General features: G+C 46.1%; 1 protein-coding gene across 3 annotated transcripts; it reads right to left on the reverse strand.

The window, feature by feature from the left end:
* Nucleotides 1–15,492: 15,492 nt before the first annotated feature.
* On the reverse strand, nucleotides 15,493–32,460 carry spata2l (spermatogenesis associated 2-like). Of its 3 annotated transcripts, XM_038806365.1 has the most exons (4): nucleotides 32,257–32,290; nucleotides 20,125–20,510; nucleotides 17,303–17,612; nucleotides 15,493–16,626 (listed from the first exon to the last, which is right to left on the reverse strand). In XM_038806365.1, exons 3-4 carry the CDS (start codon nucleotides 17,609–17,611, stop codon nucleotides 15,583–15,585), a joined length of 1,353 nt encoding a protein of 450 aa, XP_038662293.1. In that variant the 5' UTR covers nucleotide 17,612; nucleotides 20,125–20,510; nucleotides 32,257–32,290; the 3' UTR covers nucleotides 15,493–15,582. The 3 variants fall into 3 exon arrangements, with proteins under 3 accessions (XP_038662293.1, XP_038662291.1, XP_038662292.1); XM_038806363.1 differs by lacking the exon at nucleotides 20,125–20,510 and having other exon boundaries at nucleotides 32,257–32,460; XM_038806364.1 differs by lacking the exons at nucleotides 20,125–20,510; nucleotides 32,257–32,290 and adding an exon at nucleotides 23,004–23,083.
* Between the last annotated feature and the right edge of the window lie 39,629 nt (nucleotides 32,461–72,089).

The raw sequence follows: 72,089 nt of genomic DNA on the forward strand, positions 1-72,089 counted from the left end.
GAGCAAAAGGGAGGGAGTATTGGTCAGACAGCATGGGCGAAAATTGTTGGTCAGAGTTACAATACAGGCACGGTTTACAAAGGGTGTGTGCATGATGGGTAGTCGAGTCTGGAGGTTACAAGCTAGTTTTAGCGGAGGGGGAGGGGGGCTTTGGTTCTTCACAAAAAAAAACTTTAAACATGAAAAAGTTTTGGCTTGCTGGGTTTACTCCGCGTGTTGTGGGATATTTGAACGTCTTCCAGGTTAAGTACATTTTCAGATACAAAACCAACTCTAGCTCAGCTGATACTAACTCTCTGGATGACCTGCTCCTCCATGTCTCGGACCAACAGAAAGGCCTGAAAGCAATCATGCAGCTCCTGGAAGAGTTCAGAGCCTTTTCAGGCTACAAACTCAACTTGGGCAATAGCGAGGCTTTCCCAGTGAACCCGAACGGGAGAGGGACAGAGCTGGGAGGCCTACCATTCAAACTAGCCCAAAGCAAATTCTGTTACCTTGGGATCCAGATGGCCAATGACTGGACATGGATCCGCAAGTGGAATCTGACCAGTCTGACAGAGGAGGTTAATATAGACCTATAGAGGACAGAACGGGGCGCAGTGGGTTAGCCGTACAGCTTCACGGCGCCGCGGTCCCAGGTTTGATCACAGCTCACTGTCCGTGTGGAGTTTCCACATTCTTCCCGTGTTTGCGTGGGTTTCGCCCCCACAACCCAAAGATGCGTAAGCTAGGTGGATTGGCCACGCTAAATTGTCCCTTAATTGGAAAAAATGAATTGGGTACTCTAAAAAATTTTTTTTAAATGGACCTCCAGAGGCGGGATGCACTTCTGCTTTCCCTGGCAGGGAAGGTGCAGCTGATCAAAATGAACGTAGTGCCAAGGTACCTCTTCCTGTTTAGATCCATACCGATCTTCATCCCCAAGGCCTTTTTCCATTAGACAGAATGATCATTGTGTGTGTGTGGGGGGCATGAGAAAGAAGAACCAGAGGATCCCTAAATCGACACTGCCAAGGAGGAAAAATATGGGCGGTCTGGCCCTGCCGAATCTACAATACTACCACTGGGCAGCTACAGCCAAGAAAGTGAGGGGATAGATACGTGAACCCAGCATGGAATGGCTGAGGCTGGAGAAGTCCTCCTGCAAGGCAACAACCCTAAGGGCCCTCGTCACGGCAGTGCTCTCACCACCCCCGGCAAAGTATACATCCAGCCCAGTGGTGGTAGTCACAATGGAGACATGGAACTAAATGAGGCAACACTTCGGTCAAACCGGGATAGCCCCGATCTGCAGCAACCCCAAACTCCCACCAACCATGCTCACACCACTTTCATAAATGGAGACAGGGCAGGGGGAGGCTAGCAGTCAGGGACCTTTACAAGATGAACAGACTGGCGACCTTAGGCAAACTCATGGAAGACCTGGAACTCTGACAGGACAGGAACTCAGGCACTTCCCATTGAACATTTCCTCTGCAAGGAGATGGCAAGGTACCTGAGGGGCACACTACCAGAGGAACTAATAAACACAGACAGTAAGGAGGGGAGGGGAAGGGGCGGGCGGGGAGAAACTGGGAACATCTACAGATGGTTACTGGATAGGATAAGACTACTGCTGGATGAAGCCAGACGGAAATGGGAGGATGAAATGGGGTGGGCGAACTCCACCTCCTCCTGCGCTAGGCTAAGCCTCATGTAGTTCAACATGGTGTACAGAGCTCACCTAACCAGAACCCGACTGAACAGGCTCTTACCAGCGGTGGAGGATAATTGTAAATAGTGCCAGGGAGGCCTGGCCAACCACACCCACCTGTTCTGGGCCTGTTGTTGCTCGTTCTGGGTGAGTGTGCTTAACACTCAATTTGGCTCTGTTTCTTGTTCTAAGCTCTGGAGTCGCCAGGTGCCGTTAAGACACCGCCACAAGCTTCAAGGTGAAGTTCAAAGCAATAAAACCGTACACCAATTAGTAAGTCCAAACAACTGAGTTTATTATAATACAATTATAATAACTACCCATGCACACGCTAAAGGATTAAACTTACTCCTACCGCTAAAAAACTAATACTTATCTCGAAGGAACTGCTGGGTCAGGGAACAAGGCCTCTTGCTCTGATCTGGTCTGCAGACTTCAGATAGTTATCAATTGAAAAGGGGATCAGGAGTGCCTATTTCTGGGAGCGGTCGTCGTTAGGCACTTACTTGTTGGTGGCTGCTGCTCGACGGCTGGAGTAGGAGCCAGGACCATGTGTGGGACCTTTCTTTGGGCAGTCTCCCTTACCTGCTTGGACTCGATTGGGTCTCTTCCCAATCGATATGTTTCAACCCCCCAATCATAGGGCAGTTCCTCGGTCACTGGGGCGGTTCTTGGGATATTGTTTTGGGCTTCTCTGGCGCCACAGGGTCTGGCCTTTCATAGAATGTATCGATTTGTGCTTAACTTGTGTCCAATGTATCTGGGACTCGCCCGGTGTTGCCTAATTAGTATGTTAACTGGTTTCTTTTCACAGTGCTGTCTGGTTTCTGCAACAGTCAAAACTGGTTTCTGCAGTCGTCCCAATATACAATCGCTTTGCAAGCTGTTTGCTTTCCAACATGTCCATTTTCCCTGCATTCCTTGCAATCTTCCATTTTGTGTTGAGCAGTGGCCACCCCAGGTGGCTACACTCCCTCCTTGTGATCCTCATGAGAAATCATGAAGGATCACCCAAGTTCGGTGTCTTTGTGTTCCCTGACCTCAGCGAGTTCCATGGCTTCTATTCTTTCCTCAACTATGGCAAAAAAATTTAACTAACATTTTCTGATTGGCGCTCTGTCAAAGGGGACATGCATTACCAATTCGAATCGGGAACCTCTAACTATCGCAATAAACTATTCTCATCTCACGTTTAAACATCCTATAACATTCTAAACCCTTACTCATTCATACAACAGTATCTTTACATCTCATTTTCTGACTCGGCAGTCGAGTGCAGAACATTATAATACATCCGCAATAATCTTTATTTACAGATTGATTTAAATTAAATATTTTCTTATACATCAAGGGGTTGGGGGGATTGGTGGAATCTGAAAATAGGGGATTGTACTCTGTAAATGGTTGAGGCGCAAGAGCGGGAGGCTCTCCTTCTCCATTTCCTCATCCTGAGGGTCTGCACTATGATGCAGAGAACTGCAATCACCAAAAGTGATTCAATGACATACAAAAGTGAGTACCAGTTCATGAATTTTGTGCACCAGGTCTGGTCCTTGCGGTTCATCACTGGGCTTTGAGAAGTCGGTATAGGGAAAAATGGTTCGCGTCCGCGCACAAAAATACAAAACAGTAACTAAAAGCATGTAGTTCTTCATCGTGGTCTTCTTCCTTCTCTTCCTTCTGTCCTTTTGCATTGCTGATCTTGCTCTGATCCTTCCTCTGAACGTTCGAAAGCTATGGGATCAAGCACAGTATCTGTCAATAATTTGTTTAATACCTGTAATGTTAGTGTATCTGTCCTCTCATTCCAATTGTCCCTTAAATGAATGGCCAAGTCACACCCTGTGACTCCCATCATTTTTTTTTTCAAAAGCGAATTTAGGACCAGACATACACCTAACAACTTTGCCACTGCGAGCCGTCTCGCAGGTTTTGCGATTTACCATCCGAATGTTCCTGGATGTAAATAGCATATGGGATGGCTACCGAAGGGCTACCTTAAACAAAAATGAAACCAAAGTTTAGAAATTAGATATCCGAATGGGTTGCGTGTGGGCCGCTACGGGTAAGATTTGAATGGGATCCCCGGGTAGGGCATGCTGTGCTGTACCCGAGCTTAGCTGACCAAAGGGAGGTCCTCAGATAGGGCGGGTCCTCAATGCCGTTTCTCCACTGCCTGAACAACCTGAAATGAACGGGCAAGAATGTAGTCGTAGTGGAATTGCAGCCTCTATTCCCAGAATAGAGGGGCACCTAAAAAAAAAGAGGAGCCAAGATGCTCCAACATCTGTAAACAGAAGACAAGTCGTGAACATTGTCGGTTCACCAGAGGACATTTCAACTGAGTGAAGTTCTCAGAAATATCTGCGGACAAACTAACGTGCATGTGAGGTGGTCACAAGCTTTTCAGCTGAAAAGTAAGTGGCCAATCTCCAATCAAACATTTAACATACAAACAAACATACATACGTGCAGGTTCCATCAGAAAGGACATCGCTTCTCTCAAGCGGTTCCTCTTTTACATCATCTGGACACCTCACTTCTCATTCTCTGCGAACAGGGTCGCAAAGGGGTTGCCGTGTCGGGAGTCAGACATCAAGTCTTCCTCTTCTCCCGGATCCCATACCCTTGTATGGATCAGGCATGCAATCTTTGCATTGTGTGACCGGGGGTCACTCTCGTCATTGCGGACAAGTCGCCAAGAATTGTCCCTGTGCCAAATCGTGGGGTCTAAAATTGAAGGAGCATTGTCGGGGTCGTCAGTGTTGGGTGGTGGGTGTGGATATTTAATGTAGGTGATCTCCATGGGGTCACTGGAGTCGGGGTCGTAGTCGCTGAAGTGGGGGCTGTAGGGTGGAGTTCTGTGGCTGTCCTCAGTTTCACAGTCACTGTCACTGTCTCTGCTGTGGCAGCTTGTGGGCGTTCCAGGGCGTGGTCTGAAGCCACTGGGTGGAGTCGAGGTTGAGTCCAATGAGGAACTGGTCTGTGAGGGGAATGGTGGAAATGTGTCTCTTGTGGGCGGGGCGAGATGTTCTGTTGCATCGAGTAGGACATAGTGCGAGTGGTTTGACTGTGTTCCATAAGCCTTCAGTTGGTTAATATGAAACCAGGCAGTCTTACCGTTGGGGTACTTTATCCTATAAACTGAGGGGCTGATTTTGTCCGAAATTGAGTACGGGCCGGAAAATTTAGGAGCCAAAAATGTGCTGGGGTTATAAACAGATAGCATAACCTGTTGCCCAACCTGAAATTCTGTGGGGTGTACATTCTTGTTAAAACAGGCCGTGCTCTGTTTTCGTAATTTTCCCAATGTTACTACAGCTACTAACTGTGCAGACCTCACAGTTTCAACTAATTATTTGACTGCTTTCTCATGTGTGAGGGCCGTCACTTCTGGGCTGGTCATGTCCAGTCCTAAAAGGAATTCTGATCCTTTCATAGGGCGTCCGGTCATGAGTGTGTGTGGAGTGAAACCTGTAGATGATGAAACTGTATTTCGGATGAACATTAGTGCGAATGGGAGCACTGAATCCCAAGTCGAATTGTTCTCCTGTACCATCTTCCTAAGGGTCGATTTTAGGGTCCGATTCATGCATTCTACTATCCCGCTTGACTGGGGGTGATACGCAATGTGGAAATTCGGTTTTATGCCAAATATGGTCAGGACGTTCTTCATGACCCGTCCTGTAAAGTGAGATCCCTGATCTGACTCTATACTTCTGGGAAGACCCCATCTCGTGAAGATGTGGTGGGTCAGGATCTTTGCAGCTGTCTTTGCTGTGTTGGTGCATGAAGGGAATGCCTCTACCCATTTGGTAAAGGTATCTATGACCACCAGAACATATTTATAGCTATTCCTGCAAGGGGGCAATGGTCCGATAAAATCGATCTGGAGGTTTGTCCAGGGGCCATTAACGGGGCAAGTGTGGCTGAGTTGTGCCTTCTTTGAATACCTCTCCGGGTTATTCTGTGCACAAATTAAACAATTCTCAATATAGTGGGTTACATCTTGTCGTAAGTTGGGCCACCAACAGATTTGTCTAAGGTGTCTTGTGGTCGGGTCGATCCCTTGGTGTCCATGACTGTCATGGAATAAGGCAATCATTTGATTCCTGTCTTGCTCAGGAACCACATACAATTTATCTTTAATGATCACATCCTCATGTGTGGTCAAACCGTGTTTGAATCTATCGTACTGGGCCACAAAGTTTCCTTTAAAAACCTCCCAGAGATTTTCGTCCTGCTTCTGTGCCTGTACTAAATCTTTGATTTCTCTCTGAGACCCCTGAACTGCACTCACAGGGGCGCTAGCTGGGGGTGTCCAAAAGTGACCTCGCCTGGAACCTGCTTTTGCCAGTGAGTCGGCTTTTACATTTCCAGGGGGGGGGGAATGACCTATGGTGACTTCTAACTTTAACTATGCCGACTTCTAACTTTAACTATGCCATACGTCCTATCCTTTGCCTTCTCTGGGATATGGCGGAGTAATGGGGCTGATGGAAGGGGCTTCCCGTCTGCGGAGACAAAACCTCTTGTCCTCCACAGGGGTAGAAAATTGGTCAGGCTGTTACAGACATATTAGCTGTCCGAATATATGTCTGCTGGGCTGGGGAACGAATCTGGGTGGTCCACTATATATGCAATGGCCGCGAGCTCTGCTGCCTGCGCGCCTAAGTGACCTGGTAATTTTAAAGCAATTTCTTCTAGTGCGCGACCCTGCGCATCCTCAACATAGATCCCACATCCAGTGATGCATTCTCCATCTAAAACTGTGGATGAACCGTCCACATATATCTTCAATGGGGCACACGCGTCGGTGTGCTGGGGGCTCTGGCTTGAATTCCCTATCTTTCTGGGGGCGTCTTTGCAATGAAGGGTCCTGTGTTGTGTAGGGGTGCTACAATCTCACAATCATGGGGTTGTCCTGGATACTGGAGGTTGTCCGCTAAAAACGTGTGTGTTTTGGTCCGTTTAACTGTTATGTCCCGTCCTTGTAACAGTAGTGTCCACCTAGCTGCTCTTATCTTGCTCATGAACCGTCCTTCAGTCGACCGTCTAAACGTAACTGTGTGGGGGTGTGCTCGGTCAAAATGGTGATGGGATTAAGTCCGGTAATGTACGAGAAGTACTGAACTGCCCAAAAAACTGCTATGAGGTGCCTCTCGCAGGCTGAAAATCCTTATTCTACGGGGTCTAAAAGTCGTGAGGCATAAGCCACGGGTCGTAGCTGCTCGTGCCGTTCCTGAAGGAGCACGGCCGAGAGGGTCAGATCGGTGCTAGCTACCTCTATTGCATAGGGGGAGAGTTGGTCTGGAACTTATAGCGCGGGTGCTGCGCTAAGGACCTTTTTAACTCTTCCACAGCCTCTGTATGCTGCGGAAGCCATTCCCAAGGGGCTCCTTTCTTAAGGAGGTCTGAGAGTGGGGCTGCCTTTGTCGCAAAACCATCGATATGGTTCCGACAGTACCCAACCAGTCCTAAAAACGACCGGAGGGCTGAAACATTCTGGGGAAGGGGCAATTTAAGAATCGATTCAATTCTTTTGAACTTGATCTCGCGTTTGCCGTGCGTGATGACTGTACCCAAATACATCACTTGATTCTCCAATATCTGGGCCTTTCTGGGGTTAACTTTACATCCAATCTCTTGTAAAATTTCCAGGAGCTCGGCCAGAAGCGTGATGTGCTCTGCCTTGGTGTCTGTCTGCAGTAATAGGTCGTCCACATGCTGTACCAGACATTCGGGTCGGGAAAATTTGGCTAATCCATTTGCCAGCTGTCGGTGGAAAATGGAGGGGGAATTGTGGAATCCTTGTGGGAGGCATGTCCACGTATACCGCTGTCCTTTAAATGTGAAGGCAAATTTGTACTGGCACGCCTTTGCCAATGGGATTGACCAGAAGCCATTGCTAATGTCCAATACCGTGAAATATTTGGAGTGGAGTCCCTGCTTGAGCATGGTCTCGGGACTTGTTGCTACTGTGGGGGCTACTGCTGGGGTTACTTTGTTGAGTTCCCGATAATCAATGGTCAGACGCCATGATCCGTCGGGCTTCCTCACTGGCCAAATAGGGGCATTATTAGTCGAGGCTACTGTCCTAAGTACACCCTGCTCTAATAAGCTCTCTATAACTTTTCCAATTTCTCCCTCTGCTTCTAGGGGAAATCGGTACTGTCTCTGTGGTCTCGGGTCAGGTCCAGTAACTTGAACTTGTCCAGTCATTCTGCCGCAGTCGTGCCGGTGACTGGCAAATACTGTCCTGTGTTGGTTCAAAATTGCCCTAACCTGTTTGTCCGTGCTAAGCGTGGTCAGGTCAAAACAGTAGTCGCCTACTGCGCTAATCCTATTTGCATACTCTCCTACTGTGAGAGTTGCGGGTGCCCTGTCCGATTTTGCCATTCTCCAGACACACAGATTGACTGGATCAAACGACAGGCTGTGGGCATTCATAAAATCAATGCCCAGTATGTGTTCTGCTGTGCGGGGCAGACTAACTAAAACAATGGGGTGCCTGGTGGAGATGTTCCCTAGCTGAATTGATACAGGAGCTGTAATGTGTCCCTGCTGCGAGTGACCTGTAAATCCACTGAGTGTAATTGTGGATGTGGTCGGCCACGTGTCTGCCTGTGCTGTAATGGTGGAATTAATTGTTGTGCGGGACCCTCCTGTGTCCCAAAGTAATTCTATGGGCTTCCCTCTAATCTTTGCTGTGACCACCGGCCTTCCGGATCGGTCCCAGAGGGTGTCACAGACCCAAGTGGGGGAGCCCGAACACAGTCAGTCCATTCCGTCCACATTGGTCTGTCCTGACTGCGTCCCTATACTGTGGATAGGCTTAGCTTTGTTCCTGTTCAGAGTGCCTGTCTGCTGGCCTCTCTGAGATCTCTGTGGGTCGTTGCATTCCCTTGCAAAATGTCCTAACTGTCCGCAGTTGTAACATTCCTGCGACTTCTGTGGGGGGCTGTTCTTTCCTTCGTTCACCCATGCAGGGTTTTGGTGCGCTCTTACTGCCTGTATATCTGCTGCAGCCTGAGCTTCTTCTGGGGTCTTCACTTTAACCTTGCCTTGGACAGATTGCTCCCAAGCGCGGGACAATCTTTTCAAAACCCATTTTTCATTATGGGCCTCTTCTGAGGGGTCATAACTACTGCAGACATTCTGTCCTGCCTCTGTGGCGTAGGAGATTATGGTGCGGGTCCATTTAACCATAGTATGTCCTATACTCCCGGGACCTGTCTCCTCATTCAAACAAAACTCACTCCAAAGGGGCCATCCTTTCCCTTTGAGATATTTCCTGAGTTCCAGCTCCCATACGGGACACTGGCCTACTCTGCTACTGTTGGTCGCTGCGACCACGAACTGCTCTGGGTTCATGAGGCGTTCCATTGCCTGCATGGCCATTTCCTCTTTCTCTCTTTAATTTGGAACAGGGGATGATCAGGTAATGCTTTTAAATACGGGTACGGCTTTTGCTATGTTCCGATTATAAAACTCCCGACAGTTTGACGCAACACAAATCTCTCAGTTTAACCTTACGACCCTGTTAGTTACGCATGCAAAAACACACTTCCGAATTATCGTTATTGATTTGAACTCCTTGAACACTTGTGGTTTTTCCTTTTTCCAATTGGATTTCCAATTCAAATTTCTGGGTTCTCTCGGAGTGGGGGGGGGGCAACTTCTAATCGACTCCCGGCAGAGTCTGCCACTAAATGTTGCTCGTTCTGGGTGTGTGCGCTGAACACTCAATTTGGCTCTGTTTTTTGTTCTAAGCTCTGGAGTCGCCAGGTGCCGTTAAGACACCGCCACAAGCTTCAAGGCGAAGTTCAAAGCAATAAAACCGTACACCAATTAGTAAGTCCAAACAACTAGAGTTTATTATAATACAATTATAATAACTACCCATGCACACGCTAAAGGATTAAACTTACTCCTACCGCTAAACAACTAATACTTATCTCGAAGGATCTGCTGGGTCAGGGAACAAGGCCTCTTGCTCTGATCTGCAGACTTCAGATTGTTATCAATTGAAAAGGGGGTCAGGAGTGCCTATTTCTGGGAGCGGTCGTCGTTAGGCACTTACTTGTTGGTGGCTGCTGCTCGACGGCTGGTGTAGGAGACAGGAGCCAGGAGACAGGACCATGTGTGGGACCTTTCTTTTATAGGTCCCAGGGGGTCCGTGCCCCTTTGGGCGGACTCCCTTACCTGCTTGGAATCGATTGGGTCTCTTCCCAATCGATATGTTTGAACCCCCCAATCATAGGGCAGTTCCTCGGTCACTGGGGCGGTTCTTGGGACCTATTGTTTTGGGCTTCTCTGGCGCCACAGGGTCTGGCCTTCCATAGAATGTATCGATTTGTGCTTAACTTGTGTCCATTGTATCTGGGACTCGCCTGGTATTGCCTCATTAGTATGTTAACTGGTTTCTTTTCACAATGCTGTCTGGTTTCTGCAGTCGTCCCAATATACAATCGCTTTGCTTTCCAACATGTCAATTTTCCCTGCATTCCTTGCAATCTTCCATTTTGTGTTGGGCAGTGGCCACCCCAGGTGGCTACACTGTCCCAGACTGGTCAGGTTCTGGACGCCTTTCTTCGAGGAGATGTCCACGGTTGCGGGTGTGAGGATGGAGCTGTGCCCGAGAGTGGCAGTCTTTGGGGCGTTGGACTAGCCAGAACTACAGATGGGGAAGGCGGCTGATGCTCTTGCTTCCTTAATTACATGCCAGAGAATCCTGCTCAGCTGGCGATCAGCAGCATCACCCACAGCTGCAGACTGGCTGGCAGACCTGAAGGAATTTATTTAAAAAAAAAAAAAATTTAGAGTACCCAATTCATTTTTCCAATTAAGGGACAATTTAGCGTGGCCAATTCACCTAATTTGCACATCTTTGGGTTGTGGGGACGAAACCCACTCAAAAACGGGGAGAATGTGCAAACTCCACACGGAGTGACCCAGAGCCGGGATTGAACCTGGGACCTTGGCGCCTTGAGGCAGCAAGGCTAACCCACTGCGCCACTGTGCTGCCTCCTGTCGGAATTTCGCCACCTGGAGAAGAACAAATACACCATCCGAGCATCGGAGGAGGGCTTCCACAAAGCGCCGTTCATCAGCCTGTTCGAAGCCAATAGCGATCAGGAAGAAAGGGGGAAATCAATGAGGGCAGACAAGATCACACAGAACAGATAGGAACAAGGGGAGAGCAGCAAGGAAGGAACCCAGGGAATTATTAGGAAGGTACTTGGGAAAAGAGCGAGGGGGACAGAGAGCACCCTCCAGCAGAGCCATAAGGATAACAGCAACACCAACAAAATGAAAAAGAATATAAGAATATAAAAAATACAACACCCATGGCAAAAGAAGGGACCAAGACGGAGCCCAACTTTCAATGGAGGACCTGTGAGTGTCGATGAAAGGGGTAAATGTAAATTGTACATACATTTTACAGAGTGAGTCATTTCTTATATGTCTAATTGTTAAAGTTGGAAAATTCTAATAAAAATATTTATTAAAAAAATGATACTGACAAATTGAGTTGAAAGTTTAGGAGTAAAATACAACTCAGGAATTTGAAAGTCTGCAGCAGGCAAATTGGGAGATTTCAAACAGTTAAATATTCGAAACCAGTGAACCACTGAAAAACAGTGCAAACATTATTTTTTACATATAAAATTCTGGGCCAGAATTTAATATTACCCAAGTGAGCGTGCACTCGACTCAGAGGCACATGAATTTGCACGACATGCTGTATTTGTCATGGTACAATATTTCAGTTGGCAGGCAGGCACGTGAGTCAGAAGCACACTCGTTGACTATCAAACAGGCAATTTTGCCCAATTGCTACTGGGGCTGCAGAGACCATTGAACACAATGTCATGCGGCCCGTCTGCTTTTACGGTAGGTGGACAGACGGGTTGGTCAGGCAGCCTTTGTTTTAGCCAGAACCTTGATTCAGGGCAGATGAAAGAGCTCTGAAACTCCTTGAAACAACTTTGTAACTGCTCTCCCCTGGAGGAAGTACATTAGAAGCTCCAGCCCTCGCTCTCCTCCTGAGCTCCCCTGCAGCGTTAAGCCTTACTCAATATGGGTTTCACGCTGGCTGGCTGTCAATTGGCAAACCAGTGTAAAAATCACATTTCTGGGCCAATCATGGCCAGAAGCATATTTTGAATCCACCACATACCCTGAAGGCTATTCTCAATTGTGGTAAAGCACTTGTGACAAAAATAATCTTTTCCACCTTGACCTTTCTAACAGTTAACTTTAAATCTGTTTTAAAATAATTCATCTACAGAATTGAAAGTGTTGCCCAATGGTACCAATCATATCAACCTGCAACTCCAAAATCAGAATCTTGTACTCATGACAAAGAATATTTTGCCATTCTTATTGCTTTTTTGTACGTACGATATTAAAAGTGTTGCATTCATCCGCAGTCAACATTATCTGTACTTACATTTGGAATTAAGATTTCAAATCAGAACTGTACCCATTGATTTATTATTTTTCCAAGCAATATATTCAAGATTTTCTAGACTTTGCAATTTTAAACAAATGTTGATTTTAAGAACAAGTTGTGTAAAATTGAGGTGTGTGCATGATCTTAAGTGATTAAGAACTTTGCACAGCAACAATGTGCATGTTTAAAAAATTGAACATTTAATCTGCAGGCAACATAATCCTTAGTTATCAAAATTTCATAACCAAGTCACAAGCGGAAATTGATGCATGCCGATACATATGTAAGCAAATATGGTGTTAAAACATATAGAACGATACAGCGCAGTACAGGCCCTTCAGCCCTCGATGTTGCACCGACATTGAAAAAATCTAAAGGCCATCTAACCTACACTATGCCCTTATCATCCATATGCTTATCCAATAAATTTTTAAATGCCCTCAATGTTGGCGTGTTCACTACTGTTGCAGGTAGGGCATTCCACGGCCTCACCACTCTTTGCGTAAAAAACCCACCTCTGACCTCTGTCCTATATCTATTACCCCTCAATTTAAGGCTATGTCCCCTCGTGCTAGCCACCTCCATCCGCGGGAGAAGGCTCTCGCTGTCCACCCTATCTAACCCTCTTATCATTTTGTATGCCTCTATTAAGTCACCTCTTAACCTTCTTCTCTCTAACGAAAACAACCTCAAGTCCATCAGCCTTTCCTCATAAGATTTTCCCTCCATACCAGGCAACATCCTGGTAAATCTCCTCTGCACCCGTTCCAAAGCTTCCACGTCCTTCCTATAATGAGGCGACCAGAACTGTACGCAATACTCCAAATGCGGCCGTACTAGAGTTTTGTACAACTGCAACATGACCTCATTGCTCCGGAACTCAATCCCTCTACCAATAAAGGCCAACACACCATAGGCCTTCTTCACAACCCTATCAACCTGGGTGGCAACTTTCAGGGATCTATGTACATGGACACCGAGATCCCTCTGCTCATCCACACTACCAAGAATTTTACCATTAGCCAAATATTCCACATTTCTGTTATTCTTTCCAAAGTGAATCACCTCACACTTCTCCACATTAAACTCCATTTGCCACCTCTCAGCCCAGCTCTGCAGCTTATCTATGTCCCTCTGTAACCTGCAACATCCTTCCGCACTGTCTACAACTCCACCGACTTTAGTGTCGTCTGCAAATTTACTCACCCATCCTTCTGCGCCCTCCTCTAGGTCATTTATAAAAATGACAAACAGCAACGGCCCCAGAACAGATCCTTGTGGTACGCCACTCGTAACTGAACTCCATTCTGAACATTCCCATCAACTACCACTCTCTGTCTTCTTTCAACTAGCCAATTTCTGATCCACATCTCTAAATCACCCTCAATCCCCAGCCTCCGTATTTTCTGCAATAGCCGACCGTGGGGAACCTTATCAAACGCTTTACTGAAATCCATATACACCACATCAACTGCTCTACCCTCGTCTACCTGTTCAGTCACCTTCTCAAAGAACTCGATAAGGTTTGTGAGGCATGACCTACCCTTCACAAAACCATGCTGACTATCCCTAATCATATTATTCCTATCTAGATGATTATAAATCGTATCTTTTATAATCCTCTCCAAGACCTTACCCACCACAGACGTTAGGCTCACCGGCCTATAGTTACCGGGGTTATCTCTACTCCCCTTCTTGAACAAAGGGACCACATTTGCTATCCTCCAGTCCTCTGGCACTATTCCTGTAGCCAATGATGACCTAAAAATCAAAGCCAAAGGCTCAGCAATCTCTTCCCTGGCTTCCCAGAGAATCCTAGGATAAATCCCATCCGGCCCTGGGGACTTATCTATTTTGACCTTGTCCAGAATTGCCAACACTTCTTCCCTACGCACCTCAATGCCATCTATTCTAATAGCCTGGGTCTCAGCATTCTCCTCCACAATATTATCTTTTTCTTGAGTGAATACTGACGAAAAGTATTCATTTAGTATCTCGCTTATCTCCTCAGCCTCCACACACAATTTCCCACCACTGTCCTTGACTGGCCCTACTCTTACCCTAGTCATTCTTTTATTCCTGACATACCTATAGAAAGCTTTTGGGTTTTCCTTGATCCTACCTGCCAAAGACTTCTCATGTCCCCTCCTTGCTCGTCTCAGCTCTCTCTTTAGATCCTTCCTCGCTTCCTTGTAACTATCAAGCGCCCCAACTGAAACTTCATGCCTCATCTTCACATAGGCCTCCTTCTTCCTCTTAACAAGAGATTCCACTTCTTTGGTAAACCACGGTTCCCTCGCTCGACCCCTTCCTCCCTGACTGACTGGTACGTACTTATCAAGAACATGCAATAGCTGTTCCTTGAACAAGCTCCACATATCCAGTGTGCCCAACCCTTGCAGCCTACTTCTCCAACCAACACCTCCTAAGTCATGTCTAATGGCATCATAATTGCCCTTCCCCCAGCTATAACTCTTGCCCTGCGGGGTATACTTATCCCTTTCCATCACTAACGTAAAGGTCACCGAATTGTGGTCACTGTTTCCAAAGTGCTCACCTACCTCCAGATCTAACACCTGGCCTGGTTCATTACCCAAAACCAAATCCAATGTGGCCTCGCCTCTTGTTGGCCTGTCAACATATTGTGTCAGGAAACCCTCCTGCACACATTGTACAAAGAATGACCCATCTAATGTACTCGAACTATATCTTTTCCAGTCAATATTTGGAAAGTTAAAGTCTCCCATAACAACTACCCTGTTACTTTCGCTCTTTTCCAGAATCATCTTCGCCATCCTTTCCTCTACATCCCTAGAACTATTAGGTGGCCTATAGAAAACTCCCAACAGGGTGACCTCTCCTTTCCTGTTTCTAACCTCAGCCCATACTACCTCAGAAGAAGAGTCCCCATCTAGCATCCTTTCCGCCACCGTAATACTGTCCTTGACTAGCAGCGCCACACCTCCCCCTCTTTTGCCCCCTTCTCTGAGCTTACTAAAACACCTAAACCCCGGAACCTGCAACAACCATTCCTGGCCCTGCTCTATCCATGTCTCTGAAATGGCCACAACATCGAAGTCCCAGGTACCAACCCATGCTGCCAGTTCCCCAACCTTATTTCGTATACTCCTGGCATTGAAGTAGACACACTTCAAACCACCTACCTGAACACTGGCACCCTCCTGCGAAGTCAAATCTGTGCTCCTGACCTCTATACTCTCAATCTCCCGTACCCCAAAACTACAATCCAGGTTCCCATGCCCCTGCTGAATTAGTTTAAACCCCCCCAAAGAGCACTAACAAATATACATTAATAACTTTACAAAAACTATTTTACCAACCCATTTTACAAAATTACTTTATTTATAAAAATGTATGAATGTTAAATTATTGACTACAAATTAGTAATGATGCAGTTTAAAGTCAGGATTTAAATTTTCAAAAGATTACCCCCACACATCTTACACAACAAAACATCTTTATAGGCACAATGCGAGCACAAAGTTGTGCCACATTTACAACGAAAACTTATGGTGAAATTTCTACAAAGCCTGCAGTTTGGATTTGTTTTAACCATGTCTGCATATGATAGTTGCTTTAAGTCACTCTTGGAAGCTTCAGCATTTTGCAGACACGTCAAACTTTCAGGACCAAAAATTCTACGGGAATGACCGTAACACTGATTCATATCTTTACACATAATGGTGTGCATTGTACAACACGTTTCACAACAGACGTGAGCAGATTCACCATTAGCAAGGCAGCCATGCAATTTGTAGCTTTCAGCAGCAGCCTCTTTTGGCGATCCCATTTTCGTATTTCCATCTGTATGTGAAGGACTAATATCAGAGCTAAACTCGCATCTGTCTTTGGCCTGACCTTGGAAATCAAATTTATTGTCCTGGTGGGTCAATGACTGAACACAATTCATACCAGGCATTCCAGTAATGTATTTACTGCGGGCATCATCCTGGGGTTGGTGAACAGGCGCAGATTTCATTAATCTCCGTGGTGGGGAATGAATTGAATTTCCATCATATTCCCCGTGGAAAGGGGAGCCAGCTTCATTCCTTTCACCTGAAACCATTTTTACATCCATGTCAAAACTTTCTCCAATAGAAGCAGTTTTTCTGAATTGTCTTTCTCTCTGGCTTCTATCAGCGGCAGGAAGACACTTCCTGAGTTTATTGACACACATGTCAATGCTTTCCATCAACTTCCTTTCCCGAAGCAGCTCATCAACCAAAATTTTGTAGTGCTCCAACTTTCCTACTATTTCCAACAGGATTTCACATTCAATTCTTGTAACAAAAAACTCAAACGCCAGCCTGATCAATTCCAAAGAGAGAGTTGGGTATTCCATTTCTAATTGGAGGTCATCCTTTAGTTTATAACCCATTTTCTTAAAAATGCTTACCAGGTCTTCGTTACAGATTGCAGGCTTCAGGTAGTGCACAAAAGCTCCTGAAAAAGTCTAAAGAAAAGAATGACATTTATTGGAAATAGTATTCTTTAAAGTAGAACCCCAACTAAAACCTTACCTCAGGGTTTAGTGGATAACTAGTGTAAGAGTCCCCAAATATTGGGCTGGCACACATATCGTAATAAACAAAGCATGTTTAGTGGGCAGCACGGTAGCATGGTGGTTAGCATAAATGCTTCACAGCTCCAGGGTCCCAGGTTCGATTCCCGGCTGGGTCACTGTCTGTGCGGAGTCTGCACGTCCTCCCCGTGTGTGCTCCGGTTTCCTCCCACAGTCCAAAGATGTGCGGGTTAGGTGAATTGGCCATGCTAAATTGCCCGTAGTGTCCTAAAAAAAAGTCAGGTTAAGGGGGGGTTGTTGGGTTACGGGTATCGGGTGGATACGTGGGTTTGAGTAGGGTGATCATTGCTCGGCACAACATTGAGGGCCGAAGGGCCTGTTCTGTGCTGTACTGTTCTATGTACTCTATGTGGATGGAGAGGAGAACAATGCAATTAATAACTGAAAATATTTTGTTCAACACGTTTTGCGATATCATTTCAATCCCTCAAGCTGCTGCAACATATTCCATGGAAGACAACATATATGGCGAAGTAACAATGAATGTTTCTCCATGCAAGACAACATATAGGGCAAAGTAACAATGAATGTTTCGTAAGGCACTTACTTTTATTGTTTTGAACTCATTTCTCCACGGGTATTGGAAGAGGTTGACTGCAGCCAATTCCAACAATTCAAAAGCCCCGATAAGCAACTTTAACGTACTTGTGTAGTTCACCGAGTTGTACAGAGCTTTGCAAATAATTTCAACCAGCTCATCCCGTAGGAAGACAGCTACGTCTGCAGCACCTTTTATTAACTGCAGTCTGACCAATCCTTTTAATTCTTTATCATGGCAGATCCCATCATTTCCTGGATAGCCATCTTCACAAAACGTTTTATAGTGTTCGAAAATAAGTCTAAATCCAGTGCTCATTCTGAAAGAAAGAAATCCAATACCATTTAATCTACGAGGATAGATTTTTGATCAATATTAGATTCATGTCCATTAATCGGTTCTCTATAGTACCAAAGGTAAATATGCCCAGGCTAACCAACAGGAAGAAAAACGTTAGCAAAACCTTCAGAACAAACCTTTAATATGAACACCTTTGTTTCATTTTTGTAGAATCATACAATTTACAGTGCAGAATGAGGCCTTTTGGCCCATCGAGTCTGCACCGGTCCTTGGAAAGAGCATCCTACCCAAGCCCATACCTCCACCCTATCCCTGCATCCCAGTAACCCCACCTAACCTTTTTGGGCACTGAGGGAAATTTAGCATGACCAATCTACCTAGCCTGCACATCTTTGGACTGTGGGATGAAACCGGAGCACCCGGAGGAAACCCACATAAATACGGGGAGAACGGCAGTCTCTGCACAGTGACCCAAGCCGGAAATCAAGCCTGGGACCCTGGAGTTGTGAAACAACAGTGCTAACGACTGTGATACCGTGCCACCCCAATTTAGGATTGGCACAACACACATTTGCAGCCTTTTTTTTAGGACAAACACTTGGATGTCAAATTCAGTCTTTTTCCAATAGCTCCCTCTTTTAATCTAGCTACAAGACAATTCATGTTTTTTTGTTGCTGCATGCCAACAAAGTTGACAAATGAAGTTGACAAATGTCAGCTTCAAGCACCACCCGATTAATTGTTACATATTATCTATTAAAGTATGTCACTTTCTCATTAACTGACTGAAAGTAAATTATTTTCATGGTGGCACAGTGGTTGTTGCACTGTTGACTCAAAAGGAAAGCATTTTCACAGCGGCACAGTGGTCAGCACAGATGACTCAGCGCCAGAGACCCAGGTTAGTGGCCAAATGCCAAAAATCACATGATTGGCAGCAGCCATCTTAATAGCTTGTTTGTGTTCCATTTTTTCTAAAGTATTGACCAAAAGGTCATAAAATAGCATGACTACTGGGCATGAAATAGACTAAGATTAACAAGACGCTTCGACCTGAATTTTCCAGCCCATCCCTTCTGCCCCCATGCTGGGACTGAAGAGCCATTATTCATGGGGCAGCACTGACGCCTCAATGCCAGGGAACCGGGTTCAATTCCAGCCTCGGATGATGTGTGGAATTTGCACTTTCTCCCAGTGGGTTTCCTCCGGATGCTCTGGTTTCCTCCCACAGTCCAAAGATATAGAACATAGAACATAGAACAGTACAGCACAGAACAGGCCCTTCGGCCCTCAATGTTGTGCCGAGCCATGATCACCCTACTCAAACCCACGTATCCACCCTATACCTGTAATCCAACAACCCCCCCCCCCCCCCCTTAACCTTACTTTTTTTTTATTAGGACACTACGGGCAATTTAGCATGGCCAATCCACCTAACCCGCACATCTTTGGACTGTGGGAGGAAACCGGAGCACCCGGAGGAAACCCACGCACACAGGGGGAGGACGTGCAGACTCCACACAGACAGTGACCCAGCCGGGAATCGAACCTGGGACCCTGGAGCTGTGAAGCATTTATGCTAACCACCATGCTACCCATGTGCAAGTTAGGTGGATTGGCTGTGACCAATGTGCGGGGTTATGGGGATAGGGTGGGGGAGTGGGCCGAGACAGGGTGCTCTTTCGGAGGGTCGATGCAAACTCGATGGGCAAATGGCCTCCTTCTGCACAGTAAGGATCCTATGAAATCTTCAGGAACTTTAGTGTTTTCGCAATACAACTTTAAGACTGAACCAGCCCTCTAGTGTTATCTCCAGGTACGTGCACCAAACTAACACATATGGTTAATGACTTAAAGCAGTGTTTCCCGGAAGATCTCCAAGTGTGCTGGGAAATTCAATATAATCCAAAATCCATACAAATAAACTAACTTTAGTCTTCAGCTCAGTGTTTGGCATCTCCATGTCCCGACGAACCTCGGGGTCCCCTTCACTTACAGGCCAGAAAAGGGCCGCACATGCACAGTTCAGATTTGGTCAGGCAATCCAACCCAATAAATAAGTGCCAAGTGGCATTGTATTTAGTTCCAATTAGAGGCAGCAGCACACTTAGTGATAAAATGACCAGTTGCATTTTAGGCAACACTTTGAAGACCATTGTGTTAAGTACAATTCACAGAATCTTTGCTGGCTTAGCTGGTTGCTAACCAGCTGGTTTAGCTCACTGGGCTAAATCGCTGGCTTTTAAAGCAGACCAAGCAGGCCAGCAGCACGGTTCGATTCCCGTACCAGCCTCCCCGGACAGGTGCCGGAATGTGGCAACTTGGGGCTTTTCACAGTAACTTCATTGAAGCCTACTCGTGACAATATGCAATTTTCATTTCATTTCATTTTCATTGCAGGAGGCCATTTGGTCCATCAGATCTGCACTGGTTTGCTGCCAGAATATTCTAACTATTCCTACTACCCTGCCTGATCCCCATAACCTTGCACATTTTTTTTCTCAAGATAACAAAAATTTCCTTTTCAATACCTCAATCGACCGTGCCTTACGACCCTCTGAGGAAGTTCATTTCAGACTTCAACCACCCTCTGGGTGAAAAACAATTTCAATCACTTCTACTCCTTTGCCCATTATTTTGAATTTGTGTCCTCAAGTTGTTTTTTGAGAGAAAAGTTTCTCACAGGATAAATAGCCCTGCCGGTGGCCCTCAGGTTCTTGAATACTCAAGTCTCCTCTTAGCCTTTTTTCTACCAACTTTTCCAATCTTTCCTCATTGCTCCAGTTCTTTATCCGTGGAATCATTTTCGTGAATCTGCTCTGTATTCTCTCCAATTGCTTTGCATCCTTCCTCAAGTATGGCACCCAGACTAGGCGCAGTATTCCAGATGAGGCCTTCAGACACAAAATTCATCCCTCTGTTAGATAGATTGATAAAAATGGCTGATCAGTGTATAAAACCAGGAATGGGAGTAGATCATATTGGCCCTCAAGCCTGCTCTGTCATTTGATAAGATCATGGCTGACCTTCAGGTTTCCCACCCAATTGCCATAACGCTTGCTTCGAATCAAGTCAAAGGCCGGAATTTTCCATTCTTTCAAGCTGGTGGATCATCCTGCCAACATCCATAGAATTCACAGAGTGCAGAAGGAGGCCATTCGGCCTATCGAGTCTGCACCGAACCTCTTGAGGCTCACTCTCGCAACCTATCCACATAAATCTCTACTCCCATGACACTAGAAAATAGAAACAATAGGAAGCCGTTCGGCCCTTCAGGTCTGCTCCACCATTATGTTCAATACCCTGGTCCTGCCTTTCCCTCCATATCCCTTGATCCCTTTAGCCCCAAGAGTTATACCTAATCTCTTCTTGAAATTACAAAATGTTTTGGCCTCAACTACTTTTTGTGGTAGTGAATTGCACAGATTCACCATTCTTTGGATGAAGACATTTCTCCTAACCTTAGTCCTAAAGGTTTACCCATTATCCACAAACTATGACCACACGTTCTGGCCTCCCCCACCATTGGGAACATTCTTTCTGATTCTACCTTGTCTAATCGCATTAGAATTTTATAAGTTTCTCAGAGATCCAATGAATATAATCCTAAACGACTTAGTCTCTCCTCATATGACAGTCCCACCATCCAAGGAATCAGCCTCGTAAACCTTTGTTCCACTCCCTCCATCCTCCACCAACACTGCACGCAATGCTTCACCAATGCCCTATAAAATTGCAGTCAAACATCCCTATTCCTAGGGCAGCACGGTGGCACAGTGGGTTAGCCCTGCTGCCTCGCGGCGCCGAGGTACAAGGTTCGATCCTGGCTCTGGGTCACTGTCTGTGTGGAGTTTGCACATTATTGCTGTGTTTGCGTGGGTTCGCCCCACAACCCAAAGATGTGCAGGCTAGGTGGATTGGCCACGCTAAATTGCCCCTTAATTGGAAAAAAATGAATTGGGTACTCTAAATTTTTATTTTTTTTAAAAATTCCTATTCCTATACTCATATTCTTGGGTTATGAAGGTCAACATACTATTTGCCTTGTTGACTGCCTGCTGTACCTGCACACTTACTTTCAGTAACTGATGCACGTGGACAACAAGGCCTCGCTGAGTATCCACCTCTCTCAATTTACACCCATTTAAATAATAATCTGTCTTCCTATTTTTGCTCATTGAGCTAAATCACTGGCTTTTAAAGCAGACCAAGCAGGCCAGCAGCATGGTTCGATTCCCGTATCAGCCTCCCCGGACAGGCGCCGGAATGTGGCGACTAGGGCTTTTCACAGTAACTTCATTGAAGCCTACTCGTGACAATAAGCGATTTTCATTTCATTTCATTTATCCATATTATACTGCATCTGCCGTGCATTAATGATCTGGAAGAAGGAACTGTTGCTAAGTTTGCAGATGATGCAAAGATCTGTGGAGGGACAAGTACGATTGAGGAAGCAAAGGGGCTGCAGTAGGATTTGGTCAAGCTCGGAGAGTAGGCAATGAAGTGGCAAATGAAATACAATGTGGAAAAGTGTGAGGGTATGGAATTAGGAATTTAGGCATAGACTATTTTCTAAATGGGGAAATGCTTAGGAAATCAGAAACACAAAGGGACTTGGGTGTCCTTGTTCATGATTCTCTTAAGGTTAACATGCAGGTTCAGTCGGCAGTTAAGAAGGCAAATGCAATGTTAGCATTCATGTCAAGAGGGCTAGAATACAAGACCAGGGATGTACTTCTGAGGTTGTATAAGGCTCTGGTCAGACCCCATTTGGAGTATTGTGAGCAGTTTTGGGCCCTGTATCTAAGGAAGGACGTGCTGGCTTTGGAAAGGGTCCAGAGGAGGTTCACAAGAATGATCCCTGGAATGAAGAACTTGTCGTATGAAGAACGGTTGAGGACTCTGATGATTTATTACGGCAGTCTATTAAAGGATCTTAGTGAGGGTTTTTGAACGTATATAGTATTTTAGAAAGGTTAAGGAGAATTCCACACTCAGAGTAAAGACATCACCTAGCAACATGCTGGTGTGGCAAAGGACACAGATACCTACAAGGCTCACATTAGTAACTTGTTTTCCAGTAACTATTAAAACAGTCTGAAACTTGTTTTCCACGACCTAAAGTCATAGATACAGCTAATAGTACTGAGCCAGTCAAGGGAAGAAATGAGAGAGGAGCCATCGAAGGAAGGAGAAGGGTGAAAAATAATTACTGTGCCTTGTGGACACCTGCAATTTGCTGAATGTAAAAGTCTGAACCAGGCAATGTTCAAATGTAAATAATGCCTTGGCTATGTGACCAACAGTGTATTATTATTGCTCGATTTCTCAACTGGGCTGTCAATTCCAGTGATCCTTCTCAGAGGTTGTGCTCTCCCAACGCGTTGGTTAATAAACTATTGTTCTGTACCTGAGTCTCCTGAGTTTTTGTTTAATAATCTGCTCCACGAGAACTGCAGTCATGAACAGGATACTCGTATCAGATCATCAGAATGGCTCTGCAGAAAGGGTGAATATATATTTTATTCAGCTCTCATAGTTAGTGCAGTAAGCTTGTCTGAAACGATCTGATCGAATATCAAAAGAATCTGGGAGAGAACTCAGGACAGAGGCAGCTGCTGGGGTAGGGAGCAGCGCTCTGCAGGCAGGGTTTCAGGGCCAAAGGCGTATAAGATAGGCCAAGCCACCACTACCGAGTATAAGAGCATTAGTTGGCCAGTGTAGTTGAAGCTGTGCAGGCGGGCTAACGCTCAGACAAGGGTCTGATGGAAGCCACAAAGGCGAAGTATACCGCATCTTCAGAAGCTAACAAGAACTGTGCCAGACTTAAGAACTAACCTCGCAGAAACAGAAGAAACGTCTGAGATGAAGGAGCAAGGGAGTGCTGCAGACTTCAATTGGGGAGCCAAGAACTCCTTCATGATGTTCACAGCAGAATAACAGTCAAAATTACTCAAGAAAATGCAGACGTGTGGGTGGAAAGCAGAAGGGACCCCCCCAAGCGACAAGAAAGCTGATGGGTCGGTCTGAAGAAGGACAAATAACAGAAAAGGGTCACGGTTTATATTATCAAATAGTTAGACAAATGAAAACAAAATCCAGAACAGCCGGTGGCTGCAGTTTACAGCGACATTGTTGGGCATGTAGGGGTGGGGCCACCTCCATATGATAAAACACCATCATCTAAGCCCATGCCCCTACGGTCATAACCAATAGGTTTGGTACGCTTATGGGTAAGACTAAGCCTGAAGGAACTCAAATTTGCTGAGGAATGGGAAGGTGTGGGGGCAGTGTCACTTTACCTCACCTGAAAGCATTGGAAATTGATCGATAAAATGAAACAGTTAGACTGGCCAAACTGAGTGAAATACAGGCTTGTGTCGCAAAGAAAATTCGGTGAAAAAACATCTTGTAAACCTTAATCAAGGTCTTTTAGAGCTGGACGCAAGTTGATAAGGAAAAGGACAGCTCCTTATGTGATTACGAATGGAGACACTGTGCTCAATGTTCAGTCATATATTCTCCCTTCCCTTGTACGAGCTACATAGGAACAGTCAGAGTTAAAAGTTAAAATGTAGCAAATGAATTTAGTGTTGCCATTTTGAGATACGCTAGTAAGAGTTTTGTTATTGTTACATTTAGTTTGGATAGCAAACCAAACTTCGTTTAATGCAAACTCTTGTTTAAAAGGAATTCAAACTGCGCTAGATAGGGCTTGAGTTTTGAAATTAAGCTCTACAGATTTATACCCAAAATATAAGATCAGGCTGCAGTTTAGCAGCGACCTCCAGTTTGAACTGTAAGCGAACTTTCCAAAATATTTGACTTTACAAAAATGTTGAGATTCAGTTCACAACTCGTTTCACAAAGTATTTCTTGCAACTTGGGTTAAGTACCAAACATTGGAAATTGAAGGAGAAAATGGATACACAAAAGAGGTGAAATTTGGGCAAAAATTGAAGAAAAAAAAGGAGAGAGAAGTGTTTTACGTTACGTAATCCGCCCACTCCCCGCCCCTTTTAGGTTCTGTCGAAAAGTTAACCGTTTCAGCAGACAGCGGATATTAATCACCAGAAACTGGTGTATGATTGTGTACGTGTCCATTTTCATTTATATGAGGTTTAATTGTGGATTTGAGGGAACTCAACAACACCAGGTAAATGTGGAAATTTTAAGCACAGTCAGGAGGAATTTGGAATAAGTGCGAGTTATATTGTGTTTGTCACGTCACCACCAGAGAAGGAATGAACATTTTTTGCAGGTGGTAATTTGTTTGGTTGCAAATGTGTCTACGATTTTCAGAATCACAAAAATACACAATGCAGAAGAGGCCCTTCGGCCCATCAGGTCTGCACCAACATGTGGAAAAACACTGACCTACCTACCTAATCCCATTTGCCAGCACTTGGCCCATAGCCTTGAATGTTTTGACGTGCCCCACAATCACCCAGGTACTTTTTAAAAAGGATGTGAGGCAACACGCCTCTACCACCCTGCCAGGCAGTGCATTCCAGACCGTCACCACTGAGAGTTATTCCTCACATGCCCCCCACCCCCTCCCCCAAAACCTCCTGCCCCTCACCTTGAACGTAAGCTGATGTCTATAAAATCAGGTATTGGAAATTGACTTAAATAGGACAAAATAATTTTAAGTTATAGTGAAGTTAAAAGGAGGAGTGGGAAAACAGCAATGTTAGTGGTGATAGTTACAGGAGGAGAGCAGCTGCTTGTTTGCCTGAACTATATGTAAAACAATCTGTTTCCTACAATCTAAATCCCACCTAATCAGAAGTAATGTTAATATAATTAGGAAAAAGGAATTAACTTCATAGCCCACATTATAGTTTAGCTCAGGGGTGGGCAAACTACGGCCCGCGGGCCGCATGCGGCCCGCCAAAGGTATTTCTGCGGCCCACCAAGTCATTAAAAAAAAGGGGGGGGGGGGGCTGTTGGGTTACTTACTGGTATAGGGTGGATACGTTGACTTGAGTAGGGTGATCATTGCTCGGCACAACGTCGAGGGCCGAAGGGCCTGTTCTGTGCTCTATATGAGGTGCCCAGAATCATAACCGGGTGAAGTAATTATTTTACTTAATATACTATGCGGCCCTTTGTGAATTGTGAATTTCTGAATGTGGCCCTTGCACGGAAAAGTTTGCCCACCCCTTGTTTAGCTGCTGTGTGAAAGGCAACAAAAAAAAAAGCAATGAAGTACAAGTCCTTTTCTGTATGAATGATTCCCTTGTATGTCTATAAGTGCTGTTATGTATCAGTAAATTAATGATTTGTTAACCCCCTGTAGAGTGATCTTGTAAGTTTCATTCCTTGCTTGCTTAATGTGTATGTTCCATATTTCTAAGCATGCATGGAATTAGGAAAGTGTGAATGTGATAACTGCATATGCGTCAATTTGTAGTAAGGAATTGTGAATTTGAGGTGTTCTCTCTTTAAGATCCGACATCTCCGAGAGAGTGCTGAGGTTTAATTGTTTGAAATTTATCGCTGCAAGGATCTTTGTGCTGCCTTTGTTTTATGTGGCTGTTCATGGCTTTGTTTTATTATTGGTTTTGGCAAATGAACACAAGGAGATCGTGAGTAAAAAAATGAAGGAAAGGTGGGACCCACCCTGAGCCCCAGAGAAGCTGAAGGAATGTTGGGATAAACAAGGAAAGGAAAAGAGAAGATAGAAATATTGATTTATGTAAATGTTATCTTGATATGTGTCAGTCAGGGAAATCAGCGGGAGGGCAGCTAACTCATCAAAAGGGACAATTACTAAAAGAACAAGAGGCACTTTGAACCAGACTTGCCCACAATAGAAAAGGGAGGTAACTCTCTGACAGCAGCTCGAACGTTTAGACTGAGAAATTAATCCATTCCACCTCGAGCACACTGGGCCCCAACCTGTGCTTTATTTAGGAAATAGATTTGGCTGAATTAAAGAAGACAGTTCAAAACATTGCGGAGACAACTTTAAAATTGAAAAAGGTCCGACACATAATTTAGCGGGCTGCCTTTGGAAAGTAAAACATTTTTTAAGGTGTAGAAGGTAAATATTAAAATGTTTTATTGCCTGGAGAGATGTAACTAAGTAAAATGGTAGGACGAAATCGGAAATAAAGTTTGGGGAAACGAACACAACCTACAAATCTTTTAAGAGAACTCAATTTGTTAATCTGGCCATCGCCTGATGCATTAGAACTGTACAGGGGGAAATAAGCAAAGATCTTAAGAGGAAGACCACCCCTTTGAGAAGATTCTGCATCTTGAGGGGAAGACCCCCTTTGACTTTTGAGAAGATTCTGTAAGAATTATTGAATGGTTCATCCTTTTAAAGGCAGTAGAATCTAGGATGGCGAAAGTGGCTGGTAAAATGTACAATACAATCCCTATACACTTGATTAACTTTCCACAAATGCAAAACAACAATTTGTGGGAGAATGCAGAGAGGTGATACAAAGCAGGACAAAACAAGAGACTACAACCAACAGATAGCAAAACGTACGAAGATGGCATACGAACGTGACATTCCAACAGAGGATTAAAGAAGGAATTGGAGCACCAATGGAAGAGTGAATTAGGTTTTGAAAAAAGGGGAATAGATCCTGCATTAGAGTAAAGACTCATGCTAGTCATATGCTATACCTCAAGGACTCGAGATCAGCAGAACACGCCAGCAAGGTTATTTACCTTTTAGAAGACGACAGCTTCTTGCTGGATTACAAACTAGCTTTGATAATAAACCAACGCAGGCAAAATCGGAGTTTCAAATTAAATTTTTTAAAACGTTTTTAGAAAAATCAAGACAAAGAGACACTAACCTTACGGGGATCTTAAATTGATTAACAGAGAACTTTAAAAAAGGCATTCTATTTGAAACAATTTAAAGATCAAGGAAAATGAAATACTTTGTAACAATTGACCTCAAGATGGAATATAACCATGAAACGTGTGAGGTAAAGCATTTTGGGAGGACTAACAAGGCAAGGGAATATACAACCACTGGTAGGACCGTTAGAAACACTGAGAATCCAAGGGACCTTGGAGACCCTGAAGACAGCATAAATGCCGATGTGATTCTTCCCTTTATTATCCAAAGCATTGAATACAAGAGTAGGGAGCTATGCCCAAGCTGTATAAAATGTTGGTTAGGTCCCAGCTGGAGTACAGTTCTGATCATTATTATACAGAAAGGGAAGTGCTTGCACTGGAGAGGGTGTAAGAGGAGATTCACCAGGATGCTTTTAAAAAAAAAATTCACTTACATGATGTGGGCGTCACTGGCTAGGCCAACGTTTATTGCCCATCCCTAGTTGCCCTTCAGGAGGTGGTGGTGAGCTGCCTTCTTGAGGCGCTGCAATCCCCGAAGCGTAGGTACACCCACAGTGCTGTTAGGGAGGAAATTCCAGGATTTTGCGCCAGTAACAGTGAAGGAATGGCGATATATTTCCAAGTCAGGGTGGTGAGTGACTTGGAAGGGAACCGCCAGATGGCGGGGTTCCCAAGTATCTGCTGCTCTTGTTCTTCTCGATGGTGGTGGTTGTGGGTTTGGAAGGTGCTGTCTAAGGAACCTTGGCGGGTTATGCAGTGAGTCTTGAAAATGGTACACACGGCTGCCACTGTTCATCAGTGGTGGAGAGAGTGAATATTCGTAGAAGGAGGAGGAATCCTGCGGGCTGCATTGTCCTGGATGGTGTTGAGCTTCTTAAGTGTTTGGAGCTGCATTCATCCAGGTAAGTGGAGTGTATTCCATTACTCAGTGAGATGATCTTCATCAGTCCCTGAAAGTTAGTGTGCAGGTGCAGCAGGCAATATGGAAGGCAAATGGTATGCTTGCCTTCATAGCAAGAGTATTTGAATATAGGAATAGAGATGCTTTACAGCAATTATATAGGGCATTGGTGAGGCCACACCTGGAGTACTGTGTGCAGTCTGTCCTCATCAGAGGAAGGATGTTATTGCTACAGAGGGAGTGCAGCAAAGGTTTACCAGGCTGATTCCTGGGATGGCGGGACTGTCACATGAGGAGAGACTAAGTTAGTTAGGATTATATTCATTGGAGTTCAGAAGAGTGAGAGACGATCTCATAGAAACTTACAAAATTCTAACAGGGTGAGACAGGGTAGATTCAGAAAGAATGTTCTCGATGGTGGGGAGTCCAGAACTAGGGGTCATAGTTTGAGGTTAATTGTTAAACTTTTTCGGACTGAGGGGAGGATAAATTTCTTCACCATCTTGTCCAACCATGAGTCTAGGGCTAGAAAATGGTCTTGTACCAATAAAGAAGAATCAGATTTTGTATGACAATGTACACCATGAGCTGGCACCCGCATTCCTAAACATTGCAGACATAGCCCTGCCTCAAAGGTGATTGATTAATCCAAGGCATCTAGCCTTGATGGATCAATCAGTGCCCGAAGCAGCCCAGTTTAATGGCGGAGAGCGGTCACCAGCTGCATCCCCAATCCCTGCAAATAAAACCAGATTAAAACGCGGCTTGATAAATATGCGGCTACAAAATTTAATACTGGGACTTCAGTGATTAATTCTAGCAACCATCGACCAGAAAGTCCGAACTTTTAAGTTTTCAGCTGAAAAGGATGCTCAGTGAGGGGCAAGGAATTCAGGACACTCTATTGGGTACACAGCAAGATATGACATGGATAATTCAGAACATTGCTACTGTATTAAAAAGTCACCATTAATTAATTAATTGGGGTAAGAAAGAATATTTTAGATGATGCAAGAAGGAAAGATGTCTCTAACACCTATGGGCCATGTCCATAATCCCAGCCAAGCTCATATCAAAGCTCCAAAATCTAGGACTTGGCTCCTCACTCTGCAACTGGATCCTCGACTTCTGACCAATAGACCACAATCAGTAAAGAGGAACAACAATACCTCCTCCACGATAGTCCTCAATACCGGGGCCCCGCAAGGCTGCGTACTTAGCCCCCCACTATATTCCCTGTACACACACACACAACTACATGGCAAAATTTGGCTCCAATTTAATCTGCAAGTTTGCTGATGACACGACCGTAGTGGGTCAGATCTCGAACAACAACGAGTCAGAATACAGGAGGGTGATAGACAACCTAGTGGAGTGGTGTAACGACAACAATCTCTAACTCAATGTCAGCAAAACTAAAGAGCTGGTCATTGACTTCAGAAGAAAAATATCGTACACACCCCTGTGTGCATCAATGGGGCCGAGGTGGAGATGGTTGACAGCTTTAAATTCCTAGGTGGGCACATCACCAACAATCTGTCCTGGTCCACCCACGTCGATGTTACAACCAAGAAAGCACAACAGTGTGACACTGAAGAAGCAAGATGCAGTTTTAATGCCACAGCCAATTGTACAATGGAAACTATATATATGGGCCACAAAAAAACCAACTCATATTTCATACATGGGTGATGGGAGATACTGTATTACCACAGGTCAACGGGAACTCTAGTATGGCAATAACTGAGTGCGCCCCATATTCAATCATTCGGCGTGTTTAAACCCACAGGTGCCAGCAAGGGTGAGGAAGGTAGAACTGGTGGAAATATACAACAGAGAAGCCGTTGATAGTCAAGTCATGGAAAGCATAAAGGATAATCTGACACAATACTTGAATCATAATACTTGGAAGTGATTATAGCATTGTTTTTGGGTCAATTAAAAGGGATTTAAGTGCATGAGGAAATAGTGGCAGATTAACTCCAAAATCAAGTCCTGTGGGACCACAGAACTGTGGTTCTCAAACTGCTTCTTCAAATCCATGAAAAGGATCCTTTTTGAAATCCGTCAGCTAATTATGGACCACCCTCCACTCCAACAATAATTTATACCATAACCTCCTTCGAGCCATATTACTGACCTTAAAGGGACTTGGCATTTAATTTTGACAAGGCAGTCTAATGGGCGGCTCAGTATCACAGTGGTTTGCACTGTTGCTTCCTGGGACCCAGGTTCTATTACCCGCTTGGGTCACTGTCTGTGCGGAGTCTGCACGTTCTCCCAGTATCTGTGTGGGTTTTCCCCGACAAGTACCGAAAGACACGTATGTTAGGTAATTGAACATTCTGAATTTTCCCTCGGTGTGGCAACTAGGTATTTTCACTGTAACTTCATTGCAATGTTAATGTAAGCCTACTTGTGACAATAATAAAGCTTGTAATACAGCAAACATTGGTATGATTGGAGATGGGAAAACTTTTATTTTCCCTGAAAGGTAAGCATACAGGTTCAGCAGCCTACCTATTGAATATTTCACCCATGCCACCTGCTTGCTCTTCCTGGGATGGGATTAGGCTCAGTGGCTCCTGTCAGGAAAACTGGCACTGTTTCAGGTGGGGCCCCCCACCACCTCCCCGCTTATCGTACAGATGCCAAGTGTTTCAGGGTTTTCTTCCTCCACGCCATCCTGCCTGCACAGGAATATCACTGCCTGATTTATAACATTTCTGCCATGGGCACACTACCAGTAACTGGCATTGTGGCTTTAACCAGAGTCCAAATGAAGCCCGTCTTGATCATCATTCCAAGCCCCTGGACGGGGAGGACAAAGCAGCTTCTTTCTTCCCTCTCCCAACACCGTTCCATATCACGTCGGTCTCTCGACTCCTCTCAGACAATCTCTCAGAGGTCCCGCCATGCGTCCATTTCCAGGGTCTCCCTCTGTCCTCAGTGCCCGCCTGGTAATCACTTGCCCCCCCCCCCTGCTGTACCAGTTCACCAGGCTCCAGCCTTGACAACAAAATTTCTGGTGCACAAGCTCTCAGGCCCATGCCATCGCAGCAATACGTTCACATTTCATTCACATTATTCCACAGAGCCATTCCCTGGGAAAGTCTCTCGAGGTGCACCCCACGTTCCACCCTAACCACAGAGCCCAGTTGGAGAACTACCACCATAGCATCTGGATGGGGTGCCCTCAGCACAACTAGGGGAGGGGGGGGGGGGGGGAGGATAATACTTCCATTCCACACCCCATGACAGACAGGCAGCTTCCATAAGCAAAGCCCATGTTGTCCCCTTCTGTGGGCGTGCCAATGCTCAGGGAGCATGCCCACAAGGCGAGTGGGAGCCAACTCTTGGATATGTGGGCTACCCAAGCCATATGCTGGACTCTTTCCAAAGTTGAGGAAGGGGGGGGGGGGGGCTGTTTCGTTCAAAGTGAAAACTAACAGAAACTTTGCCAGCTCTGTATAAACACACAGGCAGGCACACGCACCCACAGGAGCTCCTCTATCCTGTGGGCGGAGACAACCAGGCAGCCGGAGAATGCAATACAAAGAGGCCCCAAGTTTCACTTTGCACATCGGTCGCTGCTCTCAGACCACCGCCGGTATTCTTTATGTGGCCTCAGAGCCTTCATTCCACTTGCACCCTGGGGAGCTGGGGGTTGGCAGGAGCCTCACACAGCATCGCCCACACACACGCACAGGTCACTGAGGCCCAAGGAGAAATAATGGAGCCCAACTCAAAACTGCCACAAAAAAAACACACCAACAAAATCCACCTCCCCCACTTCCTGATCTTTTGTTTTTCATTTCCCGTTTAAGAATTTAAGCCACCAGTAGCATGTTCACCGAGCCAGATGTTAGAACGACATGCTTGGGACTCTGGTGAAGGGATCAGAACTTTCTGCCCACTTAGCCGCACTCACCTGATTCTCCGGCAGAGAGACGCCACTTTCACCTGCAAAGAGAAATTGCTGCAGTCACTTCCCATTCAGCATGTGATGCACAAAAGTCCCTACCACCAGAGAGACTCATTGGCGTAAGGGAATGATTGACACCCAGCCCTGTGTTTAGTCAGTGAGTGTGTGTGCCTTGCTCACTGCTCACAAAGTGACTGCCAAATAATTTGCTCCAAAGCATTTTTCATGCCTTGTGGTCCTCTTAAAAAAAAGTGAGCTTGGCGTTAATTACTTATCCACACAGATTATGGGTACAGGTCACATACAATTCACTGAAACAGGCTGTTTTGGTCTATGCCTGTGTGTGTGTGTTTGTTCTCCACACGAGATCCCTCCAGCCCTATGTATACGTATCTGTGCCTTTTCCACTCATGTACTTACCCAGCTTCCCCTGAGAGGCATCTGTGCTATTCACTTCCAGCGACTCGTGTGCTAACAAGTTCCACATTATTTCACCCAGTTATTCAAAATGCCAAAGAAAAGGGGTTGCATTTTTACAGCGCCTCTCGTGATCTCAGTTCAGCCAATAAAGTATTTTTAAATTCCAGTTGCTGCTGTAGTAGCAACCAAGTTGTGCATAGAGAGATCCCACAGACGCTGATTGTAACGACTGGATTATTTGGGCGTGATTCTCCGGAAAGGTTTTTTAAAATTGTTTTTATAGAAGTTTTTTCATTTTATACACTGTACATTCAACAAGGGTATATGCGTCTGTTACAATATACAAGTCATTTCCCTCTGTATTGTTCCACCATCCCTGCACCCCTTGATTCCCTCCCCCATCCCCTTTGTTGCTTCGGGGTCCATTTCTGGGTCATCGAATTTACAGTGCCAATTGAATCCACACCGTAAAGACCAACCCACCTAAGCCCACATCTTCATCCTATCCACAACCCATAACCCCACCTAACCTTTTTTGGACACTATGGGCAATTTAGCATGGCCAATCCACCTAACTACACATCTTTGGACTGTGGGAGGAAACCGGAGCACCTAGAGGAAACCCATACAGACACGGAGAGGACGTGTAGACTCCGCACAGACAGTAGCCCAAGCCGGGAGTCGAACCTGGGACCCTGGAGCTGTGAAGCAAAAGTGCTAACCACTGTGCTACCATGCCACCCTTACAATGGGCAGTTATCTTCTATTTACATGTGCCCTGTTTTCCCCTTCCCATCCCCGTGCTTTTGTCAATCGGCCTCACCCCTTCTCCTCCCCCCCCCCCATCTGACTTTGGCGTTTCTTTGCGGGTTCCATTTCTTGTGGCCTTGTTCTTGGCCCCCTAATTTCCTTATTGGCCATTTTCCAACCTCCCCCCTCCTTTCTCTCTGGCCGCCTGCCCTCTTCCCTTGCTTCCCTGACTATTCCCTGCAGTCTCGTTGGCTCCCGTTTGCCCCCTATGTCTCCTCTCACTCTATTGGCTGTTGGACTTGAACAGGTTCTGGAACAAGTTGGTGAATGGCTTCCTCACTTTGTGGAATCCATCATCTGATCCTCGGCTAGCGAATTTGATCTTCTCCAGGTCGGAAATTCCGACAGGTCTGCCAGCCAGTCTGCAGCTGTGGGTTGTGCTGCTGATAGGGAGCCGAGCAGGATTCTCTGGCGGGCGATTCAGGCAGTAAGGCGTCAGCCCTCTTCCCCATGAATAGTTCTGGCTGGTCCACTACCCCGAAGATTGCCAGTATTGGGCACGGCTCCTCACTCATCCCTATAACCTTGGACATTGCCTCGAAGAAGGCTGCGTAGAACCGAACAAGTCTGGGGCATGCCCAGAACATGTGGGCCTGGTTGGCCAGGCCTCCCTGGCACCATTCGCATTTATGCTCCACCTCCAGGAAGAACCTGCTCATTCGGGTTCTTGTCAGGTGTGCCCTGTGCAACACTTTCAGCTGCCTTGCACACAAGGAGGAGGAGTTTGTCCTACTCAGTGCTTCGCTCCAGAGTCCTCACCCTATTTCCATCCCTAGCTCTTCCTCCCATTTTTCCCTTGTTTTGTCCTGTGGGGAGCGCGTCCTTTCTAATAGTCGTCCGTACTGATCCAGGCAGTTTCCCCAATCCAGACTGTCCACGTTCAGTGGAGCGTGGTCGGAGATTCCAATCGCGGAGTATTCCGCTCTGACCATCTCTGGAAGTCACTCTCGGAAACGTGGAACAAGGTGGCACCGCAAGCAGCCACTTTGGAGGGTCCCTAAACAAAGGGAAACCCCGGAATGCAAGGGTGCACCCATGTGGCGTACACATCCTAAATCTGATTTTGTTTTTGTATAGGGCCGACCTTGCCTTATTAACTTCTGCCCTGTGCTTTGTCAGGTCCGCCCCAATGTTCTGGTAGACTCTGATTTTATGCCCTTCCCAGTTGCAAGCCTTAATTTGACTGGCTCAGCAAAGGATCCAGCTACTGGGCCACATAGTCAGTTGGGTCCCTGCCTCGATTCCGTCCGGCAGGCTCACTATTTGGATGTTCTGCCGCCTCGACTGATTTTCGTGGTCCTCGATCTTCCCTTTCAAACGCCCCTGGGTCACCACCAACCTCTCGATTTCGGCCTCCAGGGTGACGATCCGTTCGCTCTGATCCGTCGATGCCTTTTCCAATTCCCTTATTGTGCTCCCCTGGGCTTCCAGTCCCTTTCCCATGACGTTGAGAGCCATCGGCATGGCAGCTAGCACCCCTGCCACCAACACCTGACTGCTGCCTCTATCTCGGCCTTGATGTTGTCCCTGATCGCCTTCAGTCCCCTGGCGAGGAATGTATTACATCCATCGCCTGATTGGGAGGAGAGCTCCCTTTCTCGGGGGTGGCTGGGGTCCCCTCGCCTCATGGGTCCGCTGGCCTGCTTGCGCACGCGCGTTCCTGTAGCCTCTTCAGCTGCTGCTTCCTGGCATTTTCTCTGTATATATTATCGTTGCGTGTGAGGGGTTGTTTTCGATGGATTTTGCGGGCTAAATCAGTCAAAAGTGCCTATTTTGTTGACTTCCAGCGGAGTGACTACTCAGCACATCCCCGTCACCGGACGTCCTCTGGAAATATTTCAAAGTGTGGTCGTGAGAGGGAACTGCCGCAAGCTTCCCATGTTCAGCCCTGCAAGGCCGACTCCGCAATACAACATTAATTGGTCCACTTAAGGAAGCCCCATGGGCTTCACACCGCAAATGAAGGCTCGCCGATTCGTTGGGCCAGCCCTCTGCTAACAAGATCGAGAAGCACTTAAACAGCTCTCGCACAGCAAACACCACTCAGCTCGCAGCCACGGCACCGAGACAATCGGCCCAAAGAGTTTGAGACACAGACCCAAGGAGGCTCTTAGAGACCGTCAAAATATGGAGGGATGTCCTGTTCCCCCAAAGGTCCTGGAGAGTGAGTCATAGGCAGCCAGTGCCGCCCGAGATGAAGATGAAGTGGCAACAGCTGTCAGCTCGGGCAGCATGACCAGCAGGACAGGCATCCAGTGCTGTAAGAGGGTCAATGACCTACACTGGGCCACATATGTAAGTTGGCACCCCCCCTCGAAACCTTCCCAACCCTATCCCCTAGGCGAACCACCCAAACCCTTCCTTGCCCCCCAACCCTTCCTTCACCGTTGCCACCACCTACCCCCCCCCCCTCCCCCTCCCTCACCCCCACCACCACTACCACCACGGTGAACCACATATGCAGCTGACAATGCCCTCTCTGTGTCCCCTTCGAGGAACAGGCCCTGGAGGTTAAGGGTGGCTGAGAACAGAGCGATCACCAACGCAGAGGTAGGCACACGTTGCAGAGGTGAGGATCCAACAGACCCCACCTGCAGGACCTGTCAAATGTGAGTTGTTAATGCCATACAGACTTACCCATCCCTCCCACTGATCTTTCTCGCAGGACGCCTATCCGACAGCGATGGCCCATCGGGATGGTTCCCAGCCGCCCCCCCCACCAAACCCCCACCCAACCATGCAACTACAGCTGCATCACATCTGTCATCCACCACCAAAGAGACACGTACCTTGATGAGCAACGTTAGTGGTCAGGCTTCTGGGGCACATTCTGGTGAGCACCACACAGTTGCAGATGCACATCAAGTGGAGGCAGGAACCCCCATTCAGAGGTCTGCTGGATCCCAGGACCCAGCTGGGTCCCAGTCAGATTCTGAGTCTCTGGAACATGTTTACCCTGAGCTGATGCAGGTGATAGGGTGCGGCTTTGATATTCAGTGAGAGATGTCAGCGACACTCCAGCAGGTCCACAGCCAATTGGAGCACGGTTATCCCCCCCCCCTCCCCCCCGCCCCAGCAGAGCACCCCCACCCACAGCTCTGCTCCCCCACCCCCATGGCGGACCACCCCAAATGAGGGTGGACCCTTGCTTGAGTGCAACGAGGCCATTGAATCCCGCCCTTTGTTTTTAGGTGTTGGTTATGGGATCAAGTATTGGCCAGTGCACCTGGTGAACTCCGCTATTCCTCTTCCAGTATTGCAACAAGATTTTTTACACCAGTGTTCTGGTGAGGTAAGTGGGGAAGATCTATTTTGACTGGTTAATGAGTCAGTAACCCGGGACGAGGGGCAATTTTGTGGAGCCCACAAGAGCGGGAAATGTGGCCTGCAAGGTGACAGAATTAGACAGGATGCTAAATTTTGATTTCTCAGTGGCAGATTGAGATGAAGAGATTAAGTCAGCGGTATGATTGCTGAGTGTTGGACCTCGCACTTGCAATGAATATTCAACAACGTAAAACATTTAAAAATAAAGTCCTACCTTCAAGATAAAGTCAGCGGCGTGTAAAAATCTCATCATGTCTGTTTAAACGTAATGTGCGCCAATCGGCTTTGTGCGGTTGTGTCTGAGGTCAGCAGGTTTTCCTTGGTGAACTCTGCAAACACATACGTGGCAGTGTGTGAAGTGAGTGCATTTAAACCTTCTCTTAAGCTCCCTGTGTGTTACTGCAGAGATTGGAATGACATATGTGATATTTGAACTCACACGGAAACAGAACTGAACTAATTCATCAATATGTTCAATAATCATCATCGCTCCATTAATCTTAAAGCCACAACACACACAAAGAGTTCATAGACACCATGAGTTTAAATTTACACAAGAAAAAAGCAGGCATAAGCGAACAACAAAAGTCAAACGCACACACACTCCTTGGAAATCACATGGCTTTAAACTAATATAAACTGGACACCACCTCAAAAGAGTCACTGGAATAGAACATAGAAAAATACAGCACAGAACAGGCCCTTCGGTCCACAATGTTGTGCCGAACGTTTGTCCTAGATAAAGAACAAATTAATCTACACCCCATCATTCTACTGTAATCCATGTACCTATCCAATAGCCGCTTGAAGGTCCATAATGTTTCTGACTCAACTACTTCCACAGGCAGTACATTCCATGCCCCCACTACTCTCTGGGTAAAGAACCTACCTCTGACATCCCCCCAATATCTTCCACCATTCACCTTAAATTTATGTCCCCCTGCAATGATTTGTTCCACCCGGGGAAAAAGTCTCTGACTGTCTACTCTATCTATTCCCCTGATCATCTTATAAACCTCTATAAAGTCGCCCCTCATCCTTCTCCGTTCTAATAAGAAAAGGCCTAGCACCCTCAACCTTACCTCGTAAGACCTACTCTCCATTCCAGGCAACATCCTGGTAAATCTCCTTTGCACCTTTTCCAAAGCTTCCACATCCTTCCGAAAATGAGGCGACCAGAACTGCACACAGTACTCCAAATGTGGCCTGACCAAGATTTTGTACAGCTGCATCATCACCTCACGGCTCTTAAATTCAATTCCTCTGCTAATGAACACTAGCACACCATAGGCCTTCTTCACAGCTCTATCTGCTTGAATGGCAACTTTCAAAGATCTATGAACATAGACCCCAAGATCTCTCTGCTCTTCCACATTGCCAAGAACCCTACCGTTAACCCTGTATTCTGCATTCATATTTGTCCTTCCAAAATGGACAACCTCACACTTTTCAGAGTTAGACTCCATCTGCCACTTTTCAGTCCAGCTCTGCATCCTATCTATGTCTCTTTGCAGCCGACAACAGCCCTCCTCACTATCCACAACTCCACCAATCTTCGTATCGTCTGCAAATTTACTGACGAACCCTTCAACTCCCTCATCCAAGTCATTAATGAAAATCACAAACAGCAGAGGACCCAGAACTGATCCCAGCGGTACGCCACTGTTAACTGGGCTCCAGGCTGAATATTTGCCATCCACCACCACTCTCTGACTTCTATTGGTTAGCCAGTTCGTTATCCAACTGGCCAAATTTCCCACTATCCCATGCCTCCTTACTTTCTACATAAGCCTACCATGGGGAACCTTATCAAATGCCTTACTAAAATCCATGTACACCACATCCACTGCTTTACCTTCATCCACATGCTTGGTCACCTCCTCAAAGAATTCAATAAGACTTGTGAGGCAAGACCTACCCCTCTCAAATCCGTGCTGACTATCCCTAATCAAGCAGTGTCTTTCCAGATGGTCAGAAATCCTATCCCTCAGTATCCTTTCCATTACTTTGCCTACCACCGAAGTAAGACTAACTGGCCTGTAATTCCCAGCGTTATCCCTATTCCCTTTTTTGAACAGGGGCATGACATTCATCACCCTCCAATCCCCTGGTATCACCCCTGTTGACAGTGAGGACATAGGAACATAAGAACTAGGAGCCGGAGTAGGCCATATGGCCCCTCGAGCCTGCTCCGCCATTCAATGAGATCATAGCTGATCTTTTTTGGACTCAGCTCCACTTTCCGGCCCGAACACCATAACCCTTAATCCCTTTATTCTTCAAAAAACTATCCATTTTTATCTTAAAAACATTTAATGAAGGAGCCTCAACTGCTTCACTGGGCAAGGAATTCCATAGATTCACAACCCTTTGGGTGAAGAAGTTCCTCCTAAACTCAGTCCTAAATCTACTTCCCCTTATTTTGAGGCTATGCCCCCTAATTCTGCTTTCACCCGCCAGTGGAAACAACCTGCCCGCATCTATCCTATCTATTCCCTTCATAATTTTATATGTTTCTTTAAGATCCCCCCTCATCCTTCTAAATTCCAAAGGGTACAGTCCCAGTCTACTCAACCTCTCCTCATAATCCAAGCCCTTCAGCTCTGGGATTAACCTAGTGAATCTCCTCTGCACACCCTCTAGCGCCAGTACGTCCTTTCTCAGGTAAGGAGACCAAAACTGAACACAATTCTTCAGGTGTGGCCTCACTAACACCGTATACAATTGCAGCATAACCTCCCTAGTCTTAAACTCCATCCCTCTAGCAATGAAGGACAAAAGTACATTCGCTTTCTTAATCACCTGTTGCACCTGTAAACCAACTTTTTGCGACTCATGCACGAGCACACCCAGGTCTCTCTGCACAGCAGCATGTTTTAATATTTTGGCTAGGCAAGTTCATGATTAATAAAGCCTAATGTTCGCTCGCTCTCTCTGCCTCTCGGTGAATTGAAGGTATATCAATTTATTTATTTATTTATTTTTAAAAATAAATTTAGAGTACCCAATTATTTTTTCCAATTAAGGGGCAATTTAGCGTGGCCAATCCACCTAGCCTGCACATCTTTTGGGTTGTGGGGGTGAAACCCACGCAGACACGGGGAGAATGTGCAAACTCCACACGGACAGTGACCAAGGCCGGGATTCGAATCCGGGTCCTCAGCGCCGCAGGCAACAATGCTAACCACTGTGCCATCGTGCTGCCCTGGTATATCAATTTATTAGTCATCGACAGCACTAAGGAAGCCGCTCTAAAGCCAGATAGGCTCGAACTTGACGCCCGCACGTCCGAAGCCAAGGAGATATTCGAACATTGGCTTCGATGCTTCGAGGCCTACCTCGACTCCTCTACAATGCCTCCCATGGAGACCCTCAAGCTGCGACTCCTCCACGATCGAATCTCAGTAATGATCGAGAAAGCGACCACGTACGAGGCGGCGGTCGCAACTCTCAAGGCACACTTCGTGAAGCCTGTAAATGAGGTGTTCCCCAGACACCTCCTCACTACTCGCTGTCAACGCGCCAGAGAATCGCTGGACAAGTATCTGAAAACCCTGACTCTACTCGCGAGGAACTGCAGCTATCGAGATGCGACGGTGGAGGAACACATGAACTCACAGATCCAGGATACCTACGTAGCGGGGGTCTGCTCGAACTACATCAGGCAGCGGCGGCTGGAAAACGGGACCTCTGACCTGCGGGACACGGTAAAGCTAGCTACCTCGCTAGAGGTGGCCTACCAGAACCTCAGTACGTTCTCCGCGGGCCTGACGAACCCCTCGTAGACACCCTCGTCGTGGCCCCCCTCAGACCCGACTACGTCGCAGGCCTGCGCCGTGCGTCTGCCAGCCGAGCCCGGAGTACCGCAGTGCTACTTCTGCGGCCAGGGCAACACCCCCGGCATCGTTGCCCAGCCCCCACAGCGACGTGCAGTGACTGTGGGAAAAAGGGGCACTTCGCTAGAGTGTGTCTGGGCCGATCTAAGGCTCAGAAATCGAAAACGCACTAGGCCCGACCCATGGACTCGCAGCCCCACAGACCCCGCAATGCGGCTGCGTGCCTGCCCGGAATGCCCCCCTCAGATGCGCTATCAGCATCGTGGGACTCGTGGGGGCCTCCATCTTAGTCGCCGGCCCCAACACCGACCGACACGTGCGACTCATGAGGGCCGCCATCTTGGCCGCCAACTTCGCCCCAGCCCGACACGTGCGACTCATGGGGGCCGCCATCTTGTGATTCCACCGACCACACGGGCTACCCGCAGCTGGGCGCAGTCACTCTCGACCAGTCACAGCTGAAGAACTCCATGGTGGTCGTCCGGGTCAACGGGCACGAGACCCCCTGTCTTTTCGACTCCGGGAGCACGGAGAGCTTTGTCCACCCCGACACGGTAAGGCGCTGCTCCCTCCACACCTACCCAGCCTCGCAAACAATCTCCCTTGCCTCCGGGTCCCATTCAGTTCAGATCCGGGGGTACTGTATCGCCAATCTCGCGATGCAGGGCGCAGAGTACGCTCTTTTTAAGCTCTACGTCCTCCCCACCTCTGCGCTCCCCTACTGCTCGGATTGGACTTTCATTGTAACCACCGAAGCCTGACCCTAAAGTTCGGTGGACCCTTGCCCCCCCATCACGGTGTTCAACCTCGCGACCCTCAAGGTCTCCCCCCTTCACTCTTTGCGAACCTCACTCCTGACTGTAAGCCCTTCGCCACCAGGAGCAGGTGGTACAGTTCGCTAGACTTGACATTTATCAAGTCGGATGTCCAGCGACTGTTGCCAGTAGGAGGTTCACCCTCGTCACCGACCAGCGGTCGGTCACCTTCATGTTTGACGGCGCACAGCGGGGTAAAATAAAAAATGACAAAATCTTGAGGTGGAGGATCGAACTCTCCACCTACAATTATGATATCAAGTATCGTCCTGGAAGCTCAACAAGCCCCCAGATGCCCTGTCCCGCGGCACATGCGCCAGCGCGCAAGGTGACCGACTTGGGGCTATCCACAATGACCTCTGTCACCCGGGGGTCACCCGGCTTACCCACTTCATTAAGGCCCGCAATCTGCCCATCTCCACCGAGGAGGTCAAGGCAATGACCAGGGACTGCCAAGTCTGCGCGGAGTGCAAACCGTACTTCTACCGGTCAGACAAGGCCCACCTGGTAAAGTCCTCTGGCCCTTTGAGCTCCTAAGCATTGACTTCAAAGGGCCCCTCCCCTCCAACCGTAATATATACTTCCTCACCATCATCGATAAGTACTCCCACTTCCCCTTCGCTGTCCCTTGCCCCGACATGACCTCGGCCACTGTAATAAAGGCACTGCATTGCATCCTCACATTGTTCGGTTTCCCTACCTACGCCCACAGCGACCGGGGCACATCGTTCATGAGCTATGAGCTATGTCAGTACCTGCTCAGCAAAGGCATCGCCTCGAGCAGGACTACGAGCTATAACCCGCAGGGAAACGGGCAGGTGGAGAGGGAGAACATGACGGTATGGAAGGCCGTTTTTCTGGCCCTCAGGTCTAGAGGTCTCCCGATCCCTAGCTGGCAGGAGGTCCTCCCCGACGCCCTCCACTCCATCCGATCACTCCTCTGCACAGCCATGAACGAGATTGTTTGTTTATCTTCCCCAGGAAGTCCATCTCCGGGGTCTCGCTTCCATCTTGGCTGAAAACTCTGGGGACCAGTCCTTCTCTGGAGGCACATGAGGAGCCATAAGACCAACCCCCTGGTCGAGAGGATCCAGCTGCTCCACACCAACCCCCAGTACGCCTACATCGCGCACCAGGACGGACGGCAAGATATGGTCTCCCTACGGGACCTGGCGCCAGCTGGTTCCCCTGCCAACGCGCCCCCCCCTCCTCACTGCCCGCCGCCACCCCCAGCGCCCCGTACGCTCCCCTGGGTCTCCTGTATTGTCTCGTGCCAATACTGCCACCACCCATTACCCCCCTGCCTACCCCCACACCCCAACCCTCTCCAACACGCCAGACTGAGGCTTAAGCTCCAGACACAACGCCCCCGGAGTCACCAACTGCAACAACCGTGCCTGCTGCACCACCAGAGCTGAGGAGGTCGAAGAGAACGATCCAGCCTCCAGACAGACTGAATATGTAATGACCCCACATCACCCCCGCTGGGCTTGATATTTTTTAACAGGGGGTGAATGTGGTGAATGTATTCACCTAATGCATGTATGATACTGTAACCTATGACCTATGTCCTGGAAGTGGTGGTAAGAGCTGCTTCCAGGTACTGTACTGTAACCCCGGTGGGCTCCGCCTCTGGCTCCGCCCTCACCGGGGCCATATATAGACCGGCCGCCTGTGGCGGCATTCATCTGTACAACCAACTCTGGCTAGGCACGTTCATGATTAATAAAGCCTAATGTTCACTCGCTCTCTCTGCCTCTCGGTGAATTGAAGGTATATCAGTCACCCTGCTGTTTGTGGGAGTTTGCAGTGTTCTGATTGACCCCTGTTTTTCCTCTATTACAACAGGGATTACGTTTGAAAAATACTTCATTGACTGTAAATTACTTTGCGACGTCTTGATGCTGTGAAAGATGCTATGAAAATGCACGTCTTTCCAGATAGTTCCAATAAATCCAGCGACAGATATTTCCACACTACAGTGAACAGGAACCGTTAATTAGGCAAAGGGGAGAGGAATTTCCCCATCCCAGCCGTAGCTGGTTTGGTGGGGGGCAGGAGCAGAGAATCTAGCAGGAGCCAAAAACGACAGAAACCCGCCAACGTAGAATCACGTTGCAATTCACCCAATGGCGGGTGAATGACGGGTCGGTCTTCCCGCTGGCATCCCTTCAGGCCTTCCAATCTTTCCAGTGGAAAATCTCGGCCAGGATTCTCTGAGCCCGCGTCGGCTCGGAGAATCGGAGTTGCTGCCGAGACGGGCCGCGACGCCGGTCCGACGCCGGGACGCGCTTCTACGGCGACCAGAGAATCGCCACCAGCCGCACGCGCTGGTTGATGTGGCGCCGGTCAGGGGCCGTTGAAAGAGGCCCCCATGGCGATTCTCAGCAGTTAACCAGCCAAGTTCCCACTGGCGTGGGTCACGTATGGTTCCACCCGGCGGGACCTCGGTGCCGTGGCTGCGGTGGCCGTCCTGTTGGGGGGGGGGGCAGGGCGATCAGTCTCTGGGGGAGGCCTCCACGACGGCCAGGCCCGAGATCGGAGGCCACCGATCTGCGGGCACGTGTGATCCGGGGGAGCCTACCTTCCTCTTCGCCGGCCCGCTGTGTGACTCCGCCATGTTGCGCGGCGCCGGCACGCAAGCGGCTGCCGCAAGCGTGCGCGGACCTGCGGCGAGCAGTGCAGGGCCATGTACGGCAAATGGAGCAGCGCGGAGCACTCCAGCACCGTGCTGGCCCCCTGTGGCCAACAGAATCGCTGGGCCAAGAGGCCCGTTGATGCCAGCGTGAAATACTCCGTGTTTACACCGGTGTCAATACTTAGTCGTGTTTTCAGAGAATCCCGGCCCTTGTCGGTCTAAACCCCGATTGATAGAGTGGCGTGCACAAGGTGGTCCTCAGTTTACCAGAGACTTTGAGGTGAGCGCAACAAAGACATTTTGGGTGTTGCACTGCTACTGATTGGGGAGGGGGTGTGCCTCACAGGGGGGTTGGCGATGAAGGCAAGGGGGGCATTGGTAAAGGAGGATGTGCAAGGAGGGTGTGGCAGAAGGGCAAACAGCAGGTGGGCAATGAGGAAGGAGGGCTGTGCAAGGAGGGAGGGTTGGGCGAAGGCTTATGGTGGCAGGCAGAGGGATAAGGAGGCGGGTAAAGAAGATAAACAAGCGGAAAGACTGAGGAGGAAAGCTGGAGCCCGGCAAATCTACATGAAAAGTTCACAAACAAGGGAGTCAATAGGATACCGCATCGTGTACTGGAATGGGACGCATGAAGATTTCAGATGCGGAGGTTAGAGATTTAAGTCAGACATGGATGACTTGCAGCGCCCGGGGGAGGGAAGGTGGTTCAATAAGGAACAGACTTTTTCTTGAGGCTGCTAGCCTTTTCTCTCTGATTTGCTGATATTCTGCATGGTCTGGTGAGGGGAGGTGGGCTGGTGAGATTGAAATGAGTGTGCTGGACTGGTATTTAAATATGGCGCCGTGACCTTCGAACCTGCCAGCTGACGGCGTGCGGATGAATTAGCTGCCGGCCCACCCTGGGGATTCAGAGGAAAATTCGCCTGTGCATAATTAATAATGTGCCAAGTGCTGAATCTAGTCTGGCATCCCACCATTCTGGCCAGCGGGATAGGCGCCACTGAAGCCGCCCGCCACTGCATTTCGTCTCAAAAATGGAGAATTCCACCCAGGGATTTTTGGATGGGTGTGTGACTGAATAGCAAGTGTGTGTGTGCAATCTGTGTGTATTTGTGTGTATGTATCGAGGGAGGTGTGCTTGTGGGCATGGATGGCAGTGTGTGGGGAGCTGGGTGCATGAAGAATTTACAGTGCAGAAGGAGGCCATTCAGCCCATCGAGTCTGCACTGGTCCTTGGAAAGAGCACTCTACTTAAGCTCACACCTCCACTCTCTCCCTGCAACCCAGCAACCCCACCTAAACTTTTTGGACACTGAGGGGAATTTATCATGGCCAATCCACCTAACCTGCACATCTTTGGACTGTGGTAGGAAACCGGAGCACTCGGAGGAAACCCACGCAGACACAGGGAGAACGTGCAAACTCTGCGCAGTCATCCAAGCTGGGAATTGAACCTGGAACCCTGGAGCTGTGAAGCAACTGTGCTAGCCACTGTGCTACCGTGCTGCCCATGTGTGTGTTTGGGGAGGATGTTTGTGTGTGGGTGGGTGCGTGCATGGGTGCCTGTGTGGGGACGTGTGGGTATGTGTTTATATGGATGAGGGGTGTGGATCTGTAGAGAGGGATGTGTGGGTGTGTGTGCGTGGTGGGGGGAGGGGGGGGTGGTTGTTGGTGCCTTGTGTTTGGGTTTACATATGTTTTGGGGTCTGCGTGGGTGTGCATGTTCATTTTTCATGAGTGTGTTCCTTTGTTAGTGTGTAGGGATGTTTCTTTGTGTGTGTGTGTGTATATATATCTATATATATATATATGTGCGTGTCTGTGTGAGTTCTCCATGTGCATCTGTGTGTATATGTGTATGCATGTATTTGTGTATGTGCATTTCTTTATCTCTGTGTGTATGTGTGTGTGTTTGTGTGTGTCTCAGTGTGTATGTATGTGTACATGTGAGCGTTACTATCTAAATTAGTAAAATTGCTTCAAGAAACAGTACTCAAGATGTAGGAAATATAACTACAGAAGAACAATTAAGAAGTAGAACTTTATATCTATTTAATATTTATTTTGTTGCCTAATTAACTGCCAATCAACAAAATATCATATTTACTGCAACTAGGTTTAGCCTACTATCTTAACTGTTGGACCAGGTTCATTAACATCCAATAGAGAGGACATAGACATAGAATTCACAGTGCAGAAGGAGGCCATTCAGCCCATCTGCACCAGCCCTTGGAAAGAGCATCACACTTAAACCCACACCCCCGCCCATACCCGTAACCCAGCAACTCCACCCAACCCCTTTGGACACTAAGGGCAATTTAGCATGGCCAATCCACCTAACCTGCACGTCTTTAGACTATGGGAGGAAACCTGAACTGCCGGAGGAAACCCACGCAGATACGAGGAGAACGTGCAGACTCCGCACAGAGAGTGACCCAAGCCAGGAATCAAACCTGGGACCTTGGAGCTGTGAAGAAACTGTGCTAACCACTGTGTTACCGTGCCACCCATCACCCAGTTTCCCCCCGCCCCCCCCAACGATGAAAAGCCCCCCAAACACGGTCACAAACATCCCCCACCTTTTCTCAAACACCCCTGAAGAGCCCCTTAACTCATACTTTATCTTCTCAGGCTCCTTGCACAAAAGGAGGTCCCGTTTACCCTTCACAGTGCCTCACTTCATACTCACCAATTGATCTCTCCTCCCAACACTGCTTCCCATTTCTCCTTGATCTTCACCACCCGCTCGCCTCCCTGCTCCCCCAGCCACTTATATATATATCTCCAACTCTTCCCTCCCCTACTACATCCGGAAGCAGCAGTCGCTCCAGCAGGGTGTATCCCAGCAACCTAGGGAACCCCCTCCAGACCTTTCGCCCAAAGTTCCTAATCTGCAGATACCTGAACTCCCTACCCCTCGGCAGCTCTACCCTCTCCCTTAGGTCCTCCAGACTGGTGAACCCTTCCTCCAAATACAAATCCCTCACCTTGACCAGCCCCACTTCACTCCACCTCCTATATACACTATCCACCCCCCCCTTCCCCCGCCCTCAGCTCAAACTCATGATTTTCGCACAGTGGCGTTAGCACCGACATTCCTTCCACCATAAAATGCCCCCTCAACTGATTCCATATCTTCACTATGGACTGCACCACCGGGCTCCCTGAATAACTACTCAGAGCCATTGGCAACGCTGTCGTCACCCATAGCCCTCAAACTAGACCCGTTACAACATTCCTCCTCCATCCTAACCCACTCTACCCCTTCTCCTTCCCACCACCGCCGCACCTTGTCCACATTCACCACTCAATAATCATGAAGCAAGTTCGGCAACGGCCTCTGCCTCTGTAGCAGGGGAGCGGAGTAGAATTACATTTGGGAAATAGTTCAACAATATTCTTTCCTACTTTTGAAAATATTGAACTCAAAGAAATCGACATCAACAATCATAAGTCACCATTAATGTTCCACATCATCCAAAGCACTTCATGTGACGGTACAGGAGATGGCGCTCTCTGAACACTTTTCAGCAGATTGGCTACAGCTGTTCTCAGCAGCCCACAGAATATCAAATTTGAAAATATTTATAAACCTGCAAATAAAGTCATTATCCATTGAATTTAAATTTGAAAAATAAATCAAAATACCTTTCAATGTGTTTGCTACATATTTGTTACTGTCTTGCGTGACTGATCCAGCCTTACACAAATCAGTCTGATCGTGTGAGAGAGCTTACAGCCAGTATGAAAATACCAAACAAATAAACTGTACTTTTTTGTGCCAATGGAACAAGTTGTTCAGGGACTAATGACTTCTTAAAATTTTTTTTTTTCCATTAGTCATGGATGTGCATGTCCCAGGCAGGGGCAGCATTTATTGTCCATTCCCTAATTACCCTTGCGAAGGCGATAGTGAGCATCTTTCCTGAACCGTCACTGTCCACACGGAGTAGATGCGCACACAGTGGGGGAGGAAATTCCAGGACTTTGACCCAGTGACAAAGGAGGAACGGCGACATATTTCCGAGTCAGGGTGATGCACGATTGGGAAGGGGCTCCCATGTGCCCGCTGCCCTTGCCCATCTAGGCGACAGATGTTGAGGATTTGGGAAGTGCTGCAGGCGAAAAATTGGCAAGCTTGTGCAGTACATCTTGTCCACTGAACGCACTGCAGCCACGTTGCGCCAATGGTGGAGGGAGTAAATGCCAGTAAGTTGACAATATGGTGGTGCACAGCGGTTTACACCCCATCCAATGTTACTCACCACATGCCTCAATGAAGAGGAAAATTGGACAGTGTGGAGGTGCATTCGACTGCATCAGTTTCCTGGCAGGCCAGTTTATTTATCTTTTGGCTTGCCAAAAAGTGGGCAATGCAAACCACATGTCAGTAATGATCGCACTGCGTTCCAGTGACCGATGTGGATTATTGGACAGCATCTTTATTTTCAATATGATGCCCGATGGAGCCCTTGTTGCAGGGTAGCCCTCTGATTTCCTTTTATAGAGCAACAAAATTTCAACTTTCATCATTAGCTAACTACTACAAGATCAAAATTTAATTACAGGTGAGGAAGATCATTTGGCCCAGCCTATTTCATCCAAGCACAGAGATCCTAACAACACTGGCACCTCGGCCCCTCCATTGTAAAATCCTTTCTTTCCCTTACTCCAGTTGGAGGTTTATTCCATATATTGATCATTCTTTCTGTGAAGAACATTGTCCTGATGTCGGTCCTTTGATTATCTTTCAACAACTTCTGGATTAACCTTTCCTGCACCCGTAACGATTTATAAATCAGCATAACAGCACCTCTGACTCCTTTCCAGGTGGAAAAAGTCCACATTTATCCAGTTTTTCCTGGGAAGGTTGTCTTTCCCGCTGCTTCCAGAGCTTATTTCTCAGTTTTACGAACCGGAAACCATCTCACTCTATGGTCTAACTATTTTGGGATGCTGGTCATTTTGAATAAATGAATAGTTACTAACAAATACACAATTCAATGTGAGAAGATCAACACTCTGTTCCACGCGCTCAGCAATATGCACAGCTTCTCATCTATTCCAACCATTAAATTGTAAGACAATAATGATATCTGAAAGAAGCAACAAATTTGATGTTGTCCTTATTAACAACAAAATCTGCTTATTTTTAGTGCATACACAGAGACATTAATGGCCATTTGGCACCCATATATTAATGTTACCAGGAGAATGCTCTTTCAGTGCTAAAACAAAGCATTATCAGGATGTGATCTTCGTAGAATCCCCGCAGTGCAGAAGGAGGCCATTCGGCCCATCGAGACTACTGACCCTTGGAAAGAGCAGCCTACTTAAGCTTAAGCCCATGCCTCCACCCTATCCCCGTAACCCCACTTAACCCTTTTGGACACTAAGGGACAATTTTAGCATGGCCAATCCACCTAACTTGCACACCTTTGGACTGTGGGAGGAAACCGGAGCACCTGGAAGAAACCCACTCAGACACGAGGAGAAATTGCAAACTCCACACAGACAGTCACCCGAGGCTGGAATTGAACCCGTGTCCCTGGAGCTGTGAGACAACAGTGCTAACCACTGTGCCACCATGCCCCCCGGAGTAGTTTGCAGAAAGTATTGACCGAGTTGGTTGCTTCATGCAGATATTACTAATCATCTTCCGCAGGAAAGGGAGATTCGCAAAATTTCTTCAAATTCAGGCAATTTCTATGCAATGAATACCAAAGATTTTGGAGATGGGATTTCTGGAATATTCTCCCAGCATTTTTGTCATTAGATATGTTTGACGTATGGTGTTACTGTGTTCTAAGTAATGGGATTACATTACAATGCAATAAATGCCTTGTTTTGATTCTCCGTTGGCCTAGTTAGCAGGAGAGCAGGAACGAGAAAGATTATATTCTCCCGAGTAAAACCAAGATGCACAAGGAAAGGGAACGTGAGATCAAAGACAGACAGGGCACTATTTAAATGACAAGGTACCATCCTTGTGCTTTCTTGAAGGCTACTTTGAAAAAAAAGTATTCTTTTGGTTCATTTTCAAGATGATCAAGCTTTTACTGTAGGCATCAGAATTGGATAATATAAGTGTTGAAAAGCAGAGAGCCTTTCTTTGTGTCTATTTTCTGGTTCTGTAATACAAACAGCAAGCATCTCATAACGATCTTGTGCTTTAAAAAAAAATAGAATGTTTAGAAATTGATTATGTTTGAAACATAATACTTTCACAGGTAAATTATTTTGCACCTAGATGAGGCAAATCAAAGGGATTATATAACACTTTGATTTATGTATTCTGTCTCTGCGCATGGAATCAACTCTCAAGTGGCCTGCAATGCGGAGCTTATAAATCTTGGAGCCTTCTACCATTGTATTTAGTGTCTACAATTATATGCAGGGAACAAATTTTAACCAAAATCTCAAGCTAGATGATGGTCACTATTTACTAATCAGTCTGACGTTCGAATAATATCCAAACTTTTCATCTTTATCAGCTAGGTTTGTTTCATAATAATCCAAAATGTTTTCAAAGTAAAAGAGTGCATCCCCCCCCCCTTCCCCCCCCCGCCAAACCCGACCGCCTACACCCCCCTCCCACCTAATTAGGTTCAGCTTTTGCATATTGCTACCAAATTAAGCATCTCAAAAAGTCAGATTGTGACAGACCATCATTTTGGACTATAATAGTTGGTGATTGTCCTGCGTTCTATTCATTGGCTGACAGTGATGCGCTAAAGTGTGACAGTACATATGGCTTTGCCAAAAAGCAATTTTGTCCTGAAATCACCAGTTTGAGAATTTGTTTGCTAATTCTACTCCCACAAATTACTTTATTGTAATATTCTGGATTAACTTTTCCTTAATGCTTTATTTATCTGTATGATTATCACCTCAGACTCCTTTGGAATGGAGTATCTGTCATATTTAATGTACAATATATGGTGACTTCATTTGATTGCAGGAGTTTACGTCTTTGTCTTCTGCATCATATAAGTACAAAATATCATTATGTTTATCTGAAAGAACATTCAGTAAAAATTCATTCTTTGCGCATGCCAATCTCTCATTTTGATCCTTTAGGCCAGTTCCAGACCTCTCTAACCTGGGTAGCAAAAATAAAATAAAAATGGGAACATGGGAGCCATTATCATGTACAGGAGAAGCTGAGAGTTATCCTTCTGCAATTGTTTGAAGCTCCTATGGAACAGATAAACATGTTTTAATTTCCCTCTTTTTTTTTGATTTGCTGTTTTGTAAAACATCTCAGAATCTGGAGGCCTGGGGCAGCACGATGGCGCAGTGGTTAGCATTGCTGCCTATGGCGCTGAGGACCCGGGTTCGAATCCTGGCCCTGGGTCACTGTCCGTGTGGAGTTTGCACATTCTCCCCGTGTCTGCGTGGGTTTCACCCCCACAACCCAAAGATGTGCAGGATAGGTAGATTGGCCATGCTAAATTGCCCCTTAATTGGAAAAAAAAATTGGATACTCTAAATTTATTAAAAAAAAAGAATCTGGAGGCCTAATTACTTCAGGGAGCGAAATATTAACAACTTTTTTGTGGCTGGCATAAAGAGCATTGTGAACGACAGGAAAGATTTCCATTTGCCCATTATAAATATTTGGCTCGCCAGCCGAAATAGACACTCTAGTTCATGTTAGCAAACTGCACAACGGACTCCCAGAAGAAAAAAAAAATTATGAAGGGCAGAAGGTTTTGTTTTTAGTTAGGCCATCATGATCGGCATAGGCGTGGAGGGCCGAAGGGCCGGTTTCTGTGCTGTACTTTTCTTTGTTCTAAAATACTCCATAACAGTTATAAAGTTAATTGGTTCACAGTACCTTGTCGACTCAGGCATATCGTTAAAAGTATCTGAAAGTGCTTGTATCAATTCACCTATTGGTTTAGCAAACATTTCCTCTGTCTCTCCTTTCCTGAGCTCCCTCCTCTATTCCCACTTTCTCCAAGGTTGTTGCTGATTCAGCCACTTAATTGGCTGTCAGGTGATGCACCGAAAGCCACGGGGGGCACTTCCTAATGTGTATCGTAATAAAATCCTGTTTCAGGTAAGCACTTAGAACACTGAGAGTCAGGAAATCTCATGTGTGATTTTTCTAAATGCACTCCAAACAAAAGATCGGGATAAAACTGATAGTTGCAATCGCCTTAATTTATTTATTGTTTGCTGAGAGATGTTATAGTGGCGATGTTACTGGACTAGCAGTCCAGAAGCCTCGTGATCTGGTTACAAAAGTCAAATCCCACCATAGTGACTGGGAACTTTAAATTCAGTTAATTAAAAGGAAATCGGACTTAAAACGTTAGTATCAGAAATGTTGATTATGAGACTACAAGATTGTTGTTAAAAGCCCCATCTGGTTCACGAGCACACTTTAGGAGAGGAAATGTGCTGCCCTTGTCTAGTCTATATGTGACTCCAGAGCCACAGCAATGTAATTAACTATGCTCTGAAACAGCCTAACAGTACATCCAGCATTGACTTAAGCACTGGATTTGGACATAACAACAGAACGCCAAGCTCAGTTGATCAGACAAAGTCCACCGCACTAACATTTGCCAAAATTGAGAGTACTGTCCCACAGATGAGCCAAACAACAGCCTGACATTGTCACACCCTTCAGCAACATCCTCTATCACCAGCCCTTTATAAGTCTTGCCCCCTGGTGACACGGTGGTATACAGTCGGGAAGGAGTGGCCCAGTGTCTCCTCAATGTTGACCCTGGACCTCATAAGTCTCATCATATCAGGGCAAGCATAGGCCAGGAACATGCCTGATAATTCCAAACTCTTGCCTTCCCTCAGCTGATGAATCAGTGCTCCTCCATGATGAATACCACTTCAAAGAGACACTTGAGGGTTACAAAATTAACTCTGAGTGGGGATCTTCAATGTCTGTCGCTAAGACTAACTTAATAGCACCACTAATAATGGCACACCCACTCGGCTTCTGGCTCCTTGATCCATCCCTTTATTCGCTCGGCTGTCGCTGCCCAGTGGTAGAATTGTAGGTTTGGGTGGGCTAGCCTCACGCACCCCCCTCCCTGGATTTTGTTTTTTGTAGGACCTTCTTTGGGATCCTAGCATTCTTCCCCTCCCCCATACAAAGGCCATGATTAGTTTGTCTCGTGCTTTGATAAAAGCCTTGGGGATGTAGATCAGGATAGATCTAAATAGCAAGAGGTACCTGCATTCCAAAACTTAACCACACAGTGTAAAAATATTTTTCTTCATGCCCCCATTGCTTCTTTTGTCAATCACTTTACATCAGCGTCCTCTGGTTCTCAACCCTCCTGCCAATGAGAACAATTTGGTTTTATTCTGTCTGGGTTCCTCATGATTTCAAATCTTTCCATCAAATCTCTTCTTAATCTTCCCTAAGGAAAACAACCCTAATGTTATATTTCCCGTTCATTACTTAGATAAATAACAACTGCAAGGATTATTTACATGTAACTACAATGCAGAGGTTTGCAGCCTTGTGGCGTCATGTCAGCTTCCAGGATCAAACTGATACAGAAACCCTGGTCCCTGATTGGTTATACATGTCACGTGACCCTCTCGGTAGATCGCCTCTTAAAGGAGACAAACACCAGACTCTCATCCTGGGAACCACTCTGGAAAATCGTTTTTAGACGCTTTCCAATGCTTTCACATCCTTCCTGAGGTGTGGTGCTATACTCCAGTTCAGGCTAAACAGTGTTTTATAAATGTTCATCAATACTACCTGATTTTGGTACTCTTATACCTTTATTTATAAAGTCTGGTGTTTGACTTATTAACCACTTTCTCACCTTTCCCTGTCACCTTCAGTGATTTGTGCACATATACCTCTAGGGTGCTCTGTTCCTGTTCCCCTTTAGAGTTGCATGCTTCCTTTAATATTGCTGTTTCTCCTCTTCCTACATGTTAAACATCAGAAACAGCATGCTACAGACAAGTGTTAAGTGGTCCCACAGGAAAAGGATCATATCACCTTTCTGGAGTTCTGGATGCCCTTGACATCAAGGCAGCATTTGACTGTGCATGACATCAAGGAGCCCTAGAAAGGTCAATGGGAATCTGGGGGAAAGCTCTCCACTATTTGGAGTCATACCTCGCACAAAGGAAGATGGTTTTGGTTGGTGGTGGTCAATCATCTCAGCTACTGCATCCCAATCATCACTGCATCCCAATTGTCTCAGCTGTTTCATCAATGAACGTTCCATCATAAGGTCAGAAGAGGGGATGTTAGCTCATGATTGCACATTGTTCAGTTCCACTCCCAACTCCTTAAGTATTGGAGTTGTCCAACGTGACTCCGGGATTGTCTTCACCATAAGGACTGCAATAGTTCAAGAAGATATTTGTGGATGGGCAATAAATACCTTCCCAACATATCCTGTGAATGAATAAGACATAATATAGTGAGCCACATAAGGAAATATTTGATCAGATGACCAAAAGCTTGGTCGAAGCGGACATTCGGGGTTCCCACAATATGTCAAATCATTTCTCACATTTTGTCAAGTGTCAGGATGTGTGCTATCACTTCTGCTTTATATTTTATGATGTCATTCTTTCCTGGGAGATCATCTTTAGTGAACGCCATTATTCTTAACCTGTTGCTCATTGGGGTCACGGACATAAAACTGTGAAATGTTGGTTCCAATTAGCTGGTGAGAAAGAAAACTATAATATTTCCATCATGTGGGTTGTCTTGTCTGGTGGTGAGAACTGCTGACTTTTTTACAAGACAGATACATGAAAATATCGTGATGGTTGCTGTGTTTAATACTGCTGATCTATCAATAAGAATGTTGATTATTATTGTAAGCATAAATCACCACAGTAATTAATGTCAAGCAACTGAGTCTCTTTAAGGCTTAGTTGTCAACACTTTCATTCTTTCCCGAAGCTATCTGGAACTATACCAAAATATATTGTAACCCAGAAACAGCTTTGAACTCCAAGTGCCTGGTAAACAAAAGAGAGTGTGATATCACGAAGCTTAACTTTTAAACTGAGCTAAATCCTAAGCTTTCCTTTACCTTTTGCATCTGAACATTGTTATAATATTATGATGTGCAAAAAGAGACGGTATAATGATATCATGTTTCTATTTCATCTGTGCAACAATTCACAGCCCAATAGAGGAGTGAATTGGTGCTGCTTAGGGTATGCTAATTATACATAATTAATTTATGTTAATCAAGTCAGCGAGAAACTAGAGTTCCCCTAGGTATCGAAAGTCCTGTCACTGGAACCATGGAGAGTATAATTGTTATGTCATTATAAATGATTCTTTACCAATTATACTAATTGAACTTGATATAGATGTGTGCCTTTAGGTTCATCTGAAGAGAAGCATTCTCTACAATTCAAAAATGAACAAATTCAAAATATTCTGAACATAATTGAACAAAGGCAAAAACATATTAATATCTCTGTATATTGACGTGTCTGTGGTAAGCCTAAGGTTTCTAAGCTCTGTGCGGTTCCCTTTTACGTTTTTATTAGCCAGTTAAAATTTAAAGATGGTATTGCCACAGGTAAGTAGGATCACCATTGACCTAATTATAATGGATAGCATTGTGTGGTACAACAGAGGCTTTCAGTGCTCCTTAAATGCTACTATATCAAACTGGATCACTAATCAGTCTATTAAATAATGTCACTTAAACCAATCTCTCAAACTCCATTGCACTGAGGATATTTGGCTCTATAATATATTCCCAAGCCACACTGATGTTAAACATGTTAAAGACTTCACAATTAAAGATTGGCAATGAGCCAGTTTCAGTTTCAGAAGTAACCCGTCCTCATTTTTATTCTTTGTCTTGTGTGTCCTCCCTCAGTCAGTACCCAGGTGAAAATGTTATGTCGAGAAAATTTAATTATCGGCCTGTGCTACAGTCAGCGTCATTTTCTGTCCCTCAAAGTGAGGACGACATCTGTCAGGCTTCGTGAATTGTGTGTCCTCGGATAACTTGGCAGGCCAATCCTGAAGCCTATTCTGGGTAGAGAGGAGAAGAGTTGCCCTGGGGGAAGGTGTGGGCGGTTTTCCGGTCTGGATTCCGCACTTTCCCCTTTCTGCTTTTATCGCTTCCCTGCAAGCAGTTTGAGGAGCCATTTTGAAAATGAAAAATGAAATGAAAATCGCTTATTGTCACAAGTAGGCTTCAAATGAAGTTACTGTGAAAAGCCCCTAGTCGCCACATTCCGGCGCCTGTTCGGGGAAGCTGGTATGGGAATTGAACCTGCGCTGCTGGCCTTTCTGACTATGTTGTGGCTTGTAGGATGAGACGCTGTTACATAGTATGGCAGATGGCAGGTTCCTCCCATGCATCAATGTCAATTTGTATCTTGTTCAATGAGGCCTTCAGGGTTGGCCTTGAAACATTTTCTCTATCCTCCTTGAGATCAGGTGCCATCCTCAAGTTCCGAAAAAGAGGATCTAATTCAGAGAACAATAATTTGGCCTGTAGATGCAGTGCCCAGAGCAACAAGGTTGATTTTGTGTGATCACTGCTGGAGGAATTGGTCTCAGTGAGAATGCCAGAGTATGTTTGCCTTTCCATTCAACTATGAGCACCCTGCAGAAATACAGCTGGTATAAATTCTCCAGTGGCCAGCGTGCCTTTGGAGGTGACCCAAGTCTCACTGCCATATTGGCACAACAATAGAATTTTAGACTAAAGCCTTTGCCTTTTTATGAAGATCTCTGTTTTTGAAAACCCGGTTGTGCAATTTTTGGAAGCTTGTGCAGGCACAGTTGATTCTGAGCTTGATGTTCTCTGAAACAAAGACCTTTTGAGAAAAATAGCTGTCTCAATAGGGAAAGTGTTCATGATTTCTAAAGTCTCCCCATTAATAACAATAGCTAGAGGCGTAGGTGCTTGACCAAGGGAGGACTGGTGGGGGATTTTGGCCTTGCTGATGTTGAGTTAGAGATCAATCATTTTTGTATGCAGAGATGAAGAGGTTGAGGATGGTCTGAATGTCATATGCAAGAGAAGCTACAACTGCCCCATTATTAGTATGTTGTAAGTCTTGGTTGGATATGCTGGAGGTCACCTTAGTCTTGCCTCTCAGCTTCTTGAGGTTGAACATCTTCCTACTGAGTCAAAACTCAATCATGTGCCCTTGCGAAAGTTGGTGACGAATAAGTTCCATGCCCAGGCATCACACAAGCCTTCTTGGTGCTGGACATCTGGTTTGTGATTTAGAGTGAGGCTAACAGCGTGGGTTCAATTCCCATACCGGCTGAGTTCATCCTTGAAGGCCCCTCAAACTTGCCCCTTGCCTGAGGTGTGGTGATCCTCAGGTTAAATCACTACCAGTCAGCTCTCCCCCTCAAAGGGGAAAGCAGCTTATGGTCATCTGGGACTAAGGAGACTTTACAATTAACTCGGAGCCCATTTGGGTATGAAAGGGCTCCAATACATTGTAAAGGATGGTTGTTGTCATAATGTCATGCAGGAGTTGCAGGATGGTTACAACTTTTGCTCAACATCCAAGTGCCTGGAGGAGTTTTCAATTGATTGAGTCAAAGGCTTTTAACAGATCAAGAAAGGCCATTTAGAGCTCTTTGCGTTGCTCCAGACACCTTGGATTTGTTGAGCAACAAAGATCACCCGCTGGATTCTCCAATTTTAAGGCTAATCTGTGATTCCCCTGAAAACCACATTAGGTCTCTGAAAAGATGTCTTTGCTGACAGGTAAGAGGTGGTTCAGCAGGATTCATGTAAGAATCTTTATCAGAGTGGACAGCAGGTCTATGCCTCCATAGTTTCCACAAATTGATTTGTCACCCTTCATGAAGAGTGAAACAATCATGACACTGCACAAGTTGGAAGGTTGTATAATTTCCTAGATCTTTGTAAAATGGCCTTAGAGTTTGAGTGAGAGTTCATGAAACAGCTTTATCATTCTCTGCAGAAATGTTAGCCAGCCCGTAGGATTGTTGTTCTTCATCTGTTGGATAGCTTTTTCTATCTGAGCAAGTGTTGGCAGCATACCCAAATTTGATCTCTCAAGCTGTTTAGTGATTATTTGGACAGTTTTGTTCAATAACATTGACAATGTTCCAGTGATGCTTCTTCTGATGGTCTCGGATGGCAGCTTCATCTTTCAAAGGGGAACAGCCAGTTTCTTAGGAGCTTGCAATGCATGATATTAATGTTGCTGTTCTCGGTAAAACCCGATTCCCAGCAGAAGGCCACCTGAGAGAGGAAGTAGGAGAGGAAGTGGATGTATTTTTGCTGGAAGAGGTAACCAGAGGAGGATTGTCATGTCCACTGAGTTGGGTTCACCATCAAAAACAGAATCACAGATATGTGTACAGAACTTCCAGTTGGCATTATTGAATGGCCTGAAGCCCTACACATTCAGCTTAGTGACAACCAATGGGTCAGAATCACTGGTGTTTATGCTCCCACACTCAATTCCATTGGCAAAACTAAAGAGCTCTTTTACACAGATCTAGATTCTCTGCTGGAACCTGTCCCAAAACACGGAAAATTGATTCTCCCAGGAGATTTTAACGTCAGTGTTGAACGCAACTACACTGTATGGAAGGGCACTGTTGGAAAAGGAGCAGATAAATAAAATACCAATAGTTGGATCCTCCTCAGAATGTTCACCATCAGAAACAGACTCTACCATTGGAAGATAAACACAAGAAAACTTGGAAACATCCCCAATCCAAGTATTGGCACCACCTGGACTACATTATTGTCCATGCCTGGGATAGGAAGTATGTGTCCATTACCCGAGCTGTACGGGGTGCAAATTACTGCTGGACAGGCCAGTTTGTACACTCCCCCCTGAGCATTCACCTTGTACCAAAGCAACCAGGATCTCCAAAGAAATCCAGCAGAAGATTGAACATTCACATTCCGCAGGATATAAAAATAAAAGAAGAATTCCAGATACAACTCTCTTCCTATTGTGTTCTCACAGGCTCTAATGATGTCAGTTCAAAAATGGCTTTGAGATATGCATCCAGGTCATTGGGCTTAACCCTGCAGGCACCATGACTGGTTTGACATGACTGGTAATAACATTTCTAGCTGCAGCCAATGAAGGGATACCTCGGTGTGGCCCAAAAATAACCGTTAAGGGCTGGTGGTCCCTCAGCGATGGGGGTGTCATGGTTGCACGGTGGTTAGCACTGTTGCTTCATAGCGGTTTGATTCCCGGCTTCGGCTTGGGTCACTTCCTGTGTGGAGTCTGCACGTTCTCCCCATGTCTGCGCAGGTTGTCACCCCACCAGCCTACACATTTAAAGGATCATAATCTGCCAGTTCTGCCAACTCCAGCACATCCTCCCTTCACGCCCCCTGTCAGCATTCCACAGGGACCATTCCCTCTGATATACCCTGGTCTACTTCTTCATTACCCCCAGCACCTCACCCTCTTCCCACGGCACCTTCCCATGCAACCGGAGGAGGTGCAACACCTGCCGCTTCACCTCATCCCTGCTCTCCATCCAAGGGCCTAAACACACTGTTCAGGTGAGGCAGTGCTTCAGTTTGGTCGATTGTATTCGCTGCTTCCATTGCGGTCTACTCTACATTGGGGGAGCTAAATGCCGACTAGGTGATTACTTTGCAGAGCACCTGCATTCTGTCCGCAAGCAGGACCCAGACCTTCCTGCTGCTTGACATTTCAACTCACCATCCTGCCCTCATGTCCACATGTCTGTCCATGGCCTGTTCCAGTGAAGCCCAGTGCAAACTGGAGGAACAGCATCTCATCTTCCGATTAGTCACGTTACAGCTGTCCGGACTTAACATTGAGTTCAGCAATTTCAGACTGTGAACTCTCTCCTCCACCTTCACCCCATTTCTATTTCTATCAATTTATCTTTGTTTCTTCCAACGATTCATTTTCCCCTCACCATTGTCTCCTCTCTTCCCACCCCACTCCTCTAGGTTGATCTGTTTCCTGTTCCAGGTTGTCTTTTGACACACTGTTTACCTTTGTTCTGCCCTGAACACATTCTGATCTCTTTATATGCCACTATCAGCACCCTTCTTAGCCATGATCACCACTATGTACATTTCTTTGTCTTTTTGTCCACAACACCTTTGTCATTCTCCTCCCCCCACCATCATTTCCACCAATCGCTGTACCTCCATCCAGTTCACTGCACCACTACATGTTCCCCCCCACCACCACCATAACAGTATAAATCTCACCTATTTCCACTTCTCTTTAGCTCCGACAAAATGTTATCCAGACTCAATATGTTAGCTCCGTTCTCTCTCCACAGATGCTGTCAGATCTGCTGTGATTTTCCAGCATTTTCTGTTTTTGATTTAAATAATTTGTACCATCCTGATTCATGACAGGTACAATAGGGGTTGCCCAGTCACTAGTAGTGATGGGTTCTAAGACTCCTACTTCCACAAGTTTCAGTAGTTCCGCTTCAAACTTCGGATGTATTGCATGGGGTATAGCTCTAGCCTTCAGACATTTCGGTTGGTTTTTTTCCTTAATCTTCAGGGATAATTGTACAACTTTCACGGACCCCAGTGTGTCTTCAAAAACACTGCTGTATTTTTCCATTATGGTCTGTAAGCCTGACTTTGAATCAACTAAGTTGTTGACAGCGCTCCAATTCAGTTTAATTCTTTCTAGCCAAGAGTGGCTAAAAAGAGCTGGAAAACCTCCTTGCACCACATGGAATATAACTGTGTTTGTCTACTTGGCTTAACCTCAGGGTTACCATCTCTTCAGTATAGGCCCGCAAGATCACATCTACAAATTTTAAAGTGTAGAAGGGACTTTAGTTGGCGGATTAGTTGCCTTAATACCCTGTATTCATTTTAACCAGCTGCTTGCCTATATTTCATGGAAATAGGCACCTGGCAAAGCATGATGGATATTTAGCCTTATTTCAGTCAAGAGTTCTGTATGAAATAGTCAGAAGGTCATACAATGTAAACAAGCATGCAGCTGCACATTGTTTTGCTGACAGCATACAATTATTATTTTTCTTAGGCAAGGAACCCAAGGCCTGCTATTACAATCTAACTCCGGCCTGCTCGGTTTTCTATCGCTTGCTAATCTAAAGAATGCTTTCTGTCCTAGATATTTCTTACTGTATCATATAAATTGCCTGCCTTCACCTCTGTAAAGCGGGGACAATTGGAATGACCGTGGTCTTTCCAACCCTCCCACGAACTTTGTGTTTAATTGAAGGACCTTTGGCGAAAACTCAAAGTGCTGACCTATAATTTCTTCGACATAAAGACAGGTGGTTAAGCTTCTGTTCATCGATAGTCTCAGGAGTTAGGAGACGGCAGCCCCTTTCTTCACCTCCATTTTAATAGGTTGTCCATTCAACTTTGACACGACCCAAAAACGGTGTGACTCACCCTGGACTGATAGCGCATTCAACTTTAATTCTTCACCAGAATGAATTGTTTTCGTTTCTTTGTGGTTGTTATTCTTTTCTTCCACATTATGAATTTTCTTTGCTGAATTTGGTTTGTTTCTTCTTTTGGATGAGTTCTGTGTCTCCCTTTGAGTGTTCTCCTCTGGAGAAATTATTTTACCCGTGCTGAGTGACCAGTTATGCTACAATTTTTATGCTGGCTGTCCTTGCTCCAGTAATCAGCCTGTGAATGGCCCATTTTGCTCAATGATGACGTGCCTGTTGCTGGGTAGACTTCTTCTGACCAGCAGCCAATTTATGGATTCTCGTGCTCGCACTGAGCTGAGAAACCTCCTTAGTCGCCAACTCTTTTGAAACAGCAATGTCTAATGCAATTTTCAGACTAAGATTACATTTCATTAAATAACATTCCTTGAATGGCCTCATTTTTCAAACCACACTCTAATGAATGTGTCATCTAATGAATTGCCAGATTCACAAATTTGTGAAGTCATTTGAGGGTCGCAACGCACTGCACAATATGTTCACCTTCTAACTGACTCCTTCGATGAAAATAAAACCTCTCTGCAATAATCAAGGGCTTTGTTGATTAATGACCTTCAAATATCTTCACCGTTCTTGATGTATATTATCTCCGAGGATCTCTGGCTGAACTGAGCTTCTTAGCAAATTAAAAAGTTTTACTTCCAATTGTACTTACAAATACCTTAATCTCTCCTTAAATGTTGTTGGCTTGAATATAATAATGGGTCGAATGTAAGTACCTCCTCGAGGTACTGGAACGGTTTGGGCTAGGAGCGGGGTCCACCGCCTGGGTGAGACTCCTGTACACCGCTCACAATGCAAGCGTTCGAACTAACACCATCAACTCTGGATACTTCCAACTACAAAGAGGCACAAGGCAGGGATGCCCACTGTCCCGGCTCCTGTTTGCATTAGCAATCGAACCCTTGGCGATAGCCCTTCAGGGTGCGGAAAACTGGAAGGGCATCCAAAGAGGAGGCAGAGAGCACAGAGTTTCGCTCTATGCAGATTACCTGCTCCTGTACATCTCAAAGCCACAGAAATGAATGAAAGGATCCTAAAAGAGTTCAGAACCTTCTCAGGCTACAAACTCAACCTGGGCAAAAGCGAGGCATTCCCAGTGAACCCAAACCGGGGAAGGACAGAGTTGGAGGGACTCCCATTCAAAATAACACAAAACATCACTGAGTAGTTGTATAAAAGGCTGCATCTCTAAGCATTCTGGGAGAAGCTGATACCTGGGGTTCCAAATGGTCAGAGACTGGACACAGATCCACAAATGGAACCTGACCAGCCTGGTGGAGGAAGTCAAAAAGGACCAACAGAGGTGGGACACACTCCCACTCTCCCTGGCAGGAAGAGTGCAGATGATCAAAATGAATGTGCTGCTGAGGTTCCTCTTCCTGTTTCGGTCTATACCGATCTTTATCCCCAAGGCCTTCTTCCAGAACCTAGATAGCTTAATTATGGCATTTGTGTGTGTGTGTGTGTGTGTGTGTGTTTGGGAGGGTGGCAAGAGTCTAAGAGTCCCCAAATCAACATTGCAAAGGAGGAAAATTAAGGGAGGCCTGGAACTGCCAAACCTGCAATATTCCCACTGGGCAGCAACAGCGGAAAGGGTGAGGGGATGGGTTCACGGCTCAACCCAGAGTGGGTACAGATGGAGAAGGCCTCCTGCAAGGGAATGATCCTCTGGGTCCTGGCCACGGCAGCATTCCCATACCCCTCAGTGAAATACACATCGAGCCCAGTGGTAATGGCCACACTGAAAACATGGGACCAGCGAAGACCACATTTCGGGCTGACCGGGATGTCCCCCATGACCCCCATCTGTGGTAACCACAGATTCCTGCCAGCCATGCTGGACGCAAAGTTTTAAAAAAGGGAACGCTGACAGTTAGGGACTGCTACATAGGATACAGACTAGCGACGCTGAACGAACTGATGGAGGAATGATAATTGCCAACAGGACAGGAAATGGGACACCTGCAAATAAAACATTTCCTCCGCAAAGAGGCAGGAGGATACCCCAGGGCCCCAGAGACTACACTATTAGAGGACCTGATGAACACAGACAGTAAGGAGGGGGACTCTGTGGGAAAATATACGGACAGCTACTGGGCAGAGCCCAAACACCACTGGACGAGACGAGACGGAAATGGGAGGACGAACTGGGGACAGAAGTGGGGTGGGATCTCTGGAGCGAAGCACTGAGAAGGGCCAACTCCACCTCCTCCTGTGCAAGGCTCAGCCTAATGCAGCTCAAAGTGGTGCACAGAGCGCACCTGGCCAGAACCTGAATGAGCAGGTTCTTCCGGGAGGTGGAGGATAAATGTGAACGGTGCCAGAAGGGCCCGGCCAACCAAACCCACATGTTCTGGGCATGCCCTAAACTTGCCGAGTTCTGGAGAGCCTTCTCCGAGGCAATATCCAAGGTTGTGGGGTGAGAATGAAGCCATGCCAAAATGTGGCAATCTTGATCTACACCTGGGGAAGGGGGCCGACGCCCTAGCTTTCGCTTCCCTAATCGCACGCTGGAGAATCCTGCTTGGCTGGCGATCAGCAGCACCACCTGTAATGTTCCTTGTATTGTTCTCCAAGATAGCCACAGTCGTAGAGTTTACAAAGAACATTGAGCTTTTTATTTACACCAAAGGTAGTTTCTTTTACACTACTTGAAATGGTTCACACACTCTACTGAGTATCAGTTCACAAAATGATAGTATTGAGTCTATGTTACAGCAATTAATTATCTCTCTAATACAACCAACACTTTAACTCAACCTCACACTATCCTTCTCCATCAGCTTCTCCCAGAATGCTTAGAGACGCAGCCTTTTATACGACTACTCAGTGATGTAATCTAGTGATGATTATACATGTTAACCCTTTACTCTCCTTAGATTATCATTACACCTCCCTGCAGACTGGCTCGCTGACGTTTCAGAATTTCTCCACGTGGAGAAGATAAAATACGCCACGTGAGGGTCAGAGGAAGGCTTCCTTACTGCATGGGGGCAATTTGTTGGTCTGTTCCAAAACCTTTTTGACGCCAACAACAGCCAGTAGAGGAAGAACTGGAAGGATTAGATAGGGGGAAAAGTAAAAGACAAGGAGCAATGCCAGGGATGCACAACCGAGGGGGAAGGGCTGGGAAAGGGGGCAGAGAGTCTGAGATGGGCAAAGAGGGACAACAAGGGGGGGAGGGGGGAACCCAAACCCCCCCCACTCATCCACAAAAAAACCCACAGCTGAAGCCAACAAAGGGCAAAGAGAAAGGGGGGGGGGGAGCAAGGAAAAGGGGGAGCATCCCCGGATCGACCAGGGGAGGGGTTAGGGAAAGGGGGGCTAAGTGGGCTGCGGGGGTGGGGGGGGGGGGGGGGGAATGTGGATACGGCAAACTAGATGGCAACAACCTGTAAATAAAGTAAAGTAACAAAGCCTTTTTGCGTTACAGTATACAATAAATAAACATGAGCGTTAATGTACATAATGTTGAAAATGCCAATAAAATTTTTTTTAAAAAATGATTATCAGTGCACATCTCTTCTTGGACATAAAAGATGTATGGCGGTGTGATTATGTACAGGAGAAGGCCACTTGGCAACTCAAGCATCTTACAAAAGAGTCGGAGTGGGCCATTCATCCCCTTGAGCTTGTCCTGCTGTCCAATTAGATTATGGATGATCACTTTGTCAATTCCATTTAGCTGCCTGCGTTCCCTGTCTCTAACCTCATCAATCTTAAGTCTGGGAAATGTCAAGTGACCCAGCATCCATAGTCTTTTACAGGAACAAGTTCCAGATTTCCATTACCATCCGTGTGAAAACGTTATTTCTGATTTCACTCGTAATTGGCCTAACTGTAGTTTTAAGACTAGGCCCTCCTGCTCTGCATTTCCCCACCAGAGAAAATAGTTTCACTATAAATACACAGAGTGTGGCACGGTGGCGCAGTGGTTAGCACTGCTGCCTCATGGCACCAAGGACCGGGTTCGATCCCGGCCCTGGGTCACTGTCCGTGTGGAGTTTGCACATTCTCCCCGTGTCTGCGTGGGTCTCACCCCCCACAACCCAAAGGATGTGCAGGGTCGGTGGATTGGGCACGCTAAATTGCCCATTAATTGGAAAAATATATAATTGGGCACGCTAAGCTTAAAAAAAGAAAAGAAAAGCACACTGTTAAATTCCTTAATTATTTTAAATACCTCAGTTAAATTACTCCGCAGCCTCCTTAAACTCAAGGGAGTACAACCTAAATTTATACAAACCATCCTCTCAATTTAACTCATTAGGTGCTGATGGCAAACTGATGAATCTAACTCTTCAAAGACTAATATATCTTTCCTAAGATTTGGTGCACGAAAAACTGGATGCAGTATTTCTGTGTGGGGCTTTATCCATTAAACATATCAGTTCTTTATAAATATTACCAGCTCAAAAGTGGCTGAATGGGTGATCTGAGTAATCTCTAAATTTCAGTTTTAATGCTGAAACATTTTAGTTTGCATCATCTACAATTATACTACATCCTGGGGTAAGCTGAAGAAACTGAGAAATGGCAAGGAACGTTTCCCAACCCTAAAATAGTAATCAGGGTCCTTTTACTTTATTAATTTGTTCAGAGGATGTGTGTGTCACTGACAAGACTGGCATTTATTGTCAATGCCTGTATTTTGGAACCACTACAGTCCATGTGGTGCAGCAGAGGCAGTGGCCTAGTGATATTGTCACTAGACTAGAAATCTGGAGATATAGGGTAATAGTCTCAAGACCTGGGTTTGACTCCCACCACAGCAGATAGTAAATTTGAATCTCATAAAAATATGGATTTAAAAGTGTAATGATGACAATGAAACCCCTTGTTGATTGTTGCAATAGCCCGTCTGGTTCACTTGTGTCCTTTTAGGGAAGGAAATCTGCCATCCTTACCTGGCGTGGCCAACATGTGACTACAAGTCCGCAGCAATTTTGTTGACTCTTAAATGCTCCCCCTCTGAAATGGTCGAGCAGGCCACTCAGTTCAAGGGCAATTAGTGAAGGGCAATAAATGTTGGCCAGCCAGCGATGCCGACAGCCCATTAATTAATATAAAGGTACACCCACAGTGCTTTTAGGAAGAGAGTTGCAGGATTTTGACCCAGCGACAGTGAAGGAAAGGCAATGTAGGATGGCAGGTGGCTTGGAGGCTTTCAGCTCTTGGCGTTCCCACACATCTGCTGCCCTTCTGTGGTAAAGTTCATGGGTTTGGGAGCTGCTTTAAAGGAGCTTTGGTGAGTTGTCATAGATGGAACACACTGCTGCCACTGTACATTGATGGTAGAGGGATTGAACGCTTAAGGTGGTGAACGGGGCACCGATCAATCAGCTGCCTTGTCCTGGATGGTGTCAAGCCTCTTGGCTTTTGTTGGAGCTTCACATATCCAGTCAAGTGGAGAGCATTCAATCACTCTCTTGACTTGTGCCTTGTAGATGATGAACAGGCTTTGGGAAGTTAGGAGCTGAGTTACTTACCACATGATTTCCTGCATCTTTCCTGCTCTCATAGCCACAGTATTTATATGGTTGGTCTCGTTAGGCTTCTGGTCAATGGCAAGAATCTCTTTCCCTCCCACCAACCAGAATATTGATGGTGGAGGATTCAGTGATAGTAATACTGAAGAATGTGAAGGGCCGATTCTCTCTTGTTTGAGTTGGACATTACCTGACACTTCTGTGTTGGAATGTAACTTGCCACTTATCAGTAAATGCCTGGATGTTGTCCAGGTCTTGCTGCATATATATATCATCTGATGAGTTGCGAATGGAACTGAACATGGTGCAATCATCAACAAACATTCCCACTTTTGACCTTTATGTTGGAGGGCAGATCATTGATGAAGCAGCAGCAGAAGATAGCTGGACCTAGTGCATTATCCTGAGAATTCCTCTACTGATGTCTAGTGGCTGAGATGTTTGGCCTCAAACAACCACAACCATCTTTTTTTATGCTAAATATGATTCCAAATAGTGGAGAGCGTTCTCCTGCTGATTTGCATTGACTTTAATTTTGCTGGGGTTTGTTGATGCCACACTCGGTCAAATACTGCCTTGATGTTAAAGGTAATCACTCATACCTCACCTCTGGAATTCAGCTCTCTTGACCAAGGCTCTAATGAGGTTTGGAACTAAATAGCCCTGGCAGCCCTGCGCCTGGGGGCAGGTTGTTGATATCCAAGAATATTTTGCATATTATAAAGGACCAACCATCTGAAACAGGCAGATGCTTTGCGCGCACAGCAGGAGGCTTGCTCAAAATACCGCTGGCTATGTTGTTGGGATTAAAGAGCCAGTTAGGCTACCAGCCACATTTTGAGAGTGTTACTGCCCCATTATTTCCAGGCAAAATTTAACTCCAACGATTATATCCAAAGTTAGATGGCACTCGAGTTTTGGATGTTGACTGTCTGCCACCAGAGCCATTGGACCACCAAAATACTCACATATTGTCCAAATTCTGAAAGTCCATTGACTTCGGAGGGAACTGAAGATCCTGTTGGTGGGAGGGGCTGTAAATTTCTACCCCAATCTTTGTCAACAGCAGGCGGCGTCATATTATGATCTGGAGATGATAGTTTCCAGCAGTTTTTTGGACGGCAGCATTTGTTTTAAATCTACTTGTTCCCATCTGCAGCATGACCTGGTCATACAAAATTTGAAGTTTGATTTTCTTCTGTGCATGAAATTGTCAAAACACTCTGGTCTCAGAACCGTGCTCACGAGGAATTTGTTGCTTGTTAAATGTAAGTTGATTTACAGGCGAGTGCTGCCATTTCGTTTCAGGGATTTGATTTTTAAAATGGCAATTGCCTTCATTCAGACGGTTGCTCTGTGGATTCCAATTGTCTCTGTGGTAGAAAAGGTGACATTTAGCAATTTTAAACGATGGTGACGTGCTATGTATGGCCTTTTTTCCACGTTGCTGAGTATTCAACCAATGTTTTTTTTAAATTTAGTGTGCCCAATTCATTTTTTTCCAATTAAAGGGTAATTTAGCGTGGCCAATGCACCTACCCTGCACATCTTTGGGTTGGGAGGGGCGAAACCCACGCAAACACGGGGGGAATGTGCAAACTCCACATGGACAGTGACCCAGAGCCGGGATCGAACCTGGGACCTCGGCTAACTTACTGCTCCACCGTGCTGCCCCTTCAACCAATGTTGAAGGTATTTCTGTTTTTTGCTACATTGAGTGGCAGAGAATTCATCCTTCCTCAGTTTTTCTTGCCTCGTATTTTCTTTCATTTATGTTATTTAAGGATATCTATGGCTTTGGCTATGTGTTGTGGATGTCAAACAAGGTTTCAGAGATTTACATATTATTGTGGCCACAGAGGAGTCGACACGAGAGGCTTAAAGCAACTGATTATTTATTGTATTAGTGACTATTTACATGTTGTAGACGGGTACCAGTCGGGACCTCTCTGCTCTGCTACCACTCAGCCCAACCTTTTTACACAGTGTCCATAACTCCGCTGATGGGACTCCTGCCTGTGAGCGGGGAAGCTTGTACTCAACGAAACTCACAAGGAGACTAATTGGTCCAACCCCATAGGTCTCTTGCAGGTTACAACACATATTAACCTCAAATTAAGGAAAATGTTTGGCAGTTATATATTATCTTGTGAGTTCCAATGTGAAGAGTTCTAAAACACCTCTGTGCTACTGGATAGCAGCTGTTTTCCAAAATAAATCATTTAAAGAGACGTCAATGCTTAGCACAGATTTATTTACACAGGGTTTTTTTTAAAGACAAGTTTACCAATCAGAATCAACCTGCTCCAAATTTTGCGAGCAGAAAACTGATGCAATGGTAAGGCAAGTTCATACTAGCAAAAGCTATGTGTGCTGGTGCATCACTATGTCAATGCTGCAAGAGTGTCCTTTGTCATGTTACCATGTTGATGCAGGGCCAAGTTTGCAAGGCAACATTAAGTTATGCACGCAACCAAGCCACTGTCTGCAACACCACTAATTTGATATCACGGCAACCAGCCATTACGGCAGGCGTTGTGTCTATGTCATGGTATGTCCAAGCTGCGATAATAGCTATATCTGTTGGCTTGCCACTATGTTGACAGCATGACATAGGGTGTAAGCAATCCTGCTGATGCCAAGCAAGCTCACAGGGTACGCTTTTCTGCTGCCGCATCACCATGCTAAACACATGCAGAGCAAATTTCCAGCGATATTGCTATAATATTGTTATCTTGATTTTATGAAGTTAAAATACATGATTGAAATTGTGATGACATAATTGTAACCCTGGCCCGATGGCATTATAAATTAGACAAATAATAGAACACTGTTTTCATTGGTCAGTGACACGCTAACCAGAAATTTATGACACGCTTACAAAGAATTTTAAAAATGGTTGCAATATTCAGGTGCCATTTCACATCCAAATTGTTGCATGAGCTTGCTTCTGGTGTGGGCCCCAATGGATGCCATTTTGGGAGCTCAGTCTGTGCAGGAAGTAGACAGAGTGACACATTGCTCAATATGTAATGCTGATTTGACTGGGGTGGTACCACTTACAAGTTCATCACTCCAGCTGATGTCCACTCTTAACCACGAAGGACAGAACATAAGGTCCAGTAGCTGGGATGTCACTTCCGCCCAGTGCTACTTATGAGGATCATCAATCACTTTCAGGTTAATTGCCGATTGCTTTCGACTGGCTGCTGCGGAAAAAGTAGAAATATTTGGTCATTTGCACTGCTCCTTAAAGTTGACGTGATCTGCAGGGAGTGGTGTGGCATGTGCTAAAGGTCTCAGCTTTCACTTCAAGGATTCTGCTCAGGTCATTTGCTCGCAGTGGTGGCACATAGTCTTTTTATTCCCTTTGGCCTGCTGCATGACAGGGTGAATGAGCAGGGTGGCACAGTGGAGGACAAGGTACTCATTGAGGGAGGAGGATGAGGAGAAAGAGGAGTAAAGGGCTCTCAACTTTATATCCACAGAATATTGAGGGAGCAATTCCGCTTTCTCAGCCTAAGCCAAGAACAGTGTATGCAACATCGTCGTTCCACACAGGAGGTGAACGCTAAAATCTGCTACTTATTGCAGACAGACATGGAACCTCAAAGTAGGTAGAGTACGGCATTGCCAGTAGGTGACTGTGACCATAAGCTTCTTTGCATCAGGTTTCTTCTAGGCCGAAGCAGAGGATGTATCTAATACCTCACACTTCGCTGTCCACTGCCACATCAGGGAGGTGACGCCTGTTCAGAATGCAAAAAGAGGGAAATGCATTGCATTCTATCTTTTCACAGTGAAGCAGATGGAATGTGCAAATTAGCTGATTTCCCCATCCTTCTACTGACTACACACACTGGGCGGGATTGCTCGGCGACAGGAGAATCCTGCCCGAGTCAATGGATTTTTCCATTGTCGGGGTTTTGCCAGTGGGGTTCTTGCAGCAGGTGAGGTGGTAGAATCCAGTCCACATCACTTTGCAGGCACTGCATGTGAATTCAGAAAGTTATCACAACCACAACGGGTTCCTTTGCAGCTGGTGGGCGACCAGACTCAGTGCACCGTGCAGCTAAATGCCTTCTGTTGCGGCAGCAGCCATGGTACTTGTATTCAACACCAATCTGCTGTATCATCAGCATGTGAGTCACCATGCTTAGAAACATTATGAAGGGAATTATGAAGGGAATAGAGAAGATAGAAGCAGGGAGGTTGTTTTCACTGGCGGGTGAAACTAGAACTAGGGGGCATAGCCTCAAAATAAAGCATGTTTAGGACTGAGTTGAGAAGGAACTTCTTCACCCAAAGTGTTGTGAATCTGTGGAATTCCCTGCCCAGTGAAGCAGTTGAGGCTACCTCATTAAATGTTTTTAAGGCAAAGATAGATAGATTTTTGAACAGTAAAGGAATTAAGGATTATGGTGAGCGGGCGGGTAAGTGGAGCAGAGTCCACAAAAAGATCAGCCATGATCTTATTGAATGGCGGAGCAGGCGCAAGGGGCCAGATGGCCTGATGCTGCTCCTAGTTCTTTTGTTCTTATGCAAAACCAGAGCAAGGAAGACGAGGGCTATCCACTGACCTTTTGGTTCGTGATTTGGTGTGCCGGTCACACGCACAGTGGGCAGCATGTGTATAATGAAAGCCATGCTGCCACATAGAATACGACTGAGCAGACAATCAGGGTGCTTAAGACATGCGTGGGCTGTCTGGGACTGCTCAGAAGAGCCGTGCAGTTCTCTCCATGACAGTGAGCCATGATTTGAGTTAGGAGTCAGTGAGTTAGGATTTGAAATAGGAATAGGGATGTTTTACTGCAGTTGTATAGAGCATTGGTGAAGCCACACCTGGAGTATTATGTGCAGTTTTGGTGTCCTCATCTGAGGAAGGATGTTCTTTCTATAGAGGGAGTGTGGCACAGGTTTACCAAGCCGCTTATTGGGATGGTGGGACTGTCATATGAGGAGAGATTAAGTAGTTTAGGATTATATGGAGTTTAGAACAGTGAGAGGGGGATCTCATAGAAACGTATAAAATTATAACAGGGTAGGGTC

This window comes from Scyliorhinus canicula, chromosome 9 (genome assembly GCF_902713615.1).
Source record: "Scyliorhinus canicula chromosome 9, sScyCan1.1, whole genome shotgun sequence".
NCBI classification, from domain to species: domain Eukaryota; kingdom Metazoa; phylum Chordata; class Chondrichthyes; order Carcharhiniformes; family Scyliorhinidae; genus Scyliorhinus; species Scyliorhinus canicula.

What these genes read in the sequence shown, in the direction of transcription:
- spata2l (XM_038806363.1), bottom strand. Translation starts at nt 32,321, where the DNA reads ATGGGAAGTGACTGCAGCAATTTCTCTTTGCAGGTGAAAGTGGCGTCT. An exon ending in TCTCTCTGCCGGAGAATCAG is followed by an intron (nt 17,613 to 32,256) that starts GTGAGTGCGGCT and finishes TCTTTCTTTCAG; the next exon opens with AATGAGCACTGGATTTAGAC. An exon ending in ATGAGTTCAAAACAATAAAA is followed by an intron (nt 16,627 to 17,302) that starts GTAAGTGCCTTA and finishes TCTTTTCTTTAG; the next exon opens with ACTTTTTCAGGAGCTTTTGT.